Here is a 71,177-nt window from a genome sequence, read left to right as displayed (position 1 = left end):
ACCCCACCCGCTCTGCTCTCTCCTGAACACTCTATATAGGGACCAGTCTTGGCGCCTGGCAAGAGAGCAGGGGGCAGGGGATTGCCATGGTAACTGCTGCTGACTCTCAGGAGATTATTCCAGCCCTGCCCCGGGCCCGGGCTCAGTCTGAACACAGACTCTGTAGTGCAGGCAGCAGGCCTGGACACCCCTTGTGGGGTCCTATCCCTCCCCTCCAGCTCTCCAGCCGCAGAATCTGCATGTGGATCAGGGCCCTCTGCAGGAGAAGGGGCTGGGATTTGGACCATTGCACACGCAAGGGCCAGGGGAAAGGCTGACGTATGGTTGCCCTCGTGTCCAAAGCTGAACTTGGTGGCGGGTCACACGAAACGCTGCCGCCGGTTTCAGGGGGAGCAGCTTCCGGCCCCTGAAAGGCAGAAGGCAAGATGCTTTCAGGAGGCAGCCTGAGCTGAGCCCCTTTCCTGTCCCAGTTCCATGGAGCGAGGCAGCCCCTCAGCACTGACAACCCACTGCCTGGCTGCTTCCTGCCAGAGGGGGATCTTCTGACAGAGCTGGGTGAGGATGCTCCCTCTTCTAAGGATTATGCAAATAAGAGCCGGGAAAGCACTGATCAAAGAGGAGAGAAGTGCCTGAGACAGAAACTGACCCCTGGCCTGTAAAATAGCCTGTCCCCCTCCTCTGCATACGTTGCTCTTGGACTTGCACCATCCATTTCGGGGGCTGCTTGGCAGAGGCTGGGAGACAATTCTTCAGTTCTTGAAGTGGGATGGAGCCATTCCCCGAGAGTTGAACGCACTGGTGGGATAGAGGGTCAGCAGGCAGCACTGTTCCTTTTACTGACCAACTCCCCAGCATGTGGTCAGGGGCACACTCCTGCGGGAGGAGGCATCTTTCAGGAAAAACATAATACCAAGAGTCCCAGTCACCTGTGGACATTAAAGCCCATGGCGCTTTCTGTAACCTCAGTGTCCTAGCCAAATTCCAGTTTGGGTCGTTACATGCTGCCCACCTACAGTTGCCTACAGCTTTGACTGGATACAGGATTCTATGTCCTGTCCTGACCTGTTGTGTAGTGATGCTGTGTGCTGCTACATAGCTGATGTGCTCCACACTAGGGCTGGCTGCATTTCAGTAGTGGGTGAATGATCCCTGCACATCCTTCACTTTCTCATGGGGCTGCTGAGGTTTAATGAGTTGATTTAATTAGTCAGCTTTTCAATCATAAGACTCATGTTACAGTGTTGTTCACATTTATGCCATCTTAGGTCCAGATTAATGTATTTAGGTTGTTACACTTGGATGTGAATGTTAGTGCAGGTTCTAGAGCTCTGGAGAGCACAGGCAGCAGACAGGTCAATGCAAGCTCCCATTCCTCAGCCCCAGAGCAGAGTCCCTCACCCTTCCCATGAAGAAACCTCCTCCAGGGACAAAGGGAATTCAGTCACTAGGGCTCATTCAGTCCTTGGCTTCTCAGCTGAGACTGTCAACAAAGGCGTGGGGGATGGGGGAAGAGCGAGAGAGATAATTAGTGCCAATTCTGATGATGGATTTAGTGATGTAGCCATTGTACAGAGGAAGGATGGCCCAGTGGTTTGGGTACTTGCCTACAACTTGGGAGACTCTGCTAATGGGGGCTGCTGTATAACTACCTTAGCTAGATGCTTAACCCCTAGGAAATGGGCTGAGAACCCTCCAACTCAGTTCACACTGGGCACCCATCTCCTGGTCATACATTTCAGAGTCTCTCAGCCTACGCTATGTTTGAAGTGGGGACCTTAAAAGGCTCACTCACTGCCAGTCAATCCCTCAAGAGTCACTTTGTTTTCTGGAATCCCAGCAGGGGAACTGGGCCCCAGCTGTTCACAATAAGCAGAGGATATTCTCATTCTTAACATTATTCAGTGAGGAAATAGAACGCTCAACTGTAGCTGTTGTGACTAGGAATAACAGGGATGAGTTCCTACTTCTTTCACCCCAGGAAACATAGCACAAAGGTTGGGTCAAATCACTAGTGATGATAAAGAAGAAGTTGAAGTCAAATCTTCATTTGTTCGTCATATGGTAAGTTCCAGGCAGACGGCGAAGAGCTACAAAATGATCTCTCAAAACCGGGTGATTGGGCAAAAAAATGGCAGATGAAATTCAATGTTGATAAATGCAAAGTAATGCAAATTGGAAAATATAATCCCAACTATACATATAAAATGATGGTGTCTAAAGTAGCTGTTACCACTCAAGAAAGAGATCTTGGAGTCATTGTGGATAGTTCTCTGAAAACATCCACTCAATATGCAGCGGCAAGCAAAAAAGTGAACAGAATTTTGGGAATCATTAGGAAACGGATAGATAATAAGACAGAAAATATCATATTGCCTCTGTATAAATCCATGGTACGCCCACATCTTGAATACTGTGTGCAGATCTGGTCGTCCCATCTCATAAAAGATATATTGGACTTGGAAAAGGTTCAGAAAAGGGCAATAAAATTATTAGGGGTATGGAACGGCTTCCGTATGAGGAGAGATTCATAAGGCTGGAACTTTTCAGCTTGGAAAAGAGACGACTAAGGGCGGATATGATAGAGGTCTAGAAAATCATGACTGGTGTGGAAAAAGTAAATAAGGAAGTGTTATTTACTGCTCCTCATAACACGAGAACTAGGGGCCACCAAATGAAATTAATAGGCATCAGGTTTAAAACAAACAAAAGGAAGTATTTTTTCACATAACGCACAGTCAACCTCTGGAACTCCTTGCCAGAGGATGTTGTGAAGGCCAAGACTATAACACGGTTCAAAAAAGAACTAGATAAATTCATGGAGGATAGGTCCATCAATAGCTATTAGCCAGTATGGGCAGAGATGGTGTCCCTAGCCTCTGTTTGCCAGAAGCTGGGAATGGATGACAGGGAATGGATCACTTGATGATTACCTGTTCTGTTCATTCCCTCTGGGACACCTGGCATTGGCCACTGTCACAAGACAGGATACTGGGGTAGATGGACCTTTGGTCTGACCCAGTGTGGCTGTTCTTATGTTGTTCTTATGATATTCCACTCTGTGTTCAAATTCTCTATTCTGTCCTGATCACATAGAAGCCCCATTGCAGGTAGTGCCCCACCCCACTCCACTCCATTCAACTGCTGGTGTTTTATAAGACAGGCGTCTGTAAAACCTACATAGAGGCTGAGTAGAATCCAGAAGTTGCTGTTCTAGATTTGTTAGAATCAAGACTGTGTACTTTACTTTTTCAGCTGGCTTAACAAACACTTCTTATCCTCTTCACTTAAGGAGTCAATATAAGTGCCTTAGTTGGTCAACTTCTGAACTAAAGTCTTTGCTTCTTCCAGTATGTTTTCAGTGGATCTCTCTCTGATTGATCCAAGTGATAATCAGGTCTACGTTCTTAGACGTGCGATGGGACAGCATTTCTGTGGAAGACACTGCTGGCCCAGCCTGCACTCACTGTGAGGTTTCCCCCTGTGACGTTGCACCTCATAATGTTTTATGGGAATATGCTTATGAATGTATATATGACATAACTGGAATATGTTTTATGCTACATATGCCATGTAACATATCTCTGTAAAGTTTATGATCTACTGCATATATTCCTCCTATTTGTGTGCATATATCATTTTTGTATTTGAAGTTATGAATATTGGCTGTGTACTTGTTTGATTTTAAGTAGCCTTAGTAAGGCATTTGGGCAGCTTCTTTATGTAACCCTTCTGCTAGGCCAAGTTGATAGCAGCAAGGGCCGGGTTCAGTACACAGGGGTTCCCTCTCATCAAAGCAAATGCAAAACTGGCTCGAGCCCCCACCCAGTGACCTGGGAAAATCTTACACACCCCCTGGGCTCCTCAAAGAGGCAATACTTCCCCTCTCGCAAGCACAGAGTCTCGGTGTAGCAGAGAATCTTTAATAACATGAGGTAAACGACATCAGCATTAAATTGGGGAAACACTACAACTAGTGTTCATTAACCAAACCGTGAGCAAAGACCCACCCCAGGAAATTGGGCCACATCCTTTCCCTCGGGTTCTTGAGTCCCAGAACCCAAACGTCTCTTGAGTCCAGCAATCCACAAATCACCCAAAGTCCAAAAAGTTCAGCCCCAGAGTTCAAAAGTTCATCTGCAGAGTGCTACTCCCCAGTCTGGCTAAAAATGTGCCTGTGGTGAGGGGGGAGGAGAGAGATAAGGGGCACCTTACGTGACCTGAAGCTGACTGCCCCACAGGGCTCCGCTCAGCTCACTGTCTCACAAACGCTCCGCCAGCCTAGCCACGAACAGCACCACTGCACTCTAGATCTTCCAGCTCCCCACTACTTGACACAGTGCTCGGTGATTTCAGCTCATAGTAGTGGGAGCCTTAATGCTGGTGCACCATAAGGCCAAAGTGAATTCAGCACAGTACCTGTAGCAAGACTTTTAATAGACCCAAATTTAGCTCTGACATTCCACAGTGGAGAGAGACAGAGGTACAATTGGTGCTTCAGGCCCTCACAAAGGGGCCCACACCCCTAGGTACTAATACCTATCTCAAGCCTCTCTCCATTCACAGAGTTTTGGAACCCATGTCCCTTGCCTAGCAAGTGCTACTTAGCTGATGGTGAGTCCCTCCATCATAACAAAAGGTCCAGTACAGTTCCAAGCACAGTTCCCATAATCAGGGTAATAACAATTTATTCTTCCTGCCCCAATAACAGAGACACTGGGGATCCCACAACAGCCAAAGTGACCATTTGGGCAGCTATGGCCTCATTCTAGGCGGGGTGGGTGTGCCTATGCAAATGATATCAGCCCCTGAAGTTCTTTTCCACAACTTGCCACACCTCACCACCAGATGTCAGGGTGGAGCTCATCCCGACTCTGCTTACATTTAGAAAGGAATTTGCAAGTTAAGTGCCGAATCAAGAAACACTTAACGGACAATGGATCTTGGAAGGCTCCAATCCACATAAGAAGTCTACCTGGGGACGTTCAAAGTAGCATGTGAACAATGGCTGCTACCTATAAGTTCTGAGTCATGCATGGACATGTGACTTGCCCATGTGACTCCAAAACTCCATCTTGTAGCTGGCATTCTGCACAGGGGGAGGGAGGGGTGTTCACCCACAAGAGAAAGTCTATTTAAACCCCTGGAAGACCCCTCCATTTTGTCTTCAGCTGGCTCAAGAGATAGCCTCTCCACCCCCAAAGGTTACCTGAAAGAGACTGGAATAAAGGACAGTAACCATGGGGGTGGGAGTGTTTGCTGGACCCAGACTAGAAGGAGGCTAGTCTGTAAAAGAAGCTTACTGGAACACTCTGAGGGTGAGGTTTCATCTGTAATCACTTTTTTACTGTGTTAGGCATAGACTTGTGTGTTTTATTTTATTTTGTTTGGAAATTTACTTTGTTCTGTCTGTTACTACTTGGAACCACTTAAATCCTACTTTTTGTATTTAATAAAATCATTTTTAACTTATTAATTAACTCCGAGTACGTATTAATATTGGGGGACGGGGGGAGGAAACAGCTGTGCATATCTCTCTATCAGTGCTATAGAGGACGAACAATTTATGAGTTTATCCTGTATAAGCTTTATACAGGGTAAAACCAATTTATTTGGGGTTTGGACCCCACTGGGAGATGGGCATCTGAGTGTTAGAGACAGGAACACTTCTTAAGCTGTTTTCAGTTAAGCCTGTAGCTGTTGGAGGATGTGGTTCAGTCCTGGGGCTGTGTTTGCAGCAGGCAAGTGTGTCTGGCTTAAACCAGGCAGGGCACTGAAGTCCTAAGATGGCCAGGAAAACAGACTCAGAGGCTGTCAAAACAGAACAGATGGCATTTCCCAAGGGGGTTTCTGTGATCCAACCCATCACACCCCCACTGAGAGCTGGTGAAACCTCAAGAGACCGACTCAGAGGTCACAGGGGCTGGTGGCAGCAGAAGGTGATGGCACAAGGCCATCGGCGATGGAGTGGTGGAGTGAATGGTGGCATGACAAACAACTGCGGCCAGAGTGAGCAGCCAGAGAGAGTGGCGAGCAGCTGGAGGAACAAGCCAGGTACCTTCTCCCCCACAGGTTGGGAGGTTATTTCAGCTCTAGGGGTCACTTAACAAAACCAAAAGACTCTCTATGGAGCCTAATAAGCTCTATCTTTAAACAGGAGAAAGGGGCAGGTCAAATAGTGACTGTGACTGTGACTGTGACTTTTAGGCAGAGCCCACATCACCAAGCAAAACCCCAACCCCAACCCCAACCCCAACCCCAACTCCTCTCCCTCTCCCTCTCCCTCTCCCTCTCCAACGGGATCTGCCATTCAAGCCTCTTGCTTAGGGAATGCAGTTCAGCTGAGGGTCACCAGTGCTTAATTCGTAATGAAAGAGGTATCGGGGCTCAAGCAAGTTTTTTACTTTCATAACTAATGGGGCAAGCCCAAAGGTCCTGAGGCTATGAACTGCCAAGCCTAGATGTGCCAGGGCTCAGGCCTGGCAAAAAATTAAGCGCTGAGCGGTGATCCTCTCAATCAGGACAAGCTCAGTCCAGTTCTTCTGCCCTTTTCTCACACAAGAAGGATAAGAACATTTCATTACCCCTCATTCAAACCTCTGGGCATCTCCGCCCTTGGCTTTGCACCTCCTTTCACGCCACTTCCCATGGGCTAAGCCTTCCCTCTCCTCCAAAGCCATGCCAGGTCTACCCAGCTATACAGATACAGGGTTATACGGCAACAGCTCTGCCTGCGATGCCTCCTAGTGGAGATGCAGCTTGTAGTGGCAAGCGAGCGCTTTGGCCAGTGTAACTGTGTCTACACTAGGCTTTTGCCGGAATAAAAGTGTCATGAGAACTCAGACCCCTAAGCAACATTATCATACTGACCAGAGGTTTTAGTGGTGGCCAGGCCCAGCTGTTCCTGCACCTCCACCCATCTGCTCACACTGCCTCGCCCCACATGTTGGAGCTCCCTGGCAACGCTGCGGGGCAGGACTCTTGCCTCATCGCAAGCCTGGGAAAGTGCCACTCTGTAGTTAAACGCAGACTCAGCAGAGAGGCCCATGTAGGGTTGCCAACTTTCTAACACTCTTGGCCTGCCCCTTTCCAAGGCCTCGCCCCTGCCCTGCGGCCCTACGCCCTGCTCACTCCATCCCCCCTCCCTCGGTTGCTCGCTCTCCCCCATCCTCACTCACTTGCTCATTTTCACCGGGCTGGGGGAGGGAGTTGGGGTGCAAGAGGGGGTGAGGGCTCCAGCTGGGGGTGCAGGCTCTGGCATGGGGCCAGAAATGAGGGGTTCACGGCGCAGGAGGGGGCTCCAGGCTGGGGCAGTGGCTTGGAGTGCGGGTAGGGGTGAGGGCTCTGGGCTGGGAGTGCGGGCTCTGGTGTGGGGCTGGGGATGAGGAGTTTGGGGTCCAGGAGGGGGCTTTGGGCTGGAGCCAAGGGGTTCAGACTGTGGGAGGGGGTTCTGAACTGGGGCAGGATGTTGGGGCGTGGGAGCGGGTTTGGGGTATGGGCTCCAGGAGGGAGTTTGATTGTGGGAGGGGGCTCAGTGATGGGGCAGGGGGTTGAGGCATGGGAGGAGGTGAGGGGTGCAGGCTCCAGGCAGCGCTTACCTCAGGTGGCTCCATGGAAGCAGCAGCATGTCCCTTGGCTCCTAGGCACAGAAGTGGCCAGGCAGCCCTGCACGGTGCCTCCACCTGCAGGCACCGCCCCCACAGCTCCTATTGGCTGAGGTTCCCAGCCAATGGGAGCTGTGGAGCTGGCGCTTGGGGTGGGACAGCACGCAGGAGCCCCTGGCGGTGCCTCCACCTAGGAGCCAAGAGACATGTCGCCACTTCCAGGAGCTGCACAGAGCCAGGGCAGACAAGGAGCCTGCCTTAATCCTGCTGTGCTGTCAGCCGGAATTTTAACAGCCCGGTCAGTGGTGCTGACCGGACCCACCAAGGTCCCTTTTCGACCGGGTGTTCCCTAGCCTGTCACCCTAGCAGGGATCCCTCTGGCTCTGGTGTGGGGCACATTGGCAGGGCAGGGGGAGCCTGCACAGACAGAGTTTGTGCTGTACCTGCTTCGTGTGCCCTCAGGGCTGTTGATCCGGCACCTTTCGCCAGCACTGAATTCACTGAGATTAAAAACTAGCCCAGAGGTGCAGTCCCCAGGTCCCCAGAAAGCAGCTTGGCCCAGGATGGGGTCTCACACACCAGGAGCTCCGGTGTCCACTGAGCTGGGTCTGCTCCATTGGGTGCCCCTCTGGCTCGTGACGTGTTGTGAATGCTGCTTTCACCTGGGCAATGTCTGGTTGGCCCTGACTCCACCAGCTCTGTTCCAGCACCCCCCTGATCGCCAGCCTTTCAGAGACTAGCACAGGGCTCCTGTAGCTGAGCCAACACTGCCGCTGGGCAGCAAATGACACTGCAGTCCCCAGCTATGTGATTTCATTAGGAAGAGGCACATTGTTCATGTTTATTGGGTCGCTGTGGTGGGTTTACAGTGGTAATTATTGTGGAGGTGGCTGGCTCGCAAGGGCACCCCGACAAATGATGGCTTCGGTCTCAAGGACTTCTCCCCTTCCCCAGGCTAATAAAACTCAATGGTGCTGCAACCCATACTTAAATCTCACCAGGATTAAATTCCCACCCAGGAGTGTGTAAATGGGGCGCGCAGCGTGACCATTCCTAGGGCTCCATTTGCTTTAGAAAATGGCCTCTCTCGCCCCACCCCCACCCCCAAACGATCACAGAGCAACTCTGGAAACAAAACCTGCCCTGATAGCAGCATAGGGCTGAACCTGGGCTAGTTCGGGGTTGGGAAGCACCTGTTCAGCCCCTCGGAGCCAGGAGCAAATGCGATCAGTAGCAGGAAACAGCAAGTAGCCTTCTTGTCTAGAGGTGGATGGTGCCCTTCCTCCACTGGGCTGGTGAAGCTGGAGAGGGAGTGGGCACTTGGGAGACTAGTCCTGGTAGACACTGTCAGCTCCAGGCTTGACCAGCCTGCCACTGGGCTGGGACTCAGGGGACTGGAGATCAAGTCCCAACTCTGACAGACTCCTGGGTGACCTAGGATACGTCACCTCCCTCTCTGTGTTTCAGCGGCCCTATGGCGATAATACAGCTGCCTTTGGCCGGCCTGTCTGTCCGGACTTGGGGGCAGGGACTGTCTTTCACTGTACAGCACCTAGCACAATGGGGCCTAAGTGTTCCCATAATGATCAATACATCGGAGTGAAGTTAGCACAGGAGCCTGTCTCCTCCTCCACCTCCCGAGGTTACTTATACCCTGCAAGGGACAGAATAAGGAGGCTTGAGAAGGGTGGTAGCTACAACTTGTGTCCATCATTCCCAAGTGGAGGCCTGGCTCTATCCACTCGTGAATGATTCACTGATGCAAGAAACAATCGCTGCTGCTAGCCGGCAGATAGTGGGGAGCTGGCCGTGCAGACCCTCCTTGCACTCACAGCTTGGAGGTGGGCATCTGACCACTAGGGACTAGCATGAGACTCACCACCTCTGTCAGTGATGGACCAGGACAGGGTTTGAACCTGGCTCCTTGAGGTGGAAGCCCCCATTTGCCCTGTGGCAGTTCTCAAGGGGGCAGGGGCAATGAGAACAGCTCAGCTACTAGTGCAGCTGGGTGCCCCGTGACCCCAAGTCCCTCCCCATGGCACCGCCTGCTCCCCCAGCAGAGATGCAGCATTTGGACACATCTAGCTGAGGCCGTCGCTTCTGCTAAACCTCTCCTGGCATTCCTCTCTTGCAGCAGGGCTCGTGGCTCCCTCTGGCACCCATCTGGGATGTGGCGGATGTCTGCAGCTCAGATACTGCTCCCATCAACCAGGACAGATCCACCCTAGACAAGAGCAGTGAGTCCCTCCTCACCTCCCCACCCCCCAAAGCTTTCCCTGGTTTTAAAAGCCCAGAGTCGAGGAAAGGGCCAGAGGCTATAGAATGATTGCAAATACACTGTCCCTCCCAACAAGGAGTTCTTGGCATATAGCAAACATCCATGAAATTGTTCAACCCTCCTGGCAGAAGGGAAGGATTATTAGTTCCCCGACTTTACAGATAGGGAAACTGAGGCAAGGAGCATTTAATCCCCCTGCCTAAGGCTGCCTGGCGAGTTGCTGGCAGAGCTGGAAACAGGAAATCTGTGTGCCAGCTGCTACCCCCTAGACACCGCTACCTATGCAGACAGATGTGATAGCAGCAGCCCCATATGCAATCCGAGGTGGGCGCCCACTGAGGGGGGCGATTCTTTGCCGGGATAATAGAATGCAACTGCAGTGGTGGGGCTCTGTGAGGGAGGCAGCCGTCTCCCCTCGCCCCTGGCTAGCTGCGGCCCTGGGTGGCCCAGCCTCCTCTGTGGGGTTTATTCTTCTGCTTTCACACATCCTGTGGAAGCATCCACAGTGGGTGGAGAAGAAAGTTAGCCCCTGAGCATGCATGCTCTCTGCCCCCCAGCCCTGCCCCAGGGACCTCTCAGTTGTGCAGCAGTCAGATTAGACGGAGGTTGACACTGTTCTAGGCAAGGGGCTTTTGGACGGTAGAACTATGGCCCACAGCCTCAGAGGTACTTAGGTGCCTAACTCCCAGTTAAACCAATAGGAGTTAGGTGCCTAAATACCTTTGAGGATTGGGCCTGAGCGCCCCGCAGGGGAGAGCAGAGGCAGAGGTGATAGGGGCCTGGTTTAATGAAAGGGGGCTGCTCTCTGCAGTGGCTCCTTGCCCCTGGAAGTTCCTGGAACTGGCTCCCAGCCTCCGTGGGTTTGCTGCCCTTGTGGCCTGCACATTCTTGCAGCCCTGTGAGGGTGCCCAAGGAACCCATGCACACAAGCAGGGCCCAGACCTGACTGGCAGCGGCCCGGAGCCTCCCCTCAAGGCCTTGGCCCCAGCAGAGCTGGCCAGGCGTAGAGGAGCAGCTGCTGGTCCACACTCCTGAGACTGCCAGGAGACATCCTATCTGCTGGCCCAATGTGGGGTATGGGTCAGGTGCCCCCCCAAGCCCTCCACTTCCCTCTGGTTGGGGAAGGTGGGGCTGTGGGACACGGTGGGGTTGGGAGTGTAGTGGAGACTGAGCTATTCGAGCTGTATACTGCAGCTGGGCTTTTAAATAACGTCCTGCTACCAAGGGCTCCGGCCAGGGAGCCTCGATCCATTTCAATAGAATAGCAGCTCTCCTACCTCCTACCACCTAGCCAGTGGGAGCCTGCCTGCCTGCCAAACTGCCCCCGCCCCCCATTTTCCACCGGGATTCCTAACCACCGGCGGTTCTCGCGTTGGATCCCCTGAGCTTCTTCCAATTTCAGTGAAGCAGCTGCTAAGACCCAAGATGCCACCCAACCAGCTTCACTAACTCTTGCAATTTTATCCCAAGTCTCACAATAGTGTGTGTTCTTCTTAAAGCCTGAGCTTCTGGAGTCAGGGGATTATCAGAACATTTCAGCTTCCATTACCCATCTGAGGAGAAGTTTCTAGCCCAACTGGCTGGGGAGAAAACTTGGAGACATGACCCCAACAGGTGCCAAACCCAGAAGGCCAATAAAAAGAACCCCAACTTTTGGCTTACAAATAATGGGATCTTTAAAAACACCAATCTCAAACTTTGGGGGCTTTGGCTCTCACACCTGAGTTAGTAATTTTGCAGTCGGCAGGAGCTCATAAAGACCTCTCCATCCACAAGGAGATGTCTCCAGACAAGGAGATGTCTCCGAAAATCAAAGGGTTAACACTGCTAAGCAGAGATAGTGCCATACCCTGACGGTGGAGTTCACAGCCGGTTGGACCAGTTTACACAGAGAATGGGGATGCATGAACAGTTAGATCAGAGGCAGCTACAGAGAGGGCCGAATCTGGCAATAAATCGGGAAAACGCATAGTAGAGCTAGGAAGCTCAGCGGACCAGATCTTCTCCTGAGTTTCACCATTGTGAAAGGATCTGGTCTGCTGAGCTTCCTAACTCTACTAAAGAAGATCCAGTGGAGTTAATGGAGTGGGACCAGAGCAGAACTGGCAGAAGCGACAGGCATTTAAACTAACAGTTTCCTGTTCCTCACCCCATGACGGGGAGGGGTGGCAAGGGGCAAATGTCTTCAGACAGGAAAGCCAGGAGCATGGAGCAGAGCAACTGGCAAAGCAGGGCTATCGCTGGCCCAGCTTCCTCCAGCCTCAGCCACTAGCCCAAGATCATGCAGGAAAGGCCCCGACAGACGTATGGGCTGTATGGGCTAAAGAAGTATGGGCTGGATGAATGGACTATAAGGTGGATAGAAAGCTGGCTAGATCATTGGGCTCAACTGGTAGTGATCAATGGCTCCATGTCTAGTTGGCAGCCAGTATCAAGCGGAGTGCCCCAAGGGTTGGTCCTGGGGCCGGTTTTGTTCAATATCTTCATTAATGATCTGGATGATCATAGAATCATAGAATATCAGGGTTGGAAGGGACCCCAGGAGGACATCTAGTCCAACCCCTGCTCAAAGCAGGACCAGTCCCCAACTAAATCATCCCAGCCAGGGCTTTGTCAAGCCTGACCTTAAAAACTTCAAAGGAAGGAGATTCCACCACCTCCCTAGGTAACGCATTCCAGTGCTTCACCACCCTCCTAGTGAAAAAGTTTTTCCTAATATCCAACCTAAACCTCCCCCACTGCAACTTGAGACCATTACTCCTTGTTCTGGCATCTGCTACCACTGATAACAGTCTAGATCCATCCTCTTTGGAACCCCCTTTCAGGTAGTTGAAAGCAGCTATCAAATCCCCCCTCATTCTTCTCTTCCACAGACTAAACAATCCCAGTTTTTAAGGTCAGGCTTGACAAAGCCCTGGCTGGGATGATTTAGTTGGGGACTGGTCCTGCTTTGAGCAGGGGTTGGACTAGATGTCCTCCTGGGGTCCCTTCCAACCCTGATATTCTATGATTCTATGATTTTATGAGACCCAGGAATCCTGACTCCCCGTTCAGTCTTTTAGCCACAATGTCATCTGTATCCCTGGCCCTGCTGGGAGTTTGTGGAGGTCAACACAAATCACCTCCCACTGCCATCCTTTCCTTTTTCCATCCACACTGATCTGTGTTGGGGAACTGAAGCAAGATCCATGCTGTGTTTCACTGCACTGTGTGGAACAAGCACTAGGCTGCAATGGGAAGATAAACAACAACAATGTCAAATAACTAAATACAGTGCCTCCCTCATTCCACTGCAAGACACCAGGCCCTGCCCAGTGCTCTCCGTGAGTACGTCTACACTGCAATTAGACACCCGCAGCTGGTCCACGCCATCTGACTCGGGCTAAGGGGCCATTTCACTGCTGTGTAGATGTTTGGGCTCAGACTGGAGCCTGGGCTCTTGGACCCTGCGAGATGGGAGGGTCCCAGAGCTTGGGCCCAAGCCCAAACATCCACACCACAATTAAGTGGCCCCTTGGCCCAAGCCCGAGTCAGCTGGCACAGGCCAGCCACAGATATCTAATTGCAGTGTAGACGTACCCCGTGTGCGCTTTGGCAAATCTCAGTGCTGCTTCTCCCCTGGCCGGACAGCCGGGAAGTCCGAGATCTCTCCATTGTATGAAATAGTAAAATTTTCACCCACAGGGAAAATCACCATTGCAGCTTAAACTGCTGCTGCTGTTCTCTCCGGTCTCTGCTGTAAGAGCGCCGACCACACCCACTGGCTGTAATGCGAACAAGTGCGTGGCCGGCGGCTGTTCAAGCTCCTGCACACACAGCCGCTGTGACACACTGAACCTCTCTCCTGGGACATCGCACCCACCACCCAGACACAGCTCTGACAACGTCCCTCGCTCCTGCTGTGTAGCACCCCCTGCTTGTCTAATCTGGTGCCCCCTGCCCCAGGGAGCCACTGCTGACATCAGCTGCTATTCCAGGCCTTTGCCTCTCTGAAAACAAGGTGGCCAGTCTGAAACTGCGTTCCTGATGTGCACAGATGTAGTGGGTGAAGAGAGAGGGGACACCCCACTCAATATCAGATTACAGCCTAACCCAGGAGAATATCCCATGGTTGCTGTGGTGGAAAGGCTACTAGGCCAGCTGTTTCTGACACAAGAGAGAGGTATTTTGCTTCCCCTTTATGGAGCCACTGGGAAAAGTCTAGCTGGACAACAAAATTTATCTGAGCCAGAGCAGCAGGGAGAGAAACCTCCCTCTCACAGCTTCCCAGCTCAGCTCCGGTTTGTTCAGCTCCATGCTGCAGGCTCTGCAGCTGCTTGCGCTGGCATTTATGAAAAAGCTTTTTTAAAAACAAAGATGATTCAGAAACCCGCAGGATTATCATATCATCACTACTAAATAAGCCTGGGAAAGCAGTTGCTCTCAGCTGAATCTCTCTCTTTCCCCTGACACTTGGGTGTGTGTATATATATATATATATATATAAACAATAATCCCGGGAAGTTTATAATAGGGTTATTAAAAGCTAAGAAGAGCAAGTGATTGCATCCTTCTTGTTGTTCAGCAATGATACTAACAAGGAAGGGACACCAGCAATGTGCATCACCGAAGGAATAGAATCATAGATTAGGGTTGGAAGAGACCTCAGGAGGTCATCTAGTCCAACCCCTGCTCAAAGCAGGACCAACCCCAACTAAATCATCCCAGCCAGGGCTTTGTCAAGCCTGACCTTAAAAACTTCTAAGAAAGGAGATTCCACCACCTCCCTAGGTAACACATTCCAGTGTTTCACCACCCTCCTAGTGAAAAAGTTTTTCCTAATATCCAACCTAGACCTCCCCCACTGCAACTTGAGATCATTGCTCCTTGTTCTGTCATCTGCTACCATTGAGAACATTCTAGATCCATCCTCTTTGGAACCCCCTTTCAGGTATTTGAAAGAAGCTATCAAATCCCACCTCATTCTTCTCTTCCGCAGACTAAACAAGCCCAGTTCTCTCAGCCTCTCCTCATCAGTCATGTGCCCCAGCTACCTAATCATTTTTCGTTGCCCTCTGCTGGACTCTCTCTAATTTGTCTACATCCTTTCTGTAGTAGGGGGGACCAAAACTGGACGCAGTACTCCAGATGTGGCCTCACCAGTGCTGAATAGAGGGGAATAATCACTTCCCTCGATCTGCTGGTAATGGATCCTACTAATGCAGCCCAATATGCTGTTAGCCTTCTTGGCAACAAGGGCCCACTGGTGACTCACATCCAGCTTCTCATCCACTGTAATGCCCAGGTCCTTTTCCGCAGAACTGCTGCCTAGCCAGTTGGTCCCCAGCCTGTAGCAGTGCATGGGATTCTTCCGTCCTAAGTGCAGGACTCTGCACTTGTCCTTGTTGAACCTCATCAGATTTCTTTTAGCCCAATCCTCCAATTTGTCTAGGTCCCTCTGGACCCTATCCCTACCCTCCAGCCTATCTACCTCTCCCCCCAGCTTAGTGTCATCCATGAACTTACTGAGGGTGCAATCCATGCCATCCTCGAGATCATTAATGAAGATGTTGAACAAAACCGGCCCCAGGACGGACCATTGGGGCACTCCGCTTGATACCAGCTGCCAACTAGACATAGAGCAGTTGCTCACTATCTGTTGAGCCCGATGATCTAGCCAGCTTTCTATCTACCTTATAGTCCATTAATCCAAACCATACTTTTTTAACTTGCTGGCAAGAATACTGTGGGAGACCAGATCAAACACTTTGCTAAAGTCAACATATATCACGTCCACCGCTTCCCCCATATCCACAGAGCCAGTTATCTCATCATAGAAGGCAATCAGGTTGGTCAGGCATGACTTGCCCTTGGTGAATCCATGTTGACTGTTCCTGATCACTGGTTAGAGATCAGCTGTAATTCCCGAGCAGGGATTCCAGCTCCACACTGCACCCATGATGGATGGATTCATAACCCTAATTTACGTACATTTCAGTGCATGCTATTTAATATGATGCAGAGTTCAAAATGAATCTTCCTCGCCTACCCTCTCCCTTCCTGCTTCTGTGTCTGAAGGGTCATTAGTTTACATTTCTGTAGAGCCTTTCATCCCAACAGATCCAGGAGTCGGATTCTCCTCTCACTCACCCCCATGGGTAACTCCCCTGATTTATGCCCAAAGTACAATGGTGTGAGAGGGCAGAGCTGGGGCCCAGGGAAACAGCAGCACTGGAGTGCAGCTACCTCTGAGGTGGAGGACAGCAGCCAGGTTCACAGCATGGTGCACAGTAGGAGCGGAGGGAAATTTTTGACCTCACACCAGGGCAAATACCTACTGTTAGGGAAAGTGCTCTCGGATCTGTACTTTCCACCCAGGGCAGATAGGACTTACGTTTTTTAAGATTTTGTCTAAGAGAGCCCAACTGCACTCTCACTTCCTCCTGCTCCATCCGTCTGAAGTCGGTATGGGATCAGAAGCCAACCCAATTCCTTACCCCAGCGTGAAACTAGTCCTCCCAGGATTTGAACATGGGGTTCCAGGGAACGTAGTTCTTTCAAAGTTGATACTTAACATGTTAAGACATCCCCTCCAGCTGTCTACAGTGAAGTGTTCAATGAAAGATGCACATACAGGCCAACAACTTTCATGGTGTTGTTAAGCACACACAATCCAGTCTGTGCTGAATTCCCCTCAACTTGATGTGAATGTAATAATCAAGGATTAGCAAACCAGACCCTTGGCTTCTAATTCCACTGGCTTCAGGAGAATTAACCTAGGGATAAATCTGACCCACTGCATTTTTCAAGAGATTCAGGGGGGATTTCTGACACTGTTTCATTAAAATCTGTAACCACCTCTAAGAACATGGGGCTGTAATGCAAGCTGTTCCTGTGAACTGGGTTAGCAGACTGGGGATGGGGTAAAGGATAGGATGCTGCAGTCTAACAGATCCCCCAAACCTGCACAATGGGGAAGTTGGTCAGAGGTGCTTGATAAGCCTCATTCTTGGCAACTTGATCCCTGCAATTTCCCCCTCACTGTTAATGTTTATGGCCCAGTTTATTGTGCATAATGCAGCACTCACTTTAAGGCAGTTTGCTCTCGCATTACTCCACCAGGCACCAGTAGCACACAGGGAAAATGGGCCTGCGACAGGATGCTCTGCTCACCGCCGGACAGTGCCTCCTCCTGGTGGCCTGGGGATTAGCTCTGCCAGGCCCCCCTTTCCTGTGGCTGCACTCTGCCACTCTCAGTCTGTGGCTCCTCTCTCGCTCCTCTTCGCACTCAGCTCTCTGGCCAGGTTGCTCAGCGGTTTCCCCTTCTGGGGTGGCCGTTCAGAGTTTGTCTCCACAAGCAGCATCAGGTAGCCCTCACGCCTGCCGCCCTGACTGTGTCACTCCCGCAGTGACTCCGGTAGGCTTCGTATCCACTGCCCTTAGTAATACCACTCTGCAGGGGTTGGCAGGGGAACCCAGGCCCACCCTCTACTCTGGGAGCCAGTCCAGGGCCCTGTACTGAACAGTTAAGGTCTGCATCTACCCCAACCTTACAGCTCTTACCCCACGACTCCTCCCTATCATGCTGCTTCTCCCTTACCTCAGGCAGAGGGGCTGCAGGCTTCCTCCCCGCTGATCCCCATGTTGTTGCGGGGCTTCTCTAAAGCCTGGAGGCCCTCCTAGGTGAGCTTCCTTCTAGTTTGCTCCCTCCACACACCCTAAAGCTCCCCCATTGGCATCTTACTTGGCCGATTGGGCCCACTTGGCCTCATTCAGCACTTGCAGAGCCAGTGTGGGGAGTACACCCCATCAGAGGGCCCCACACGCTCAGCAGAGGCAGACGCTGCAGCACACAGCACTCTCAAAGGAAGGGGGGTTTGTCTTTTCCTCCCTTTGCTTCCCAAAGCACAAGCTGCATTAACGATGGCTTTCCCTACTCCTTAGCATCCCATGGCTAAGGATGTGGTGGATTCTCCATCACTTGCAATCTTTACATCAAGCTCAGCCATCTCTCTAAAACAGCGATGTCCAATACGTTTGCCACTAGCCACATGTGGCTAATAGGCTATTGAATTGTGGCTAATGCATGTGGCTTTTTTATAATGTGGCTAATGAGAAAAATTCAAAACCACAAGTGTGGCTAGCATCGAATTTCTATTGGCCACAGCTGCTCTAAAAGATCCACTGTAGCTCAACCAGAGATTCTGGGCTGGATGCAGAAATCGCTGGGTGTATACTCTAGCCTGGTTATGCAGGTCAGACTAGATCATTCTGTCTGTCCCTTCCAGCCTTAAAGTCTATGAGTACGTGGTGAAAAGAGAACAGCAAATTGCTGGGGCTTTGACTGCCAGGGTGCAGTGCAGAAGAGTGAGCTACACAGGGCCACTCATGCTCTCAGAGCTCGCTTGCTCTCATGAGAAACACCCTTCGATTGTGCTGTCCAGATCCATTCTAACCTTTACAGCCCCAAGCTGGCCCACCTTCTAGCAGCCTCTTTATGCACCACTCGACAAAGCTCTGGCAGAGGCTTCCCTCCAGAAAACCCACCCACACAAGCAGAGGATGAGTCAGCGTACACTCCAGCTCTGGCTTCTTCTGAAACAGAAGCACAGGGTAGGCTACAGGCCCTCTGTACTGAGGTCAGTGCAGAGCCTCAGGGGAGGGGTATGCCATGGAAGGGCACCCACAGAAGACCTTGCCTGGAAGAGACTAGGGATCATTGCAAGAGAGCATGTGGAGCACAGATCTGTACATGTGGGTTCCTGTAAGCTTTGACAGTATGCATGTCCATCTGGGGGCATTGTGAACACAACTCTAGGTCAGATGTTTAGCCCAGAGACCACACGGTGAATTTATTCTGTGCAGTCAGGCAACTTTTGATTTACAGACTTGAAAAACTTGCCACGAGGATAAAACCAATACTGTACCTACTTGTCCAACCCCTTGCAGGCAGCCCAGGGGAGGGGGCAGGTAAAGTGAGCACAGTTGATTGAGACAGCAGCTCGGTGAAAAGCTGATGAAGGCACTTTTGGAAAGGATGGGTTTAGATCAAAGGCTATTGGCCAAAACAGTATCTCTGAGCAGCCTGAGCCACCCAGGTCACAGGTGCTCTGTAAAGACATTTCTATTCACTTGAGAGAGGAACTGTGGTAAGAGGAAACCATGCTCACCCAAACACCCATGTCTGGGCATCGGAGCCCACTGCACCCTTGTCGAGGGGCAACCCCACCACCATCTGATGAAGGCTAGTAAGAGGCATGCTAGGGGGACTTCCATGGGTTCACTTGTGCTGTCCAACCCCATTTACTCTAGTTAGGGGACCGATATTTGACAGCTACTTTAAAGCATAAAGGAGGGTTGTGGACAAAGCCTGAACTCTTCATCTAGGATGATCCCATGGGCAAAGCAGTTCTATTTCTGCCCTTTGGCAGTGGACTGGCCTAGATGCAAACTCCCAGCAGCAGGGATGTAGTCAGTTGGGAAGGATTTCTGATCATCCTGAAAGAAATTAATTTCTGGAGCATCAAAGGCAAGGCTGAGAGACAGACTGGCTAACCGGCCAGAAACCCTGCTACTAGCCCCTTTCATTCTGCTCCAGCCCCCACAAGAATGCTCCCTGCAGAAACTGTGTCTATGGGGAATGGGGAGAGTGACTGTACTGGTTCCTTTGGCTGCTGAGTACTAAATACTCTGACTTTGTCCTAGAAACCCCCGTCCCTTTAAAGTTTATTTATAGCATTTGGCTGGTATTCACACAAAAGAAGAAAATAGGATCCAGAGGCTGGCGGATCATTATTTCCAGCATGGTCACTTTTATTGCTCCGAATAAAAAATAAAGCAGCTCCTCTGAAGATGAAGTGGATTCTATCCCTGGACTCTATTAAAGCAAAATTCCCCATTTAATACTGTACAATAGAAGAATAAAACAGAGCAATAAATTCCAGGCACAGTTCTTATAAAAAGTTGTCTATTTAGTTTTTCTGTATAAAAACAACCAAGAGAAACTGGACAGGAAATATACAAATCACTTAATACATTTTAACACATTTGACAATAAATTGTAAGTGATTCTGGTCATGGCCAATAACCTCTTCAGCAGCTGAAAGTGGGAACACCTGAAGCATCTTAAAAATTCCAACGATTTTAGGCTCTAATGCATTTCCTACCAAAAGTTCTCCTCTCTTCTCTTTGTGGGAGGCGCATCCAGATAAAGCTTCTTTGAAGCCTTGTTGGTTAAGACATAAATATTGCTCTGCAAATGAAGCTGGCTTGATATTTTCCATTACAACATGTGTCTGAAGGGGCTGGCATTGGTTAGAAGCAATTCAATTCTACTTCTGTAAACCAAAGGAGTCAAGGTCAAATATTAAGCAGTCTTCTCATCTTCACTGGATCTCTCCCATATACAGTCTTTTGTCACTAGATGCAGAGAGTACTGAGTCAGGAGAGAGAGAGAGAGAGACAGACAAAATCAAAACTTTAAGAGCCCATTGGAGAGTTTAGTTGCAGATGAGTGAACACCCATCTGGATTTAAGTACTCATTTCACTTGCTCTCAATCTTGTGTCTATAAAGTAACTTTTGAACTAAAATGGTTTTCTCCCCAGCATGCTTTTCAGAATTAGTTACCTGACAGCTAATCACATTTTGCATGTTCCTGACACTGATGTTTTTCTATCCCAAGTTATAATTGCAGGTATACCTCATATTAAGGTACACACTCTGTTTACACTGTTACTGCTGTTCTCCTTAAGAAAAACCGCAATAAAATGTCAAAGATGTTATTTTCTTTGCCAAAAAAATATTCAGATATCAGAAATTTAAGTACTCTAATTCTGGTTGCTAGCCACTAGAGGGAGCAATCTCTTTATCAAAAGTCTTTAAGGGCCATTATTCTTGTTTACCACAATAGTTATGAAACAAAAAATTCAGCTGTCATCCCAACATAACAAAGCACTGAACCACCTTTAATTCAGACATAGTTGTTCAGTGGTTTCACGACACAGATCTCAAGTGCAGTGACAGTCTCTCTAGACCTGCTGTACCCGTTACCCAGAGCAGGCTCCCATGCAAGTCAATTGGAGACTTTCTTGTTTAAGGATTACTGATTTAGGCCCATAATCTCAGTCTTTGGAAGTCTGTGCCCCTCTGCATGCAGAGGTGTGGGGGTCTTGGAGGAAGGGAGTGGTTTACAAGATTAACTGGATGTTAACAGGAGTCACTCTCATAAACCCTTGCCCATGGAGGGGACAGATCACTTGTTTATTTTTTCAGACGAATGATTGATTCACAAAGCGGTACTTAGCTGAATGCAATTGCAAACAACAAACCCCCTCTGTGGAGGGGAAGATTGCTCTGCGCTTTTAGCACCTTCTCTGACCTGGAGACAGAACAATGAATAACCAAGGCACAAACCCATAATTCATGGCACTGAATTCCCACACCCAACCTTCTGTGCAGATATTCATTCCTGGGAAAAATGCATTTACAGGGGTGAGGAGTGTTGATTTCCTGGCCAATGCAATGGGGCGACCCAGCCCATGATAACTATGAGTCTTTGTTTCCATGGAAACAATGTAACCCTGAGGACCTGTCTGTACTACAAAGAAGACTATACTAATAAACAGGTGTTAAGAATGGTTTCAGCTAACACAGTGCTGGCACAAGCACAGAGAGGGCATCGTGTGATTATGACAGTTTTCAAAACCATCTAGCAGATTGAGTTAGATTTCCCCTCCACCCCACCGAATCGGGGTACCACGGTGTCTGTCAATACCACCTAGAACAGGCCATTTAAAGAAACAACGGTAAAAGGTCACTTCACATGCATTTGAATTTGCATGTATGTTAATTTCCAGCGCTTCCCCTTTATGTCTGAGAACACTATGAGGGGAGCTCAGCCCAGTGAGGTGAAGGAAGGTTTTATGATGCTGTTTGCTGGTGACAGCATTGCTGCTTGCAGAAACCCTACAGCACAGTGCCCCTCTCTTGGGATCTGAGGGAGTCCTGCACTTAGCATACAGGCTTAGAAATATTTCAGCAGCACTCAGTCTCATTTCCCCAGAAGACTAGAGCTTTTTGACAAATCAACAAGACTTACTAATTGGTTCCTCTGGATGGAAAGCCACCTCGTTTACTGAGCCGGCATGGCCTGGCAGCTTGTAGAGAATTCTCCTGGAGGTTGTATCCCACACATAAACAAACCTGCAAGACACAGTCGTTATGAGGGTGAAAGCTTCCTGATGGCAGGACTTCAAAAAGAAAAGAAACTTCCAGCCCCCAATTTGTCTAGGTTTCCTGGTAACTTACATTTCCCCAGCTACACTTAAAGTTAGAAGACAATTGTAACTATTAAACATGCCAAGAGACTACTCCTGAGATGAAAATTTGTCATTACCAGGCACAGACAAAAGAAAGGGTTAGACAGCGAGAGCAGCCTGGGCAGGGAGCAAGCTTCTCAGCCTATACCTGTAAAGGGGTGAGAGCCCTAGCAGGGCGTTTCACACAAGGAGGCAGATGGCTGGAATTACATGCCACAGAGCCACTCTGCACCCATCAATAATTTTGGATGAAGTGGCGTCTGGGACGGGAGGGGTGTCAGTGGGGGCTTTATCTGAGCGCCACTGCCCCAGCATGCTAGTACAGGGCACTGAGAGCCTGATGTGTAGGCTTTGGATGAGACCAGGTCTGAGATCCTGACTTCTGGCGGTTATGTAACTCTTTGGAAGAGCAGGATGCTCATCCCAGTGTCCTGGGGAAGTACCAGGCTACCATTCCGCCTCCTTACAAATTCATCCTGAAAATTTCAGCTGGATATCAACATTTTCCACAGCTTGTGACAAACTACTGTGTAGCACAGCTGTTTGCTGCTAGACAGCTGCCAGCCCAGCAGCACCCTGCAGCAGTTGCTATCAGTCAGTGTGTCAGCGCGCCTTGGGATGAGCACTGCTATAGAAAGACAGGTTGTTCCACCAAGGAATGGCTGATTATTTCGCACTAAAACCAACTCTCGATACCGTTTAATTCCTCACAGCTAATAACGTTTATAGGTGGATTTCTATCTCCTAATCGGTTACAAAGTCAGGAGTCACTTCCCAGTGACCTAGTTTATGAGGGGATTGATCAGATTTTGTAAAGCCCTTTTGTGAATCTCTTCCTACTCTTCATCCCTGTTTGCACCATGTCTGGGTCCTGTCCAGCTGTGTCGCCTTGGCTGAAGGACATTGTGAAGGAGACACTAGAATATTTCCATGTGATGGGTCAGAAATTAACTGCTGGCAGTATGAGTAGTTCAGCTTTTAAGCAGATTATGTTTACAAAGAGAACTTCTTTTGAGGAAAAAAGCCCACTGCAAATCATGCTACACCAAGAATGCAAACTGACCAGTGCCTGAAACGTATTATTGTAAATATGATTCATTTATGTGTCATTTGCTGCCAGTCCGGCTGAGAAAGTAACTGTTCAACTAATGCCCAATTTCACTGGAAGACTTGACCCTAGCTAGAGTGAGATTTTTAGGGGTTTGTTGTCAATCAGAATGAGAAAGAGCTCTGAGCAAAGTATCATAAACCAGGCAAAACCACTGTGTGTCCCACCTGAATGACTTCCTTTCAAATACACCAGAACTGTTTTATCATGTGAAATGCCACTCATTACAGGGTTCACATCTTAGAGAATTCACTGAAATGGGCTCAGGAAAGCTGCCAGTTATGGATTACATTTAGACTGCTCTCTCTTTTGCTTTGGCATGGAAATGCTAACAGAAAGAAGAGCTCTTGGTGGACATCACCAGCCTCTCAAACTAATTCTGCTAGCTGGGGAATAAGTTTTGATGCTGCAGTAATTGGCTAGGCTGAATGAGAAGGTTGGCTCAACTGCTTTGCATCACTACTAAAAGGAACATTGCAAAGAATGAGGGCACAGAGGACGACCAGACAAGAAAAACTGCATAAAGGCAACCTACAGTGTTGTATTACTCTGAAATAGGTCTCTCTGCAAAAGGGACCCCATAGTTATCTCTCTCCAAATCAGATGTGCTCTGTTTAAAAGTCTCTTCTGCCAGCCCTGCAAACTCAGCCCGAGATCTGAGTGCCAAGCCTGCGTCAGCCCACTATTTCTGCCTTGTGTATTACCAGTAATCAAAATTCAGTAAATCCTTAGTTACAGCTGTTCGATCTTATTGCCTTCTATATGGTTTCACAGGAGTGACGGGGCAGAATTGGGCCTTGTAATTAGAACTTTAAACAACTCTTAGTTAACACAGAATCCAGCTCCCTCTCCCAGACGTGTGTTACTCCAGAGGGTTAACTTATTTTTGGTCAGGTAGGTAGGTCCTACTCTGGATATGCACATAGAGCATAGAATCATAGAATATCAGGGTTGGAAGGGACCTCAGGAGGTCATCTAGTCCAACCCCCTGCTCAAAGCAGGACCAATCCCCAATTAAATCATCCCAGCCAGGGCTTTGTCAAGCCTGACCTTAAAAACTTCTAAGGAAGGAGATTCCACCACCTCCCTAGGTAACGCATTCCAGTGTTTCACCACCCTCCTAGTGAAAAAGTTTTTCCTAATATCCAACCTAAACCTCCCCCACTGCAACTTGAGACCATTACTCCTTGTCCTGTCATCTTCTACCACTGAGAATAGTCTAGAACCATCCTCTTTGGAACCACCTCTCAGGTAGTTGAAAGCAGCTATCAAATCCCCCCTCATTCTTCTCTTCTGCAGACTAAACAATCCCAGTTCCCTCAGCCTCTCCTCATAAGTCATGTGTTCCAGACCCCTAATCATTTTTGTTGCCCTTCGCTGGACTCTTTCCAAATTTATCCACATCCTTCTTGTAGTGTGGGGCCCAAAACTGGACACAGTACTCCAGATGAGGCCTCACCAATGTCGAATAGAGGGGAACGATCACGTCCCTCGATCTGCTCGCTATGCCCCTACTTATACATCCCAAAATGCCATTGGCCTTCTTGGCAACAAGGGCACACTGCTGACTCATATCCAGCTTCTCGTCCACTGTAACCCCTAGGTCCTTTTCCGCAGAACTGCTGCCTAGCCATTCGGTCCCTAGTCTGTAGCTGTGCATTGGGTTCTTCCGTCCTAAGTGCAGGACCCTGCATTTATCCTTATTGAACCTCATCAGGTTTCTTTTGGCCCAATCCTCCAATTTGTCCAGGTCCCTCTGTATCCTATCTCTGCCCTCCAACGTATCTACCACTCCTCCCAGTTTAGTATCATCCGCAAATTTGCTGAGAGTGCAATCCACACCATCCTCCAGATCATTTATGAAGATATTGAACAAAACCGGCCCCAGGACCGACCCCTGGGGCACTCCACTTGACACCGGCTGCCAACTAGACATGGAGCCATTGATCACTACCCGTTGAGCCCGACAATCTAGCCAACTTTCTACCCACCTTATAGTACATTCATCCAGCCCATACTACTTTAACTTGCTGACAAGAATACTGTGGGAGACAGTGTCAAAAGCTTTGCTAAAGTCAAGAAACAACACTTCCACTGCTTTCCCTTCATCCACAGAATCAGTAATCTCATCATAGAAGGCGATTAGATTAGTCAGGCATGACTTTCCCTTGGTGAATCCATGCTGACTGTTCCTGATCACTTTACTCTCGTCTAAGTGCTTCAGGATTGATTCCTTGAGGACCTGCTCCATGATTTTTCTGGGGACTGAGGTGAGGCTGACCGGCCTGTAGTTCCCAGGATCCTCCTCCTTCCCTTTTTTAAAGATTGGCACTACATTAGCCTTTTTCCAGTCATCCGGGACTTCCCCCGTTCGCCATGAGTTTTCAAAGATAATGGCCAATGGCTCTACAATCACATCCGCCAATTCCTTTAGCACTCTCGGATGCAACTCGTCCGGCCCCATGGACTTGTGCACGTCCAGCTTTTCTAAATAGTCCCGAACCACTCCACCTCTTTCTCCACAGAGGGCTGGCCATCTACTCCCCATGTTGCGATGCCCAGCGCAGCAGTCTGGGAGCTGTCCTTGTTAGTGAAGACAGAGGCAAAAAAAGCATTGAGCACATTAGCTTTTTCCACATCCTCTGTCACTAGGTTGCCTCCCTCATTCAGTAAGGGGCCCACACTTTCCTTGGCTTTCTTCTTGTTGCCAACATACCTGAAGAAACCCTTCTTGTTACTCTTGACATCTCTTGCTAGCTGCAGCTCCAGGTGCGATTTGGCCCTCCTGATTTCATTCCTACATGCCCGAGCAATATTTTTATACTCTTCCCTGGTCATATGTCCAACCCTCCATTTCTTGTAAGCTTCTTTTTTATGTTTAAGATCCACTAGGATTTCACCATTAAGCCAAGCTGGTCGCCTGCCATATTTACTATTCTTTCGACTCATCGGGATGGTTTGTCCCTGGAACCTCAACAGGGATTCCTTGAAATACAGCCAGCTCTCCTGGACTCCTTTCCCCTTCATGTTAGTCCCCCAGGGGATCTTACCCATCTGCTCCCTGAGGGAGTCAAAGTCTGCTTTCCTGAAGTCCAGGGTCCGTATCCTGCTGCTTACCTTTCTTCCCTGTGCCAGGATCCTGAACTCGACCATCTCATGGTCACTGCCTCCCAGATTCCCATCCACTTTTGCTTCCCCCACTAATTCTTCCCTGTTTGTGAGCAGGAGGTCAAGAAAAGCTCCCCCCCTAGTTGGCTCGTCTAGCACTTGCACCAGGAAATTGTCCCCTACGCTTTCCAAAAACTTCCTGGATTGTCTATGCACCGCTGTATTGCTCTCCCAGCAAATATCAGGAAAATATCAGGATCTGCTGAGCAAGCCATAGTCACTTTCAAGACTGGAACCACACTTTACCTGCTTCATTAAAGCTCTTTAAAGAGAAAAATATGCTACCCACAAGCATGGGTAAGTTATGAACCCTTATTTAATGCTGCATCTATTTAAACTAGAGTATAGCTATTTCAACTTAGTAGGTGAGAGCTGTGACAAATCTTTGCTCCAACATTCTCCCTGTTATCTATTTTCATTAATGCTGTGGGAGAGGCAAGGCACTTTTATTTGCTTCTTTTAGGCACAACACACTCTTGAAGGCTCAGCAAACAGTCATTTTACATGCTTAAGGACCCTTTAGTCATCTTGAGGGTCCATGTAATGCAGCAGGAAGCCAATCATTACTTGGCAGCCAACTTTTACACCTCAAAGAGGCAGAATACTTATTTTCACTTTAGTTTCCTACCAGGACTTAAAAAAAAAAAAGATTTTGCAGCTGTATTATTAGTGGAACAGTATTCCGGACAGGCCCAGAATATAGCATCCCTATCTGTCCCACCATGCGACGATCACATGCACTTGGTTATGCATTACACACAAAGTTCATTTCAGGTTGTGGGACTGCACCCAGCACCCATGGACCTAATCTAACAGCTTGTAGTTTTAACCCTGAGTCACCATGCTGCGCTGTCCAGCCAAGGACCAGACGTAGCTCTAGCTGTGTTAATAAATCGCAGCTGTTCTATTGTCTAAGCAATAACAGCATTAGCATTTCATGTAGCAGCACTTGGAAGAAGCATCACACAAAAGCTACTCAGTCTCTCAGCTGCTCTGTAATTTGATCAAGAACGAACCATGTTTGTAAGTCCTTTGCAAACCCCATTCTGTTACTGCTGAAGGTCTTGTTATCCTCAAAGTATAACTGCATGTCATGTAACAAATACATCATGGATATTATTTTAACAACTACATTCACATTGTTACATTATTGTGCAGTATATTGTTCTAAGACTGCAGCTTCAGTCTCAGCTATGCCCCTGGGCTCATCTCTTGTATGTGCCATTTGGAAAATGAGTCTAACTGAATTTAACTCACAGGGTTAGGAGGAGGCCCAGCTAGTGTCTGTAAAGTGCTTTGGGATGGAAAGTGCCAGAGAGAAGCACAATGATTAAGTTTTACCTGTCTGCTGATCCGCCGGCTATTTTACTCCCATCTGGTGACCATGAGCATCTCAGAAGATTCTGCGAAACAAACAGAAATGCACACAGGTCCATTTCGATGAGAAGTTTTTGGTTCCCCTTTGCTTAAAATAAAGTCACCATTGGATTTTAAATATCACAAAGAACACTTTAATGATCTCCTTTTCGAAGATAAGCCTGTAGTTAAGAGACTGTATTTTAATGCTGGAAACATCCAGTACCTTGTTATTTTACACAAAGTAGATACTAAATGTAGAAAATATTTAATTTACAGCTAATTATAGCTGAATTGAGCAAAGAAAGCCTATTACTACAGCTTTAATTGGAATCCCCCTTTACACATTAACCTTGCCTCTAGTCCTCATTAAATCCTTTCTAGTTTATATTTTTGAGTTTAGTAATTTGTCTGTAAATTGTTTTTTAAAGAGCTGCAGCGTTTCATTAATGAGCAGCGTTTCGGTTAGCAGAACACTCACCTTCTCAAAATTATGCACATTCCCCTGGAATATCTTCACACATCTCTCTTTAGGGGCAAATGGTCGCACATCCCAGATACGAACTATAATGGAGCACATAAGAATATAAGAACAGCCATACTGGGTCAGACCAAAGGTCCATCTACCCAGTATCCTGTCTTCCAACAGTAGCCAATGCCAGGTCTCCCAGAGGGAATGAACAGAACAGGTAATCATCGAGTGATCCATCCCCTGTTGCCCATACCCAGCTTCTAGCACCAGGGGCTAGGGACACTTCAGGGCACGGTTTTGCATCCATGCCCATCATGGCTAATAACCTGGATGGACCTATCCTCCATGAACTTATCTAGTTCTTTTTTGAACCCTGTTATAGTCTTGGCCTTCCAACATCCTCTGGCAAAGAGTTCACAGGCTGACCGTGCCTTGGGTGAAGAAAGACTGCCTTTTGTTTGTTTTAAAATTGCTGCCTATTCATTTCATTGGGTGACCCCTCGTTCTTGTGTTATGAGGAGGAGTAAACACCACCTCCCGATTCACAGTCGTCTCTTTTCCAAGCTGAGCTGTTCCAGTCTTTTTAATTGCTCCTCAGATGGAAGCTGTTCGATATCCCTACTCATTTTTGTTTCCTTTTTCTGGACCTTTTCCAACTCCAGTATATTTTTCTTAAGATGGAACGACCAAATCCGCAAGCAATATTCAAGATGTGGGCGTACCATGGATTTATACAGAGGCAATATAATATTTACTATTTTATTATCTATCCCTTTCCTAATGATTCCCAACATTCGGTTCGCTTTTTTGACTGCCGCTGCACATTGAGTGGATGTTTTCAGAGACACAATGACTCCAAGATCTTCTTCTTGAATGGTAACAGATAATTTAGACTCCATCATTTTATATGATTGTTTTCTCCAATATGAATTACTTTGAATTTATCAACATTGAATTTCATCTGCCATTTTGTTGTCCAGCCACCCACTTTTGTAAGCTCTCTTTGTAACTCTTCGCAGTTGGCTTTGGACATCTGTCAGCAACTAGCGAAAGACCATTAGTTATTGTACCAAACAAAATGACTACGTGAGCAGCCATCTCCACAAATGAGTATTATTTGTAATCCTTTTTTGTTTTAAATAGCTTTTATTTCTGGTAGTATATTTAAGCTATTACAAGTATGTTCAAACCATCTTAGCTCCTAGGCTAAATCCACAAGAAACATGAAATTCAGAACAAAGGCTGAAATTCCATCCTTCCTTCAGTACATTGTCCCAAGACATTACCAGGTTCTCTAAACTGGAGGCTGTTTTAGATCAGTAAACCCCAAAACACTGATTCCAATTCATTGTGCTTGGGGTGTCAGCTGAACGATCTGCCTCTTGCAATGCTGAATATTATGGAATCAGAGACAGCAGGATAGATCTGGGTCAGCTCACTTAGGTCCTGACAAGGTGGGGTTGATGCTCCCTGAATGTCCGCAGTGCTTTCCACTCCTAAGTAATCTGTGTTGGGGTCTCCTTCACCTCACTTTGACGAGCCCTCCCCGTGCAGTCACCCTTTTCATGAAAAAGCATCATTGTAAGTAGAGTCACTATAACTGGAATTACCCCTTACATACATACTATCATCAGTTTATCAGACAAGTTCAGCCTAGATCTTCCTTTGTTCCTTTGGCATCCAATTACATTGAGTTATTTCTCTCACAATGCTATGCAATCCCACTCCTTAACCAGCTGTAGCTCTCACTGGTGTGAAAAACTCCGATTCCTAGGATGGCAAGCTGTGGCAATTACCTGTGTTGTCCATTGCGTTGGAAAGCAAGTAAGAGCCTTCTGAACTCAAACTGACGCCTGTCACTGAGTCAGCATGCCCTCTCATTGTGTACGTTAGTTTGTTCTGGCGAAGGTCCCATACCTTTAAGAAAAGCGCACATGTATGGTATTGTGGTTTGGTTCTCCATGTAAGGAAGCACCTGTCAATGTAATTGGTAAGAGTGGAAGAAGCTGGCCTGACTGCTCTGGAGGCTGAACCCACAGAACTGGTACATCATAGGCAGCAACAGTGCAAAGTTCTCCTCACCATTTGTCTCAAGCCTGATCTAGAGAGACAGCCGCAAAGACCCCTTGTTGGTATTCTCACCAGAAACTAATTAGTGCAAATTGTGATGCACACGCCTACCCAAAGAAACTGACTGGGACCTCAGTCCTCAACTCTTTTCACACAGGCCACTGAACAGAACAGTCATGAGCTGGGAACAACTCTCACTCACTGCTGGGCTGGATTGGAACTGGTAAATTAGAAGAATTAAGCCTGCACATCTGTCTCAAGCATGGGATATATGGCTTCATATACTTCCTACCCAAGGTACCCCTGCTTTATGCAGTAAGGAGTTGGATGTTGGCAGCAAAATGAATGATGCAATCACCACATGGTCAGTGATAACCCTACCAGCACTTTGGAGCTACAAACTGTCTGACAGAGAGAGGGCATGACAGCCAGGACCCAGAGGTTGTGCTCTGTTCTTGTTGGGAAAAAAAAAAAAAAAAAAGAGATTGTGGAATCTTAAGCTTCAAATGGTCAGCCAGAAATGACACTGCTCTAGTGCTTCATCTCCGTGACAGCCCCTTCACCATCTCAGCACTCCCCAGGCCTAGCACTGACTTGGCCAGGCCCTAGATAAGATGGAGACTGGATGCTCGGAGGAGGAACCATCACCAGCTGTGCTATACAGTCATGTAAGAACAGTTCTGCAGACCACATCACTCAAAAATAGCTGAGCAGTGTTTCATTTAAACTAAATGTAATCTTAGCAAATATCTTCGTACCAGCCTGGCCCTATCTTACCTAATGGAATCACCTCCTGGTAGGAAACTGGAGCTGGGTTTGCAGAGGCTAAGTTTATCACAGAAGATGCTCAACATGGTCAAATCAGTCTGGCTCTTTAGGAAAAATGTATCAAGTGTCAGACTTCCACAAGATTAATATAACCATCAAGACTAGCCCACTACCATATCATGCCATTACCCACAACATCTGGGATAATGTAAAAGGTTTGGGGAGTCTGTTTGGGATAGTTACAATAGGAAAGTGCATTAAAACAGTCAACATACCTTGATATCATTGTCTATGCCTCCTGATATAATCTGATCACTGGTGTCATTGAAGGTCACGGCTAATACCTGGTAAGTGTTCTGAAATGTCTGGACAGCAGCTTTTTTACGAATATCCCACAGCTGAAAGGACACGGGAAGCAAAAGTTTTTAAAGTTATACGCATACCATACATTTCACAGTACAACTAAGTAGTCACATCAGTACTCCCCACATTGTCAAAGTGCTTAAGGGCTGAATTTGGGGGAAGAACATGTGGAGGATCTCTACAGGACAGATGAAACCTGTTGTCCTGACACACACGTTTGTTTTCAAGTGGCGGGGAGACACAGGGAAAAATCAGACTGCATTTTTTCTAAACTTAAAACTAAGGGTAGTTAGTAGGAAAAACTGGAACACGTTACCTAGGGAGGTTCTGGAATCCCCATCATTGGAAGTTTTTAAGAACAGTTGAGACAAATACCTGTCAGGGATGGTCCACTTAACTGTGCCTCAGTGTGGGGGTGGAGGGATGGACTAGATGACCTACTGACGGCCCGCCCAGCCCTATATTTTTATGATGCTGTATAAATATAACTCCATTCCCCAAAGAGGATCTAATAATGTAGGTTAGACTGCTCCAACATGGACACTTCTGTGGTGCCTTGGTAATGCCTGCCCAAACGGTGGTGATGGGGTTTGAGGCAGGGGGAAGGAGAACAGTATTGATCTTTTAACTGTTAAGTTGTTAGCCGGTGAACTTACAGGAGCATAATTAAGGACAGAACTGGACACACAGAACTGGACAGCTCTGATCCAGGAAAAATCTCATTTAAAAATCCATCTCGATTCACAAAAGGAGCCAGCCATTTTCCGGGTTTAGTCTCATGTTCTTTTCTAGGATTTTGATTTTAGTTTTAACAATCTAGTATTGTTTATCCAAAACATTTCAGGGCCAGCACATATGAGGATAACTAAGGAAGTTAATGGGTAAGTGACTCAGGCTGGAATTTGGTTCAGAGGCAATTCTGGATGAAGCGGTCTCAGATGAACAAAGTTTTACTCAAGTGGTTTATTCAATTAGTTATTTTTGCAAAGTCACCAAAGTTGAATGTCCTTTATTCAGATGGGTCATCTAGTGTTCGTATAGTCTCCATCACTGCAAAAGTCAGCCCCTGCAGAAGTACTGACCTTTACTGTTCCATCATCGCTGCCTGTACAGACGAGCTGGGGTCCCCGCCTCGCTGGATAACAGGAGTTAACAAATGATGTGTGCCCCTTCAGCCTTTTCACTCTTTCTCCAGTCTCACTATCCCACACAGCTACTGTTTTATCTGTGGATGCTGAGAAGAGCATGCTAGCATGGGGGGGAAAGACAACATAGCTATGGAATCCTGAAGGGTGATAAAATATCTGCCCCCAACCCCTTTTGTTACTCTACAAGCACAGCCAAAACTAGAGGTTACAAAATTAAGTAGATGCTAGCTAGAAGACTAAGCCCAATACTCAGAGGCTGATATCAAAAGATGACTCAAGGTTTTGTGGCAGGACCAGGGGGTAGCATGATGGTGAAAAGCCCATTTTCTATGTTCCCCTCAATCCAATTACTGGAGGGGTGTCTGCTGGCTTCCTGCCAGATTTCACCTCCTTGACATCACTTGGGATGATGGTGAAGTGGGAGGGATATCTTTTGTAAAAACCTCAGATATTGTTGGATAATGTCAGAAGCTGTCTCTACCAGTCAACTTCTCCTTCCCCATCTTTCTTTCCTTATCCCAAATCTCTGCTCCATTCTCTCTTTCACACTGAAAGTCCCCCTATTCACTTTCTCACAGATTCGGTTGCTAGGGTTGGGACAGAATGTCTAGGCTTTAGATCTTCTGCTCCCCATCCATGGGCCTTGGAACTTGTCACACTGACTTTACTCTTTGCTCCTGCACTCTAGAACAGATGTAATATGTTGAGATATTTCTGGGAGGTGCAACCATTCAAGTAACACCATTGCGTCTCCTCGTCAGAGCCACCAGCTGAGAGCAAAAGCAATGAAGAGGTGCTGGAGAGTAGCTTATATTCACCAGCAGCAAGTATCCCCCTTGCCAACTACAAGTATCTTTTACCCAAGATCTTTTACTATCTCTACCCAAGACCTCAACACCACCACCTTCATTTAGCAGCTTCTTTCATGCAAACTATCTCCCAAAACATTTTGGAGCGTTCATTCAGAAGCAGCAGCAAGGCAGGCTAATTATAGGTCAAGTCGGTTTCATCTGGTATTTACCTGCCATCAGTGTTATAGTGCAACTCCATAACTGCTCCACTGTGTCCCTTCAGGGTAGCAAAATTATCACAATCCCCATACACATGCCACAGCACTGTAAAAAATAAACCAAACAAACCCAAAACTATGTTTTAATACCAATTTGTCCAAATATCTATAGTGACACTTCCTGAGCTCACTAAAATAAAGTGCCTATAGTATTCAGCACCATCTCCAAACCCAAGTATTTACTATGTGGAATAGGAAGCCTTTAAATGGTCAGTGCAAGTTCCATGTGAGAGAGATGGCTGAAATTTAAAATATACCTTAAATATTCGTTTGTGTGTGTTCTTAAACCAAGCTGGATAAGGGAAGCATGTTTTTGTAAATACCTCCACTGCCTTTCCAAGCACTAATATTTTTCTATTGTGGACATTCATAAACATACACCATTTTATTAGCTGTATGGCAAAATTTGCTTTTTTGGCCACCTGTAAGTGGTAGTAAGGAACATGGACATTTTGATAACGACCAAGGATAGTATCAGATTCTTCAGAGGAAGGTGGAAAAAACTCTGTAGTGGACAATTAAGGAACAGTTTGCCCATAGTGGATTCGAGAAAATTTTCCCCATCAATGAGTGGCTGCCTCATGCCCAGAAGCAGGAAGGTTTATTTCCCTTATAAATATGTATTCTATCTAATGTAAACATGGATGACTTCCATATACATATCTAATCTTTTTTTAGAATCCTACTAAGCTCAATGGCATGTTGTTGCAGTGAGTTCCACAGGTTAATTATCCATTGTGGCGAAAAGTATTTCCTTTCCTCACTTTTGAGTGTCATGTTGGCTCCTGTACTATAAGTAAATAGAAGCATCTGTTTCAACTTTCCTATACACTTCATGCTGTATACTTCTTAATTTAGAGAGGTGACAAATATGAGGGGATGTGAAAGGAGCCCCAGATCAATCTTTCCTTCTGCAGAAGGATTTCCCATCAGTTTATATTCCTGTTTGTATGAATATGGATTTAACTGCATGTTGAAAACAACAGTACAAAAAAAAACCAAAACCATAACAGTACTATGCTGCTACTCACAAGAGTTAGCGTTGGGCATAATCCTATAAAGTCACAGTCTTCCTTGGGAAAGTTGCACTGGTATAACCCTAAGTGTGAATTTAAACTAGGGGTTCTCAAACTGGGGGTCGCAAGCTGTCAGCCTCCACCCCCAAACCCCGCTTCACCGCCAGCATTTATAATAATGTTAAATATTTTTTAAAATGTTAATTTATAAGGTAGGGGGTGGCACTCAGAGGCTTGCTGGGTGAAAGAGGTCCCCAATACAAAAGTTTGAGAACCACTGATTTAAACTGATATAGTTAAACTCATGCAAATTCCTCAGTAAACACGCTTCAGTATAAGAATGGCTTCTTCTGGTTTAGTTTAATTCAACTAAGAACAGGATTAAGTTAAATTGAAAGGAACCACTTTTAAACCAAAATAAGAGCATCTACACTGGCTTTGCACCAGTCTAAGTATATCGATTTAAAAAACAGATTTAAATTTAATTTGTGCAATTTTCCAATGTAGACAAGTTCTAAATCTAATAAATGTGCCAGGCCTCCTGACTGAAAGATGCTCAGTGTGGGCTCTGGGAGACTGACAAAGAGACTGAGTTCAAACACCGCCCCACCAATAATAATTCTGTTGTTAATGTTGCTAAGTTCCCCTTCAGAAAATGAGAGCAAGAACAATCCCTCCAATACTAACTGATGTGGTGGAGTGCAAGGTGAGAGACGGGCTGGGTCCCAGATAATTATAGGTCACCAACACTTTGAAATACTCCTAGAAGTACATAGCACAGGGGCGGGCAAACTTTTTGGCTTGAGGGCCACATTGGGTTTCTGAAATTGTATGGAGGGCCAGTTAGGGGAGGCTGTGCCTCCCCAAACAGCCAGGCATGGCCCGGCCCCCGCCCCCTATCCGACTCCCCTGCTTCTTGGCCCCTGATGCCCCCCCTCCCGCCCCCGGGACCCCTGCCCCATCCAATCCAATCCTCCCTGTTCCATGACAGACCCCCAGGGACCCCTGCCCCATCCACCCCCCCCCCCCGGCTCTCAGTCCCCTGACCACCCCTGGACCCCCCACCCCTAAATCCAACCCCCCCTCTCCTTCCTGACTGCCCCCCCAGGACCCTTGCCCCCATTCAACCCCTGTTCCCCAAGCTCTGACCATCCCAATCCCTATCCACGCCCCTGACCACCCCCCAAACTCCCCTGTCCTCTATCCAACCCGCCCCCTGACCACATTGCCTGGAGCACCGGTGGCTGGCATAGCATTGCGCTGCACGGCGACGTGGCTGCAAGAGAGGGGAGACAGTCTCCCAGGCCAGGAGCTCAGGGGCCAGGTAGGACAGTCCTGCAGGCCGGATGTGGCCCATGGGCCGAAGTTTGCCCACCTCTGACATAGCAGGTCAATGCCAAGCTATCAGCATTCTGTGCTCACAACAGCTCACTGCATAGCCATTTGAATGTATAAAAAGCAGTTTACAGCAGCACTGGATTTTGTCAGAAAAATAGCTCATATCACGAACTACCGATCATTACAAACTCACAGATCAGTCTGTCAAATCCTGCAGATGCTAAAGTGGCTCCATTAGGGTGAAACTTGCAACAGTAAACTTCTCCTTCATGGCCTGAGAGCAGCATTATGGGTGCCTGGAGGGAGGAACATCGTGGAGGGCCCTAAAATACAGAGAAAATACAGAGAGCGATAATGAAACATATGAACCAGAATGTTTGCAGTGTGGGAAAGGAAGGCAGAAAAAAAAATCGTAACTCCCTTACTGGTTTTACAAAGCTAACATTTCCACTTCTCTGTCCCCATTTAGCAAAGAATCTCAAAGCACTTATCAAACCTCACAATTCCAGATGTGTCCCCATTTTACAGATCTGGAAACTGAGGCACGAGGAGGTGAAATAACTTGTCTCAAGTCACATCGCAAGTTGGTGTCAGTATAGATATTACAACCAGAGGAACTACACAAAGAATCTAAACCACGTTATAACAGGAGTCCAGAGAATGGGGCTGGGTAACTGCTCGCCTGCCCCAAGGGCTCTCTTGGGAGGGGTTCAAGTCTGCCACCCCTCTGGCTCGGGGTGCACGGGAAGGCACAGAGGAAGACAGGGAAGTAGCTGGGGCCGCCTCTGCCACCGGCAGTGTAGCCGGGGGAAGGCTCGCCAAGCCAGGCTCGCCTGAGCTGGCCGCAGCTCCGCCCGCGGGGGACGCTGCGGGGCACTGACAAGGCGGCGGGGGCACGGAGCGGCCCCTCCCGGCATTGGGAACCCCGAGGCCAAGCTTGGCCCTGAGTGACCCCGGCGGGGGTGGGGGGGACCGCCTCCCTGCCCCCCCCAGGGGAGAGCACGTGCTGCTGGCGGGGGACACAGCGAGAGCCCCCGAGGACGCCGGGGCGGCGGGGGGAGCAGGGCCCGTGGGGCGGAGGCCTGGGGCCGGGACTCACCGCCTGCAGCAGGGCCCCCGGAGGCGGCTGCCCCCCGCCCGGGCCGGGCCCCAGCAGCAGCTCATGCCGGGGCCGCTTAGCCGCTGCCGCCACCAACGCCAGCTCCGGGCCTGGCCCCTTGCGCTTCTGCTGCTCGATCATCGCCGCTCCCTGTCGCCGCCACTCGGCCTCGGACCCGCGCTAGGCCTCAGAGGCTTGACGCCGGAGCAGCCAAGCCCCGCCCTCGTCCTCCAGTCATTGGACAGAACGGTCCAGTTTCCCCGCTCTGATTGGTTGCGAGCACCGACCGCGCCACCACCTTCTTTTCAGTGCGCTGATTGGGTAGAGCTGGCCGTACTTATCGGCGGGCTAGCTGAGGGATTCTAGCATCGAGCGCGCCCATTAGCTGTGTGAGTGACACTCAGGAGCATGCTGCGTGGTGATTGGCCGGCGCAAGGTTCGTCATGCTCGGTTGTACCGGGGCGCCGGCGGGTTAACGGCGACGAAGGCGCCCTGGGGTGAGTGACGGGGGGCAGCGGGGTGGGCCGGCTGGGGGCGGCAGCGGGGAGTTGAGCCCTCAGCCCTTTCCCCGACTGGGGGCTTGTCACCCCCCCATCCCCTGGCTGCGCCCAAGGGCGCTGGGCGGGCCGGGCCTCCCCACCCCACCTGCTGGGGGTCGATAGCCGCGGCGGGGTGATCGCTCGGGCGGCGGTCGCACCTGCGGGCCCCGGTGACAGCCCGTGTGATCGGCGCTGTACAGACTCAGCGCAGCGATGCGCTGGGCTCGCCGTAAGCGCTCGCTATGGGCGCTGGGCGCTAGCCGGGGCGGGGCGGTATCGAGGAGGGGAGGGTGCGGCGTGTTTAGTGTTTCCGTCTAAGCCCCTGCTCTTGGAGTTAAGGACAGCCCGGAAACGTGAGCCGGAGGCAACCCGAAGGACGGCATATAAAAAGAATCCCAAAGGCGGTGTTTAAAGAACGTTGTGATTTTTAAGTCATTCTAATGATTTGGGCTCATTACTTTTTAACCGGGGGGGCTGGCAGTCCTGGAGATGCTCCAGTGTTTCCTTGTATGGGTGAGAGCGCGCCCCTCTGCGGCTGAGCCAAGCATTCGGAAAGCTCTAGTCCCCTCAGCCTTTTAAAGGGTGACGGCTTAGGCAAGGAATCGCGGGCTCCGTTTGTTTACGTTCTGGTTTTTAGGCCTGTGTCGTAGGTCCTAGAGAAGGGAACAGATTATAATCATAGAATCTCAGGGTTGGAAGGGACCTCAGGAGGTCATCTAGTCCAGCCCCCTACTCAAAGCAGGACCAATCTCCAATTTTTGCCCCAGTTCCCTAAATGGCCCCCTCCAGGATTGAACTCACAACCCTGGGTTTAGCAGGCCAATGCTCAAACCACTGAGCTATCGCTCCCCCCAAATACACCCTAAATACAGTCGCTGAAGAACAATAGGAACTACATATGCATGAGGGTGCTGAATTCTGAAAACGGGGCAAAATTGCAAGGTATTATCAGAGCCAATTTACAGTCATGGGTACATATTTTGCTGTATCTGCCTAGGTACTATAATACTTAGTATTTATGTAGTACTCTTCATACATACACACTTTTATGGGGGGGGGGAGGAAGTGAGACACAAACTTAAGTGACTTTCTTATAATTTTTACACAGCATGTTATTGGCAGCTGTATCATAGAAGTACCCACGTCTTCTGGTTCTTTGGCTTGTCTACCAGCTGGATTATACTGCCATAGTGTAAGCACCAGTCACTATAGTAATGGATATTCAGAAATTAGTGTGACTAGTGTGAGTGAAAGTGGGGCAGGTAAGAAGGCCTCCTCAAGAGCTATTTTTTTTTATTACCAGTGAAGATATTTCTCTCAACAAGTGGTGTCTGTCTTCATTTCAGTTATGAATGGGGTTGCTCCACAGAAGGATAACATCTCATAAATGGAATCAAAGTAAGCTGCAAGGTTAGGAAAGAATTGTGCAGTGCATGCTCTTAGAAAACTTCCCAAATGAAGTCTGTGAGACCTGAGACGATGGAGACATTGCCTGAACTCTATGACATCTTCCAAGGAGAGGTATGTGTTGTCGTTGCTTAGGGTCACAAAAAAGTATTGGAGACACAAATAGTGCAGGATATTGAGAGAGAATATAGAGCCTTTCATTTTTAAATCACCAGTTCAGAACCAGCCCTAATTACTGGCAACAAAGCTAAGTGACCTATGTGAAATGAGCTGATATTGTGTATTGTGGTTCATAGAGAACAAGTGTCTACGTCACAAAACTACTGCCACCACAGCTGCCTCAGACTGACCCCTTGCTGGCATTCCTGGTATAGAGACTAAGGCAGGGATGGGCAAACTTTTTGGCCCAAGGGCCACATCTGGCTATGGAAATTGTATGATGGGCCATGAATGCTCATGAAATTGGGGGTTGGGGTGTGGGAGGGGGTGAGGGCTCCGGCTGGGGGTGCGGGCTCTGGGGTGGGGCACAAATGGGGAGTTCAGGGTGTGGGAGGGAGCTGTGGGCTGGGGCAGAGGGTTGGCGTGCGGGGGGGGGGGGGTAGGGCTCAGGCTTGGGGTGCGAGCTCTGGGTTGGGGCTGGGGGTGAGGGGTTAAGGATGCAGGAGGGTGCTCCGGGCTGGGACGGAGGGGCTCAGAGAGTGAGAGGCAGACAGGAGTGCAGGCTCCAGGTGGTGCTTACCTCAAGCAGCTCCCGGAAGCAGCAGCATGCTCCCTCTCTGGCTCCTATGCGGAGGCGCGGCCAGGTGGCTCTGTGCGCTGCCCGGTCCGCAGGTGCCACCCCTGCAACTCCCATTGGCTGTGGTTCCTGGCCACTGGGAGCTGTGGGAGTATCGCTTGGGGCGGGGACAGAGTGCGGAACCCCCTTGCTGCCCCTACACATAGGAGCCGGAGGGGGGACATGCCGCTGCTTCTGGGAGCTGTGCGGAGCCACGGCACATGTGGAGCAGGGCAAGCCCCCGACCCCACTCCCTGGCTAGAGCACCGGAGCGGGGCAAGCCCCAGACCCTGCTCCCTAGCGGGAGCTCAAGGGCCAGATTAAAACATCTGAAGGGCCGGATGTGGCCCCTGGGCTGTAGTTTGCCCACTCCTGGACTAAGGAGTACATAGGCTATATAGAGAGAGAACTCCCCTCTCCCCCACTAGGTTAGAGTTGATGCACATTGATAGGGATGAGAAGAGGACTTCAGTCTCTTGAGCCGCTGCCTTTTACCCGCATTCTCAGATTAAAGAAAAATATTTAACACACTTTTTTGCAAATATTTTAACTAGTGTTTTGAGAACAGGTTGAGACTCTTATTGCAGGTGTTATTTCATTAGATGTTTTTAAAATAAAACTGATGGGTGAGCCACATTGCTAATGCAAACACCTCCAGTCTGAAGAGTAATAACTCTTTAATTTAAGAGGATTAGCTAAGAATGTGTATTCATAAACATGCTAGTCCTCTTGTAGGATGAGAAAAGCTGTCTTCAGAGAATTCATGCTGATTATTTCTCTCAGCCAAGTCTAATTTTTCGACTCAAGTGTGAGGGATCTGAAATCTTATTGCTTTAATTTTTGTGGAGCTTGGGGATAAAGCTTTCCATCCTGCCTCATGCTGTGAAATACAAGAGACTTTAGCTTTTAAAAGTTGGAAACTGTCTTGAATTTTTAATAGCTGCTATCAAGAATATTTGTTGTTCAATTTGGCACAACTCGAAGTCCTGAATTGCAATACCTCGGGCTCACTCCACATATTGGTGCCTGAACTTAAGGGCACTGCACATTTTAATGTTAGCTTTCCATTCTTCTAATTAAAAGGGAAGTGAGATCCTGTCTGCCTTGTTATAATCAAAAAAGCCCTGGGTACTATTTTCCGCCCTTAAGAATAGTAAGAAGAGGACAAAGGCTAGAATTATAGGTGTCAGGGGACAGAGAATGAGTTAAAGAGCCTCTCAAGTCTAGATTGGTTCAACTCCAACATCAGGCCCTGATTCCATAATAAAGCTCTGCATGGGTGGATCCATGCCGTGACTAATTAACTTCAGTGAAGTTCTCTGCAGGCTCAGATGTCTATTTGCATAGAGTTTATTGCATAATTGGGGCCATAGTCAGCAGTGAGCAAAAGTCATTACCATCAGATGTTTGTTTGTAATAACTATGTGAAATTAGTTGGTAGGTCTCAGTGCAGGTACTAGTGGACAAGTATCCATTTCAAAACCACCACTGCCACAATTGACACTGACTGGCCTTCTTTTGGGTAGTCTTATTAGAGAGGCCTAGGATAGAATAGAGCATGGAGGGATGGGTTAATTCCCCTTAATCATAGAATCTCAGGGTTGGAAGGGACCTCAGGAGGTCATCTAGTTCAACCCCCTGCTCAAAGCAGGACCAATCCCCAATTTTTGCCCCAGATCCCTAAATGGCCCCCTCAAGGATTGAGCTTACAACCCTGGGTTTAACAGGCCAATGCTCAAACCACTGAGCTATCCCTCCCCAAATGGTAGGGTGAGTCCCTTCAGAGGCATACTAGTTTGAAGATTTAGGGAAGTTTTTGTTGCCTGTTCACTGTCTGTTCCATAGATGAGCATAAGACTGTTTCCAAGGCTGTCAGTCTGGCCTGTCAGCACTAAATTTACTCAAATGGTAAAATAGGGGAAAATAAAAGTTAAAAATATTGGCTCCTGCTGCTGAATATAGCAAATAGATTCTCTTTGAAAAATGTCATTTTTCAAGATCTGTCTGTAACCTTGCAGGGCAGAAAATAATCATCCTGTGCTTTTGTGTGTATCTGATGCAACAATATGTGTTGTTATGTAGCTCTCCAGTTCAAAAGAAGATAACCTGAAGCAGACCATAGAAGGCAAATTAGAAACAGCTGAAACCAAATAAGTGCATGTAAAGACAGTGGGTTGAAGGGAAGGAGAAAATGAGACAGAAAATGGGTGTAATGTACAAAATTCTCTTTCAGTCAATGGATATATTGATTTTCTTCACAGGTTGCTGCTGTAACAGAGTATGGGGCATTTATAAAAATTCCAGGCTGCAGGAAACAAGGTTTGTTTCTCAGACTAGATTTTCAGACTTAGTTCCATGCTCGTTTGCTTAATACAAACCTCCCCTTGCAGAAGGACTCGGCATCTTTTAGAAAATGCTGCAAAATGAGTCTGTTGCTCACCCCTTCCCAGTTGATTAACTCCTCCCAGTATGGGGTTTGGTTTCTTATGGAGATCTTGTATGTCCCCATTTATGCTACATAAGGGCTCCAGATACAGTGATGGAGCTATATAAATGCTTGCATTAATACTGAATATATTAATTTAACATTTTTTTCTGTAAATGAGAATAAGTGCATTTCCAGGTGATTATAGAATATGTTGGAGTGGCATTATAAGGCACTAGACTAGAGTGCAGTAATTCCCTACATATTCAGGGCCTGGAATGCTTAATTTCTGCTATGAAATGGAATTCATAGATGGAAGGAAAAATCATAATGGTAAATCATTGACTGCCTCACAGTCCAGGCTTTCCTGGTTATTTTTCATGTTGTTCCTATCAGTTGTGTGAAAGACTTGCACTAACAGGTGAATCTGAGTATACAAGGGAAATAGTGAAACTGTACAGGGAATGCTGTCAAATGCACAAGGTAAACAAACTGAAAAAGTATTAAATATCTTTTTCTCTGGTCTCTGCGTTGCAATGGCACTAGGGATGTTACTTGTGACAAAAATAAGTGGCAAGTTTTCCAATGCAACTGTGACACTAAAAAAACCCCAACAAACAAAACCTGGGGTTTCCTTTGAGATGTGATAATACCCTGAAAAATGCCACTATGGGTTCAATAGTTAATCTTGCTTGGACAGTCCCACACCAAATGTTTAGTTTGTGCAAGTTAAAAGGATGATTTTTCTCCCTGCTAGTTCTGCAATGCCAAGCCAGAGTCTTCAAGTCAAGTTATGTTTTCTGCCTCTGGTGTTGCCAGCTAAAAATTGTGCTGCTAATGCCCAAAATAGAATAGCATCTTGTTTGTCATCCCCCAGCTCTGCTAGGTCCACAGGATTGGCAGGAATTAAAACTTGTTTGTGCCTCTTAAATTAGCACCTTTGCGGTCTGATAGGATGCTCTTTCTTTTAGTTGCTTTTCTTACTAACTGCACTCTAAGATCTAGACTATGCAGCCTCCCATCTTCCCCTTCCCACGAGAGTGATTTGTATTCTGAAGTAATTAGCATTGGGTTTAATACAGTAGGTACCTAATCCTGCAGCCTTTATGGATGTCTACATTCCATTGAAGTCATGGAGACTTTTGGCCCAATCTCGCAGTAAGTTCCATATGACTGCAAGATTCCCATCTGCACAGAGCTTGTTGCTGCACCAGAACCTTAATTTTGCATGCACCTATGCACAAAGACTTGCAGGATCAAACTCTTCGGGGGAAATTACACTAGCTCTATGAGATTGGAATGATATAAGCATTTTTTAGCTGTCAGGTTCTGATTTTGCAAGAGCTGCCCCATTGTGAGTTTGGAGCAGATTTTGGTGGGTTTAGCTGGCTGCATTTGGCTTATAAATGGTTTTGAAAAACCAATAAACCTCATAAATCTTTATTCTGCGTGAAGTAGTGGTTGAGTAACCCAGATATTTAATTTCACCTAAGGATACTCCAGATGTTGATGCTCTTATTTTCTAGAGGATAAAATGTTATGTTCAACCAAAAACAATTTTACTTTTTTCCCCTAAAACCACCTCTAGGCCTTGTCCATAAAACCCACATGTCAGCCTGTCGGGTCAACAAACCCTCGGAAATGGTAGATGTTGGAGACAAAGTGTGGGTGAAGCTTATTGGAAGAGAGGTAAAATTCCTTATGGTGTCTTAAGCACTGTGTAAACTAAGAAAAAATTTGCAACGACAGCAAGCTAATGGTTTTCATGTTAACAGAAGCGTAGTGTTCCAATCGCTTTGTCTAGTGCATGATGCTGTTTGTTGTGAACACAGACTAATCATGTTCCTCATCACATGAGCATTTAAGAACCAACCTTTTGTCTGGTTTGCATGGGCTTCACAGATCACATGGCATTCTTCATAAAAGTAGGAGTTCATCCTTGATCAAATGTCATCTTGCCTTCCCCCTGCACCATTGTTCAGACTACTTGTCATAAATATAAAGGGAAGGGTAAACCCCTTTAAAATCCCTCCTGGCCAGAGGAAATCTCCTCTCACCTGTAAAGGGTTAAGAAGCTAAAGGTAACCTCGCTGGCACCTGACCAAAATGACCAATGAGGAGACAAGATACTTTCAAAAGCTGGGAGGAGGGAGAGAAACAAAGGGTTTGTGTGTCTGTCTACATTTTGTTTTTGCCGGAGATAGACCAGGAATGAAGCCTTAGAACTTTTAGTAAGTAATCTAGCTAGGTACGTGTTAGATTATGATTTCTTTAAATGGCTGAGAAAAGAATTGTGCTGAATAGAATAACTATTTCTGTTTGTGTATCTTTTTGTAACTTAAGGTTTTTGCCTAGAGGGGTTCTCTATGTTTTGAATCTAATTACCCTGTAAGGTATCTACCATCCTGATTTTACGGGGGGGGGGATTTCTTTATTTCTAATTACTTCTATTTTTATTAAAAGTCTTTTTGTAAGAAAACTGAATGCTTTTTCATTGTTCTCAGATCCAAGGGTTTGGGTCTGTGGTCACCTATGCAAATTGGTGAGGCTTTTTATCCAACATTTCCCTGAAAAGGGGGGGGTGCAAGTGTTGGGAGGATTGTTCATTGTTCTTAAGATCCAAGGGTCTGGGTCTGTAGTCACCTAGGCAAATTGGTGAGGCTTTTTACCAAACCTTGTCCAGGAAGTGGGGTGCAAGGTTTTGGGAAGTATTTTGGGGGGAAAGACGTGTCCAAACAGCTCTTCCCCAGTAACCAGTATTTGTTTGGTGGTGGTAGCGGCCAATCCAAGGACAAAAGGGTGGAACATTTTGTACCTTGGGGAAGTTTTGACCTAAGCTGGTAAAGATAAGCTTAGGAGGTTTTTCATGCAGGTCCCCACATCTGTACCCTAGAGTTCAGAGTGGGGGAGGAACCTTGACACTACTGTTTGCTGGTTGGCATGTCACCTTGTAGGTAGCTACATGACTCCTCTATGGTGTTCGTATATCATGTGAAGTACTTTAAGATTTATTGGAAAGTAAGGTGCTGTATAGATGTAAACTGCTCACGACTGGAAAGGTCTCTTAACCCATTCTTAGCAGAAGCTGAGAATTCTCTTAATTCTATTTGAGGGAATGAACTTTCTTTGAAAGGACACTGCTACAGTGTTCATTCTGTTTTTAAAGATGACTTGCAAAATAAAAAACAATAGGGCTTGTGCCCTCTTCTGCTTCTTTGTGGTGTCTAAAGAAGGTCTGATGGGATGTGTGTGCAGGGTGGATAAATGTTGTTTTTTAAAATAAAATTATCTGTTAAAGCACCCAAAAGAACACATGGACTTTGCAAATAAATAAATGAAAAATAACTCCCAAGTTTTGGCCTGACTGCAAATTGCATCAGAGCGGCGCTTCACTGTAACCTGCCCATTTCATTATTTCACACTATGATGGGGTTTACCCCACATCATTAGCAAGAATGTTTAAAAGGCTGTGTACTCTAGAAAGATGTCAAGCAACACACAACCTGTGAAACTCTCCAAGATAATATGGAGAGCAAGAGCTGATTAGGATTCAGAAAAGAGCCTTTTATATGGATAATTAGAACATTCCCATTTACCGAAAAGGACAAAAATGTGTAAATGATATAAAGCCTCATGTTTCAAGGCATAAACCAACCACTAACCTGGCTCGGATCAGGAAGAAACTTCCCTTGTGGCCAGGTTATTCCATAATTGTCCATTTTGGAGTTTCTTGTACACACCCTCCCTTCCCCAAAGTATTTGCTACTGGCCACTATTAAATACCAGATACTGGCTAGATGAGTCTATGTTCTGATCTGTTGGGGTAATTTTTATGATCTTATTTCTGAGATCATTATTTTTAAGTAATATACTCTGGTCCATTAACTAGAACATTGAAGTGTAAATGAAACTAAAATATACTTGTCAAAATTAAAACATTTTGTGATGTATCCTTGACTTTAGAGCATTCACTTCTTTACTAATTGGCAGTTTCACTCATTCTTTGTGGGTTTTCCTGTAACCGGATTCTGTTATGACTTGCTTTTTTCCCTCCGTGTCCGTCTCTTACAGATGAAAGATGACAAGTTGAAGCTGTCTCTTTCCATGAAGGTCGTCAACCAAGGAACAGGAAAGGACCTTGATCCAAACAATGTTGCCCTTGAGTAGGTAAATCTGCTCTGTTGGGTGTAACAAATCAGCCTAGCGACTATTGTTTCCTTTGTTCCCTGCCCTCGTATTACAGTGACTGTCCTGGTCCTCCTGCCAGGAAGGAGGCGGCAGCTCCCTCCTGAGCCCATCAATGCCGCTCTGAAGCGAATGGAGGGGTCTCTAAAGAACAATCTAAGATGTTCCCTCTGCAGCACTGTTGGCAAAGGACTACATTTGAATACCAAATTTCAGCATGCTAACAAAACGTGCTGTTCATAATGACCTGTCCATGGCAATCTTTCTTCCTGTGCTGAGGGTGTATTTATTTCCTGTGAGCTTACAGCCCTACAAACACTTACCATCCCAGGCACAAAATCTCCTTGTCTGCGCTTTCTTGTGATGACATTTTATTACTCCGTCAAAAATAATTATTTTATCCCAGGCATATGTTTGTGTACATTATATATACGTGTATGTATATATTAGTGTGAAGTAGGGCAGCTGCGTGTTAGCCAAAGTATAAGGCTATACTATAAAGTATAAAGCTATGAGTGTTGCCTGTATTCTGTGAAACTGACTCTGAAATGAGTCCTCTTATACCAAGAAACAAATAGGGAGCAAGCGTAATATGCTGTCTGTGGCTTCCTCCACCAAGTAGTCAACTGCATTCTGCAGAGTAGTCGCTTTTATTTAGATGCCTAGCTATGGATTTAAAAGCTTAACTTCAGGCAGCCATGTTTGAAAATTTTGGTTTGAGCTTCCAAGCAAATGCATGGGGTTAGAGGTGATGCAGATTGGAAGAGAAAAATAGTTCTTTTCTTTCCACAGTCAGGATGAGCGGAAGAAACGTTCATTCAGAGACTACACTAGTCAAAAGATTACCCTGGAAGCTGTCTTGAACACTGTCTGCAAAAAATGTGGTTGCAAAGGTACGTTTGTGCTGTTTCCATTCTTGTTCTATTCCAGTTTTTTGTCTTGACCTTCATTACGGAGGTATCAGTAGTGACTCTGCAATTATGGCTGTGTTGATATATTCAGTTAAAGCATGCTACCCATTTCTTGCTGTAAAGATTGAATTTAGGTCTCCAAACTTAACACACTTAACTCTTCAGAGGACAACTGAAATTTCTGTCATTTCTAACTATTGCAGGGGAAACATTTAGAAATGCTCATTCTTAAAGATTTGATTCTCATAGCCATGCTCTTTTGAACTTCATCTAGCTAAAGAACCAGTCGCTACAGTTTCCATATTTTTTTCTCTCACATACGTTGCATTTCACAGCAAGGATACTGTTCTAATTTTACACTTCAACAGAAACTATTATTTCCTTAATTCATCCTAACTGCTTGCTATTTCAAGAAAAGCCAATGGAACTACTTAGTTCCATCAGCTACTGGGAACTGAATGCATGTTTGTGAGCAGTTCTGTTAGAATCTCTATCCAAACACTCAGTTTTAATGTGTGTGAGATAAGTAAGTTTGGAAGGATTAGATTTTTTTTTTATTGGTAAACGTTGATTTCACCACACACAGACCAGCACAAAAGATTTCCATCTATGATAATGAAACTTATAGATAGTCAAAGAAATTAAGATGCTGCATGAAAATGAGTTTAAGCCTTCCAAGGGAAAGTGGGGACAAAAAACCTAACTGGCTTCAAGACTGAGTTTGATAAGTTAATGGAGGGGGTGGCAGGATGGGACTGCCCACGATGGCACATGGCCTGTTGGTGACTGCCAGTAACAAAAATCCCCAACAGCTGAAGACAGGACACTAGATGGGGAGGGCTCCAAGTTACTACAAAGAATTCTTTTCAGCTGTCTGCTTGGTGTGTCTTGCCCACATGCTCAGGGTCTAGCTGACCACCATATTTGGGGTCGTGAAGGAATTTTCCCTCGGGTCAGATTGGCAGAGACTCTGTAGGTTTTACCCCATACTGTAGAGGAAGGTGGAAGGGTCACTTGCATGTTTAAACTAGTGTAAATGGTGAATTCTCTGTAAATTGAAGTCTTTAAACCATGATTTGAGGATTTCAGTAACTCAGCCAGAGGTTAGGTGTCTATTACAGGAGTGGGTGGGTAAGGTTCTGTGGCCTGCAATGTGCAGGAGGTCAGACTAGATGATTATGATGGTTCCTTCTGTCCTTAAAGTCTGAGTCTGAGATACTTTGCATATTTTGACGTGAAGTTCACAGTTTGTGTTCAACAGTTAATAAAGCTTTGCCTTTTTGAATCTCAACATCTACTATTAAATAAATCTGCAAAATTATGAGGTTTCAAAACTGTGAAAATTGATAATCTTTATTTTTATGCATTTTTCCTATTTTTAGCTGTCAAAATTATAAAAAAAAATATTGAATTCTGAGAAGCCTAGATATGAGGGTTGTTTGGAAGTGAATCTTGGCTTAACTGGGGGTTTCCTTAACGTATAGTGATTTTGTTGATGGGTCATATACTTGAGCAACCTTAGTCCTAATTAAGCATTTTGCCTGCGGAATTTGTACCATGCCCTATTTGTTCTTATATATTACGTGGTCATTGGCTAATAGTTATGGTGGACATTTAAACTGTGTTAAAAAAGCTTAAGTGCACATTTAAAAGCAGTTTCTGCTGATGCTAAATATAGTTACCTGTCCAGTATGGACTGCACACAACCATCTTAAAAATGCTGCTAAAAACCATGTTCTAAAGTAGATTCCTAACTATGATAATGGTTTTAAAGCATTATTTTTAAAATGGCTTTGTCTGGTCCAAATTGACTAGGCAAGATGTGTTGGCAGGAACTATTTTTACAGTTCAGCCATTGGTGTGTACAGGGTAGATCCAAAATGAGGCTAATTTCCAAAACTAAGCCGTTGTTTCTGTATGGCTTGCCAGAATTTGATTTTTTTTTTTAATCGACTGATAATATCTATTTGTTTAAGTATTTTTATTTTTGTCCATTTTAATTTTCAGTTATGAGAAATTATGGGGGCATCAGACAGTTAGTTATTTAATGGCAGTAGACTTTGAGATTCAAAAAGGGACAGCTTCATTAACCTTTGAACACAAATTGTCAACATCGCCTGTCAAAATATAGAATCATAGAATATCAGGGTTGGAAGGGACCTCAGGAGGTCATCTAGTCCAACCCCCTGCTCAAAGCAGGACCAATCCCCAACTAAATCAAGGATACAAAATATCCTTAAATCAAACTGAGTTCTCATGCAGCATTTTTCTTAGTTTTCCTATCTTTGTTTTATTATTATCAATGGAAATATTTTTTTCATTTGGTTTGTGTGTGTACAGTAGAATTGACACCGATTTTAAAAAATTGAATCCTTATAAGCCTTGGGGATGTCTTAAGATGCTTGGCTGGAAAGACATTCCCATTCTTGTGAAGAGCTTCCCTGACATGGGCTTATTCCCTCTGCCATATGCCCCTTCTGCTGTTGAAGCCCCTGCTCAGATAAGTCTCTCCCATAGTTCTTTGTTCAGACACCAGGACGCTGGGTTTGTCTGATTAATCCCTCTTAAGTGACCTGTGTTCTATTCAGTACCCTGGGTTGGTTAATCAGTGCAGATTAAAGCAGTTGAACATTAAAGGAAAGGAGATTGTCACTGCTGCATCTAATAAAAAAAGCAGTGATTTAAATGTCTGAAATACAATAAAAACAAATGAGAAACCACCATCTTTAGTCTTACAAGGCAAATCAGGACTGACCTCTGGTCCCAGTTTCCAAGTATTTTAAAGTACTGAATTTTATTTTTATAATTATATAATATGTGGTTGAAGGTAGATAAATTAGTTCCAGGTTAAGCAGGTCCCATTTCCCTAGGTAAAATAACAGGGACTATTCCAGAAAACTTAAGAAGGTTCTAGAACTAATTAAGGCAGGCAGGCTAATTAGGACACCTGTAGCCAATTGGGAAGCTGCTAGAATTAATTAAGGCTAATCAGGACACCTGGTTTAAAAAGGCTCTCATTCCAGTTAGTGAGGTGCGTGTAAGGAGCTGGGAGTGAGAGGGTGTGCTGCTGGAGGACTGAGGAGTACGAGCATTAACAGACATCAGGAGGAAGGTCCTGTGGTGTGGACAAAGAAGGTGTTGGGAGGAGGCCATGGGGAAGTAGCCCAGGGAATTGTAGCAGTCGTGCAGCTGTTCCAGGAGGCACTCTAGACAGCGGCAGTCCACAGGGCCCTGGGCTGGAACCCGGGGTAGAGGGTGGGCCCGGGTTCCCCCAAAACCTCCCAACTCCTGACCCAACACAGGAGGTTCCACCAGAGGGGAAGGTCTCTGATCTGTTCCCTGACCCACATGGTGGATCAGTAGAAACTGTGGGGATTGTTCTTACTCTTTTTTTTTTTTTCCCCCCCATGCTGCCACCGATGAGGTTATCTGAGTGAATGGCAGATTTGAGCCACGAAAGTGGCCAAACTGAGGGCTACTGTGAATCTCTGAGGCGAGCAAAATCTGCCAATAAGCGCAGGACCCACCAAGGTAGAGGAGGAACTTTGTCACATATATATATATATATATATATATATATATATATATATATATATATATATAAAACATAAACACAAACACACGCAAAACGGGCTACAATTAACTGTAAATTAACCAAACCATATTTTAAAAATAATTCTGAAATGTATTCAGTATTTCTCTCTTTTGGCCCAGTTATCTCAGTGCTCATCCATCTCTGTGAAGCACTGTTATCCCCATTTTACAAATGAGGAAACAGAGATGGAGAGGTGAAACAAGGTCATACAGCAAACCAGTGGCAGAGCCAGGAACAGAATGCAGGACTTTAGTCCTATTTTAGTGTCCTGTACACTGAGTCATCTGTCTGAAAATCTGCTTTTTCATGGGGCCGAAGTTCTCTCATTCCTGCCTCCTGCTGGGATGTTTAGAGTTATACAATAAGGTGGCAACCTCAAATGAGAGACAACGACCACTAAATGGAGTTTGAAATAGTGATGGATTTTTAATAGTATGGTGACAGCATCTTCCATCTGTTCCTTTGTAGAGAATGCAGCTTGGACACACTAACATAAATTCAAATTGATGAGCAAAACAAAAACAAATGTATGTAGTGGTCCCTTTCATTATCTTTAGTGTTGGTCAGTTTCAAAGGGCTCCAACTGTGAAGAGCAAGTTCATTTATTATTAGGGCTCCGTGTCTGTCATGGAGGTCGCGGAAGTCATGGATTCCGTGAATCCTGCAACCTCCATGACTTCTGCAGGGGCCAGTGTGGCTGACCCCAGGGCCACCCAAACAGCTGGCTCCGGGGCCAGCCGCTCTGGCTGCCACCAGAACAGCCACACCAGCTGCTGCTGGAGCAGCCCTATGTACAGCCACACCAGCCGGAGTAGCCACGGCCCCGGGAGGCTGGCCAGAGCAGCAGCAGGCCCCTCACGGCTCGCCAGTGCGTCTCCCCCCACAAGATTTAATCACAGGTATTTTTAGTAAAAGTCATGGACAGGTCACAGGCCATGAATTTTTGTTTATTGCCCGTAACCTGTCCGTGACTTTTACTAAAAATACCCATGACTAAATTGTAGCCTTAATTATTATTTGTATTATAATAGCACCTAGAGACCCCAACTGAGATCAGCACCCCATTGTACTAGAGCTAGAAACTGTCCCTGCCCTGGAGAGCTTTGCCTAAACAAAGACTGGAGGGAGGAACAAAAGCACAGTGGAAGGAAGTGTCTTACCTTAACTCTCACAGCAGATGGAGGGGAGCAGCCCAATGCTCACTTGGTATTAAGCAGGCATTCTATCGCTTCTAAGGAGATTTTATTTTAACATCAACAGACTGAAGTAATCACTATAGAAATAGGTTTCAGAGTTTCTGGACAGTCTCTGCGTAAAAGAATAAATGGACACAAATCAGATGTCAAGAATTATAACATTCATAAACCAGTCGGAGAACACTTCAATCTCTCTGGTCATTCGATTTCTGACCTAAAAGTGGCAATTCTTCAACAAAAAGACTTCAAAAACAGACTCCAACTAGAGACTGCTGAATTGGAATTAATTTGCAAATTGGATACAATTAACTTAGGCTTGAATGACTTGAATAGAGACTGGGAGTGGTTGAATCATTACACAAAGTAAAACTATTTCCCCTTGTTTATTCCCCCCCCCGCCCCCCGCCACTGTTCCTCAGACATTCTTGTTAACTGCTGGAAATGGCCCACCTTGATTATCACTACAAAGGGTTTTCTCCCTCCCCCCCATTTTTTCATGTTCTGTGTGTATATAAATCTCCTCACTGTATTTTCCTCTGAATGCATCCGATGAAGTGAGCTGTAGCTCACGAAAGCTTATGCTCAAATAAATTGGTTAGTCTCTAAGGTGCCACTATAGAAATAGGCTCCAAGTAGAATCTTCATTAGGCTCCTCAAAAGAAATAGCCCAAAAATGGGGATTTATTTTACTTTTTTCTGTTTCAAACATTTTGCAGGTCATTTTGCCAAAGAGTGTTTCATGCAGCCTGGGGGAACCAAGTATAGTCTGATACCGGAGGAGGAGACAGCAGAATATGAAGGTGATAAAAAGTCCAGCCACACTGAGAATTCTTCAAAGAAAAGAAAAAAGGTACAGGTTGTAGCCTTGTTGATGTTAGACCACAGAAAAATGGACCAGTTTACAAGCAGGCAGCTCATTGGTTTGAGAATGGGATAGATTTTGGTTTTGAACAGTTTGTGTGGTGAAATAGACAATTTATGCAAGTTTTTTCTAGCTGTCTTTAGACTTATTCATTTTTAATAAATTTAGCTTGGATATTTGAGGTGCTTGTTACCATAGTGGGGGGAGGGGTAGCTCAGTGGTTTGAGCATTGGCCTGCTAAACCCAGGGTTGTAGTTAAATCCTTGAGGGGGCCGTTTAGGGATCTGGGGCAAAAATTGGGGATTGGCCCTGCTTTGAGCAGGGGGTTGGACTACATGACCTCCTGAGGTCCCTTCCAACCCTGATATTCTATGATTCTATGATAGTATACTGTAGTCTTACAGTCTCATCGGTTTCCATGTAGTCCACTTGTCCATTCTTTCATTCTCTTCTCCAGAAAAACGAATGATAGAACTGAGCTACTATCTAGTGAAGTAACTCTAACTCTAGTTTATCTCTAGGCTTTCAGTGTCAAATGGAGCTCTTCACCCCATCTGTTTATACACAGTAGCATGGGAGTGGAAGCCAGCCATGGGTCCTTCATGTCTGGAATGGCTTGATAGTTCTACCCCGCCTTGTCACAGTTCAGGGCACCCCCTTGTGGTCCATCATGGGCACCCACTCTAGACTGCAGGCTCTTTAGCCATCTCTCCTGGGCAGAGACGTGGATTTTTTCCTGACCTGGGGTTTTTCCAGGCTGCACAGTTCCCTACCTATACTGCGAGTTCCCCAGCAAGTCAGACTGCCTGAGCATTAAATAAAACCAATAAGGTTTAATGAGGTTTGTCGTTTTTTTCAAAACCATTAAAAAAACCTCCTTAAAAAATAAAAGGACCTACTTGCATGCTAATAAGCTTACCAGAAAACACCCCAATCCCAAAAGGGTTCTGGCAGGTGATCAGCCCTTCTCACCCCATAAAGGGGGTTTTCTGTGGTCACAAGTTCATAAGAACTTCAGTTCAGAACAATCACACCCAAGAATCCATGAGCCCCTCCTTTATGTAGCTCAGGATTTTGATCTTCAGATTCCAGGAATAGGTAATCAGCAGACAGTGGGTTTCTCTACAGGGCATAGCTTCAAAAGTTTGGGTCTAGAGGTGGGAATTTGCATTCACCTCCTCCTGGATATTTCCTAAGAAACCCACTCAACTCTGTTTGGTCCAAAACTGTCTCCTTGTCTGGCACTTGTTTAAAATACTGTAGTGCTTTGAAGCTCATACCACTTCCTCGGGTTTACTCTGGTCACATCTCCCTGCTAGAGAAGTTGCATACAATCCCACAATAAGACCTGAATTTGGTGTTTATGGTATAATTGACTCCAAAGCTACCTAAACTTAATTCAGTAAGATCTCCCAAATATATTGTAGGAAATTGCCGTATCTGTCGCACTCCTATATACTTTCTTAAAATTTTTTTTAAGTTCTTAAAACTTTGTCACAAACTACTTTCACAGAGATTTGAGGACCCTTTTCAGAGTGCATAAATTTTCTTAAAAAAATAAGGACATAACAAAGTAACTTGGATGCTTGTAATGAGATAAGATAACTGCCATACTGGGTCAGACCAGTGGTCCATTTTGCCCGGTATTCTGTGCGTGACTGTGACCAGTACCAGTGCTTCAGGAGGAGTATACAGAACAGGGCAGTTAGAGTGATTCACTCTGTCTTCCCTACCAGCTTCTGGCAGTCAGAGATTTAGGGACACCCAGATTTTGGGATTTAATTCCTGACCATTGTGGCTAATAGCCACCGAGGGGCCTATCCTCCATGAACTTATCTAGTTCTTTTTTTGAACCCAATTATACTTGTGGCCGTCACATCATCTCCTGGCAATGAGTTCCACAGGTTAATAGTGTGTTGGGTGAAGAAGTACTTCCTCTTGTTTGCATTTAACCTGTTGCCTGTTTAATTTCATCGATTGACCGCTAGTTTCTTGTATTGTAGGAAAGGGTAAATAACAATTTTCTCTATTTACTTTTTCCTCACCAGGATTTTATAGACCTCTATCATAACCCCCCTTAATAGTCTTTTTTTTCTAAACTGAACAGCCCTAATCTTTTTAGTCTCTCCTCGTATGGAAGTCATTCCATGCTCTTGATTGTTTTTGTTACCCTTCTTTGAACCTTTTAGAGTTCCATTATATTCTTTTTGAGATGGGGTGACCAGAACTGGAAACAATATTCAAGGTGTGGGTGCACCATTAATTTATATAATGGCATTATGATATCTGTCGTCTTTTCTGTCCCTTTCCTAATAGTTCCTTACATTCTGTTAGCCTTTTTGACTATTACTGTGTATTGAGCTGAAGTTTTTGGAGAACTATCCATGGTGACTCCAAGATCTGTCTTGAGTGGTAACAGCTAATTTAGAACCCATCATTTTATTTTTATATATATACACACACGTACACAGTAACTCCTCACTTAACGTTGTAGTTACGTTCCTGAAAAATGCGACGTTAAGCGAATCCAAATTCCCCGTAAGAATTAATGTAAATCGGGAGGGTTAGGTTCCAGGGAAAAATTTTCACCAGACAAAAGACTGTATTATATACACACAGTATATGTTTTAAACAATTTAATACTGTACACAGCGATGATTGTGAAGCTTGGTTGAGGTGGTGAAGTCAGAGGGTGGGATAGTTTCCAGGGAATGCCTTACTGCTAAATGATGATCTAGCAAATTGGCTGAGCCCTCAAGGGTTAACTTGTTGTTGTTAATGTAGCCTCACACTCTACAAGGCAGCACGAATGAAGGGAGGAGAGACAGCATGGCAGACAGAGACCCACACCGTGTGTGTGTGTGTGTGTCAGAGAGAGAGAGAGAGATGTGCATTTCCCCTTTAAGTATGCTGACCCCACTCTCAAGTACACTGCCTTGTTGAGTTTCAGAGTAGCAGCCGTGTTAGTCTGTATCAGCAAAAAGAAAAGGAGGACTTGTGGCACCTTAGAGACTAACCAATTTATTTGAGCATGAGCTTTCGTGGGTTACAGCCCCTTCATCGGATGCATAGAATGGAACATATAGTAAGAAGGGGGGGGGGTGTGTGTGGATGGATGGATGTATGTGTGTATATATACATACAGAGAACATGAAAAGGTTGAGTAAGAGGCTAATTAAGATGAGCAGCTATTAGCAGGAGAAAAACTTTTTTAGTGATACTCAAGATGGCCCATTTAGACAGTTGACAAGAAAGTGTGAGGATACTTAACATGGGGAAATAGATTCAATATGTGTAATGACCCAGCCACTCCCAGTCTCTATTCAAACCCAAGTTAATGATATCTAGTTTGCACATGCCTAGAACCCCGACGAGGCGTATTCTATCTGCTACCCAAGATCCATAAACCTGGAAATCCTGGACGCCCCATCATCTCAGGCATTGGCACCCTAACAGCAGGATTGTCTGGCTATGTGGACCCTCTCCTCAGGCCCTGTGCTACCAGCACTCCCAGCTATCTTCCAGACATCTTTGTCTTCCTGAGGAAACTACAGTCCATCCATGATCTTCCAGAAAACACCATCCTGGCCACTATGGATGTAGAAGCCCTCTACACCAACATTCCACACAAAGATGGACTACAGGCCTTCAGGAACAGTATCTCCGATAATGTCACGGCAAACCTGGTGGCTGAACTTTGTGACTTTGTCCTAACCCATAATTATTTTACAATTGGGGACAATGTATACCTTCAAATCAGCGGCACTGCTATGGGTACCCACATGGCCCCACAGTATGCCAACATTTTTATGGCTGACTTAGAACAACGCTTCCTCAGCTTTTGTCCCCTAATGCCCCTACTCTACTTGCGCTACATTGATGACATCTTCATCATCTGGACCCATGGAAAAGAAGCCCTTGAGGAATTCCACCATAATTTCAACAATTTCCATCCCACCATCAACCTCAGCCTAGGCCAATCCACACAAGCGGTCCATTTCCTGGACGCTACTGTGCTAATAAGCGATGGTCACACAAACACCACCCTATACCAGAAACCTACTGACTTCTATACTTACCTACATGCGTCCAGCTTCCATCCAGGACACCCCACACGATCCATTGTCTACAGCCAAGCTCTACGATACAACTGCATTTGCTCCAACCCCTCAGACAGAGACAAACACCTACAAGATCTCTATCAAGCATTCTTACAACTACAATACCCACCTGCTGAAATGAAGAAACAGGTTGACAGAGCCAGAAGAGTACCCAGAAGTCACCTACTACAGGACAGGCCCAACAAAGAAAATAACAGAATGCTACTAGCCATCACCTTCAGCCCCCAACTTAAACCTCTCCAGCACATCATCAAACCTATCCTGAAAAATGATCCCTCACTCTCACAGATCTTGGGAGACAGACCAGTCCTCGCTTACAGACAGCCCCCCAACCTGAAGCAAATACTCCCCAGCAACCACATACCACACAATAAGAACGCTAACCGACGAATCTATCCTTGCAACAAAGCCTGATGCCAACTCTGTCCACATATTTATTCAAGTGACACCATCATAAGACCTAATCACATTAGCCGTGCCATCAGGGACTCGTTCACCTTCACATCTACCAATGTGATATATGCCATCATGTGCCAGCAATGCCCCTCTGCCATGTACATTGGCCAAACCGGACAGTCTCTACACAAAAGAATAAATGGACACATCTGACATCAGGAATCATAACATTCAAAAACTGGTAGGAGAACACTTCAGCCTCTCTGACCACTCAGTAACAGATTTAAAGGTGGCAATTTTGCAACAGAAAAGCTTCAAAAACAGACTCCAAGGAGAAACTGCTGAGCTTGAATTAATATGCAAACTAGATACCATTAACTTGGGTTTGAATAAAGACTGGGAGTGGCTGGGTCATTACACATATTGAATCTATTTCCCCATGTTAGGTATCCTCACACCTTCTTGTCAATTGTCTAAATGGGCCATCTTGATTATCACTACAAAAGTTTGTTTTTTTCTCCTGCTGATAATAGCTCATCTTAATTAATTAGCCTCTTACTCCACCTTTTCATGGTGGGTGGGTGTGTGTGTGTGTGTGTGTTCATACTATATTTCATTCTATGTATCCGATGAAGTGGGCTGTAGCCCACAAAAGCTTATGCTCAAATAAATTTGTTCGTCTCTAAGGTGCCATAAGTACTCCTGTTCTTTTTATTGCCTTGTTAAGTAGATCAGCAAGCTGAGACTGCAGCTGCCAGGAAGCTCCCTCTATCCTGAGCCCTGTCGTGTGTGTCCCCTGCTCTATGGAAGACTGGGTAAGCGGGGTGCAGGGGGGAGGGGGACACCCTGACATTAGCACCTCTTCCCCCCCCCCCCCCCCCCCCCAGCAAGCAGGAGGCTCAGGGAGCAGCTCCAAGACAGAGGGCACGAGCAGTGCATGGCAGTGGGGGGAGGGACAGCTAAACTGCCCGCAATGATAGCCTGCTGGGTGGCTGCTGCACAGGGGAGTGGGGGGCTGCCAGTCCACCCAGGTTCCAAGCCCCCACCAGCTAGCTGCAAGGGGCTGCTCTTCCTGAAAGCAGTGGACAAAGCAGGTGGCTGCCAAACAACATTATAAGGGAGCATTGCACAACTTTAAACAAGCATGTTCCCTAATTGATCAGCAACAAAACGTTAACTGGGATGACTTTAAGTGAGGAGTTACTGTATGCAGCTGGGATTATTATTTTTTCCAGTGTGCGTTACTTTACACTTATCAATGTAGAATTTCATCTGCCATTTTGTTGCACAATCACCCAGTTTTGTGAGATCCCTCTGTAAATCTTCACAGTCAGCTTTGGACTTAACTATCTTGAACAATTTTGTATCTGAAAATTTTACCACTTCACAGTTCACTCCATTTTCCATATAATTAATGAATATGTTGAACAACACAAGTCCAGTACAGATCTTTGGGGAACCCAGCTGTTTGCCTCTCTCCATAGTGAGTTGATTTGCACCTTGAATGACTTGACGCTATCAAAGTGTTCCTCCTGCATGCAATGGTACCTGCATCTCTTCCATGGTACAATTGAGCTGGAATATTGGAATTGGGTAGATTTACTTTTTCTTCTCAAAAAAGCCCTAGAGAACTTAGTCGTGGCAATACAAGTGGGGCTCTATCAAACCTGTTCTATAAACCTCTGAAATATAATTGAGAATGAGTTCATTCCTGCAGGGTTTTGGACTAGCCTATGGAATTCTACAGTAGTGTTTATAATTAAATTCTATAGGATGGTTCCAAAGATGTGGTGGTGATTTACTATTCAGTTCTTTAGGACTTTTGTGTAGGAGTTGTGCTCTAAGTGTAGGACATTGATCTTTACATCAGAGGTCACCAAGAGGTCATCCTGTTTAGATTGTTGACATTCAAATGCCATCTTGGATTCAGGCATACTTATTTGCGGAGAAAAACCGGGAATCTGTACTTTTACATTGCTCTCTTGGATCACAGAAGGTGGTCAGTCTGATAAATTTAAATTATATTAATTCTTTAGCTAGGGAATTCTTTAGTTGGGAATGAGACCTACAGCCTGGAGGCATCAGTAGTCTGTGGGTCTATTTACCCACTCTATCTGAGGGAATTGTTGAAAGTAAAGAAAGTGCACAGCGGTGTTAGTCATGTCTACTCAAAAGGCAGACTGTTATCAACTAGTATTAGATGGGATTCTCTCACACGCACAGGCCCCTAGGCACCCTGACTGCCCATGGACTTTGCAGGACTAAAGCTAATGAAATATTAATGAGAAGACTGCATGGAGGGCCAGCTAACTTCTAAGTGATGATTCACGCTGATCAGCACAAATGCCAGCTTTTGTACAGGAAACAGTAGTCTGTACCAGACTGTGTATTCACATAGAACCCAACTAACTTTGTCACATTGTTGATATAACTTCTCAGTAGTCCAATGGCTAGGGCCCTAGCCTAAGACCTGGGTTCAAGTCTCTGCTCTGCAACAGACTTCTTATGTCACTTTGAGCAAGTCACTTAGCCTCCCTGTCCATCAGTTTCCCCTCATATGCTACTACACTAAAGATTGTGAGGTTCTCTGGTATTATGGTAATGGGGGCCAGATAAATACCGTAGATTATGTAAAAGTTCTGTGAAAGCTGCCTCAAGTTTTGTTACTGAAACAAACTCTTTAACTTTTTGGGTCACAGGAGAACAAAAAACTCCCATGGGCATAGTGCATACCTAGTCTCGGCTGGGCATGTGTAGGAGGAAAATATACTGAGCAAAAATTTCCCTTCTGATTTTTTTTTTTTTTTTTCCCCCACACATCCCCCATACATAAGAGGTCAGCTATTCCCAGGTATAAGACTAAAATCTCCTTCAGTTTATTTAATTCTACTTAAGCATCTAATTTTCTGCTCAAATGCTGTGCTTTCTGTAGCTAAGCTACATCTTTCTTCACATAAAAGGTCCTAAACTGGACACTGTGCGTCAAAAGTGGTCTGACGAATGCATATAAAGTGACAGCACAATCTTCTTGGATTTACATAATCCCAAACAGAGCTGGTTTTGAAAGGTGACTTTCAAAAAGAACTGGAACAATATTTCAGAAGTATTTTTCCAGTCTGTTCCTTCATGTATAGCTTGTCTCAGAAAAATTCTATTAGAATTAGAAAAGGTACAGAGAAGGGCAAGTAAAACGATTAGGGGAATGGAACAGCTTTCGCATGAGGAGAGATTACAAAAGCTGGGACTGATCATCTTAGAAAAGAGATGATTAAGGGGAGGAGAGGGGTATGAGAAATCTATAAAACTGTGAATGGTGTGGAGAAAATGAAGTGTTATTTACCCCTTCATGTAACACATGAAGTAGGGGTCACCCAATGAAATTAATAGGCGTCAGGTTTAAAACAAACATAAGGAAGTGCTACTTCACACACTGCACAGACAACCTTTAGAACATGTGTTGTCTCTCTGAGCACCTTTAAATCTGGAGTGTGTTTACAAGAAAAATAAAAAGTTTTTTCTATCTTCCAGTCCTGCAAACTCAGCTGAGAATCAGGAGTCAGCTAATGCATCATCACCATCAATAAAGATTCGGTAGACCAAATTCTGCCCTAATTTACATCTGAGCAGCCCCATTGCCTCCAGAGGGGTTTCACTGATTTAGCTGAGAGCTGAATTTGATCCTATAGTTGCAGCTAAGTTATTTCTGTTGCCACTTATATGAGCCAGAACAACATCCAGCTGTGTGGGATGGTACAAGGTTAATAGGAACATCATCTTCAGAGTTATGAGTAAAGAAGGCAGAGACACTTGAATAGGGTGTTGGGTGCAGTATAAAGAACCTAAATACAATTCAAAGATGCTATTTTTACATAGCTGCTTCTCCACAAAGGAACCACATCGTAATTATGGAAGAGACTATTGTCTCTCCATAACTCGAGAGAGAGAGCAAGCGCGCACCATTGAAAGTAGTTGTAATTATAGGAGACAGTGATACTCTTTGCTACAGTCTCTCCTATATGTTCTGTAGGATGAAAAAAATTCCTTTGATTTCCAGTCAGAAAGAAGCCCACTACAGCCTCCAGCATTGTAACCTGTCTTTTGCCACCATTGCGTCTTTCCAGCATGCCCAAAATATTTAAATCCTGTTGTAGGTCAAATAAACTATATAAATAAACAGGCCACATAGTGTGGATTACTAAAAATACAGGCTGGTTGGTTGTCATGCCAAACAATGCTAATATCACAACTTTACAGGAAAAAAAAGCAAAAGTCACTTGTTTTGGAGCACACTGCCCTCTAGCTAGGTATTTGTGGTCCCATCACTGTCCTATGTGAATAGTTATATAGTATTTCAAAGCACTTACTTTAAACCATTTACAAATCATGTCATTCTCCAATATTCAACTTTGTTGGATTTACATCGAATCACATTTGTGTGGTGTTAATAATCTGGGAAGAGGCTATAGGATCTTCTCTTCTAAGGGAAGAAATATCCCTGGCAATGTGAGGTAGCCTTCCTCTCCAGCTAGGAAAGTTTCACTCCTTAGAAATTCGACATTGGTGAGGCCTCATCTGGAGTACTGTGTCCAGTTTTGGGCCCCACACTACAAGAAGGATGTGGAAACATTGGAAAACATCCAGCGGAGAGCAACAAAAATGATTAGGGGTCTGGAACACATGACTTATGAGGAGAGGCTGAGGGAACTGGGATTGTTTAGTCTACAGAAGAGAAGAATGAGGGGGGATTTGATAGCTGCTTTCAACTACCTGAGAGGTGGTTCCAAAGAGGATGGTTCTAGACTATTCTCAGTGGTAGAAGATGACAGGACAAGGAGTAATGGTCTCAAGTTGCAGTGGGGGAGGTTTAGGTTGGATATTAGGAAAAAAATTTTCACTAGGAGGGTGGTGAGACACTGGAATGCGTTACCTAGGGAGGTGGTAGAATCTCCTTCCTTAGAAGTTTTTAAGGTCAGGCTTGACAAAGCCCTGGCTGGGATGATTTAGTTGGGGATTGGTCCTGCTTTGAGCAGGGGGTTGGACTAGATGACCTCCTGAGGTCCCTTCCAACCCTGATATTCTATGATTCTATACCAGTTGGCTTGACTATTTATTTCTATTTCCTCACCAAGTGACTGCACAGCACTAACAGCTGTGACAGGGCAGGAGTGATTTACAGCAAGGCTGTTCCAGCAAAACTCCCCATGAGCCCTGGGATGGGCTCGAGGTTACTGGAGAACATCTTCCCTAAGATAATAAGGAGTGCTGTCAGCTTCGGTGACACTTGGCTTCTCCCGTTACACTCCCCTCTAGGGAGGAATGTAAATCATTCTTTATATGACAGAAACAATGAAAAGGTTATGGTTAGGGCTCCCATTACTTTGCTGCCTCATCTCCCTCTGTCCTTCCGCTCCTTGAAGCATGTTCACAGCCAGACCTTGAGCCTTGTTAACAGTCTTTCAACCGGTTGAACTAAAAAAGTAAAATAAAATAAGTCTTTTTGTCAGATGTACTGAGATCCCTTGTTCATCTCTTCTCATGACAAGCAAGCATGAATAGCCCAGGACTTCTCCAGCCAGCAGGCCTGTGCCCAGGTGATTTGCATTACGGACGCTGTGCAGTGGTCTTTCCTTCACCTGGAGGAGGGAAGTGGACTCTGCCTTCCTCCACCTCACTGCTTTGTGACTGTTTTCCTGAGCAACAAGGGCTAGCTTCATCCCCACAACCCCCCATATTTCCTTTCATGCCAGCCCTCTCATGCTTTAACCACTGGACAGTTAACTTGTTTTAACCCCGTTATTGATTTAATGCTTGTTAATAGAGGATGCATGCTCAGAAATGTTGTGTTCTCTGTGCACTGCTTACACTGTCAGTTAATAGAGCATTACAGTGGCTGGATGACTTCAATCTAAATGAGATACACATAGCAAGGGGTGACAACGAACAAAGGGGGCTAGGGGGAGAAGGGAGTTGGGGCAGAGACAAGTTACAGTTGGGAAAAATCCTGATACAGTACACTCATTGTTAGTGCCCGGGGGAGGGAAGGTCAGAAGACCCTCTCAGAAACAGGCACAGTGAAGAGTGAGCTTGTGCTTACCAGTGCAACAGTCCCACAGCAAATAAATGACACTCAAATATCTGACTATGGCACAGTGTAAACCTTATATTGGCTTCATTCCCTGTGATCTGGGAGTGATGGAGTTTGTGTAGTTGATCTTTGAAGTTGTTCTTAACCCTTTTCAGTTGGCACAAATATTTTTTCCAGGCAGTGGTTTAATTTCACCAGCCTGGTTTGTATGCTTGGCACCCCTTCTGCCCAGGAAACCTCCGTTCCCTTCCCCACCCTCTTTTCAACCTTGAACTGTATGAAAAATGCAAAACAGCCCCTAGTGCATGATAATCCATTCCTGAGAGTTTTGTGGGTAAGAGTACTGAACTCTGGCTTGGGTTCTATTCCCAGCTCTGCCACTGGCATGCTGGATGACCTACAGCAAGTCACTTCCTCTCTGCCTCAGTTTCCCCATCTGTAAACAATGGGAATAAAATGATGCTAACCTCATTTTGTAAAGTGCATTGAGATCTGCTGATGGAAAACCGTGTAGAAGAGCTAGGAATTATTATTAAAGGCCAGCATCGTCTATAGTGAGCACAAAGCTGGGAGCCAAATTGATAGAGCCCTGTGCAGATGCAAATTTATACCCATGGATGCAAATCTGTATCCATGGAACCCGAGGGCTCTCCCAGGAACTGCAGCAGTGAAAGAGGAAGAATGTGGGGCCGCCTCTCCCAGGGGCTCCCTCTCCTGCAGCGTAGCTGCACTTTCCCCGGCCCTGCCCTGGTCCCTTCCATGCAGCTGTCTGCGTCTATTGTCTGGGGGCGTGCGCGCCACTAGAGCACAAGTTGACGGTGAACCTGGTGCCCGCCCCAGTGGGCGGGACTGGAGTCGGTACAAGCATGCCAGAGGAGCTGCCGGCACGGGGCACTGGCTCCTGGGAGAGGCGGCCCCACGCTCTGCTCCTTTCGCTGCTGCGGTTCCTAGAAGAGCCCTGCAGTTCCGCGGATACCAATTTATATCCACAGAGATCCACATCTGAGAGTATAAATTTGTATCCGTGCAGGGCTCTACAAATTGATGTTGGTAAAGCACATCAGGATTGCAAAGTATTATTAAAGCCAGTTAGTGGTGCTGGTTGGCCTAGAATGTGGGATGTGGTACCACATTGTGCTCTAGCCTCACAAGAGCAGATGGACTGGACAGGCAGCATCACATTCTTAAGGAAAAACTGGTCATCTGGGTTTTTCACTAACCACCTCCTAGAGTACACAGGTGCAATGTCGCACTCGTTTAGAAATTTTGTTTAAAAATGCTCTAATTCTGTAGAAGTGTGTTAGCCGATGGCCAAGGATGTTTGGTGAGGTGCCAGCTATGCCCATTTTATACCATCCGTGACTTTAACCGCTAGGACGCACTGTCCCTTCGCGGCGGGCAGCCCGGGCTAGGCTGACGGATGCCCCAAGGTCCTAAACACCCGTGACTTTAACTGCTAGAGCTCAGAGCTCCTTCGCAGTGGGCAGTCAACACTGACTGACAGGTGCCCCAATGGCAGCACTAAGAGCCTCTCCACACCTGTGACTTTAACTGCTAGAGCTCAGAGCTCCTTCGCAGTGGGCAGTCAGGATTGACTGACAGGCGCCCCAAGAGTTTGCCCCGTGGAGGCGGCACAACTCAACGCTAGGCTCTTAGTACTCTCACCTAATGGCCAGGCTTTATAGCCAAAACGGCTGAGGTTCTTTAATTGTGTTGGCTGCTTTACAGTAAACCAGAGAAACAAGTCAGGCTTATGCACAAATGGTTACCAAAATTTATTAAACTAGATTCTAATCATGTGGTTACAAAATTGCTAGTGCTTACTTATTTAAATGTAGAGATGTTACACACACAAACAAGTTACAAAACTGAAGCCACAATCCCAAAGAAAGAAAACAAAGTATAGAGCTCTATTTCAAAATATGTGTACACTAAAGATAGGAGATCAGGTGTGGGTGCTTCTTACCCTCCTTGCATCTCTCGATTCCAGCGGTGCCAAGCCAGGATCGGTCACTCAATTCCGCGGAAAGACGAATAAGGGACAAGGCTTAGGGACCCTCTTAGCTGCAGAAGCCTTGGGAGGCTGTCACTTGTCTGACCAGCAGATAGATAGTGAAAAGCACTCAAAAATCATGGTGCTGTAGGTCCCATACTTATACCTCTGTACTCCTTTATTCTCTTTCTCCTTTCTTATGCCAAATTGGGGCTGGTCTGTCTGGGCGACGCCAGCTCTCGCAAGAGTAGTTTACACTTGCAAGGGAGAGAAACAATAAGTTTCGACTACTGGACATTCCTTTTATTAGGGTAAATATTTTCCCACCTAGGATGTTGGGGTGTGTGCATCACGCTATTTAGTAGGGGCTAAGAGCCATGTGTGTCACAGCTTCTCTGTCTGCTGTGAGCCTAATCGTTGTATATGTTCCCAGAGGCACATTGTAGTAGCACACCTGTGCTTCTCACAGCTTCAGAGGCTGTGCTGGAATTTATGTTAAGTGCCCTGTTGTTTTGGCTCCCCTGTGTTCCCAGCCATGCTGGTGTGAGAGAGGGGGGGCTGGCTGTCTGGCTACAAAGTGTTGGGTACTCAAAAGCAGGTTGATTGAACTGGGGAAAGCTCAACACTCCAAGACATCCGGGCATTTGCTCACGCTGCCCCAAAAGGGGGTCAAGACTTCTGACTTCTGAACTTACCATTTCCCTGTTTAATCTCACCCACTGGTAGCAATACCTTTCAGAGCTATTGTAAGAAAGACAGAGTATAAAGAAAACCTTTGTTAAGCAACTATTTAACTCATTACCCCACCACATTTCTTAGCCCTGGTCCGGGGGGGGGTGATTGATTTAAGTTACACAACTTCAGCTACATGAATAACGTAGCTGAAGTTGAGGTACTTAGATCGACTTACCGTGGTGTCTTCGCCGCGGTGAATCGACTGCTGCTGCTCCCCCGTCGACTCTGCCTGCGCCTCTCTCAGCGCTGGAGTACAGGAGTCGACGAGAGAGCGCTCAGGGATTGATTTATCGCTTCTAAACTAGACGTGATCAACCCCCCACTGGATCGATCGCTGCCTGCCGATCTGGCGGGTAGCGTAGAGTTCTTTTAATTTCAATTGCTTAACTAAACAAAAATGATTTGAAAGTAGATTTATAGAATTTATTAAATATCCTTAATTAACATTAGCAACTAATCATATAGGATAGAAGGCAAAAATGGTATTGGACTATGATTTGGTTACATAAATTAGAACATTGGTTGATACAGCTGTTTAGGTTTTCAGAATCAAAGTACACAGAATAGAGAATAACACTTATACTCAATTACTGGCTTGGAAAGTGACTTTGTTTAGATTTTTGACTCAGTCCCTCATCCTCACTTGCCAATTAGTTATGGATTTTGATGTTGCTAACACAACAGAAGAAACACAAACCAAGGCTAGATCACAAGACAATTTGGTCAATTATTTACATTCCAGTTCATCAAGGTCTCCTTCCTAATATGTAGTAGTCAGCCCTTGTTGCCCACTTCCCAGTGAATGATTGTCTCAGGATCAGATAAACACTCCTAACTACCTAAAATAAACTCCTACATTATGATAGACTGAGAGCAGTACAAAAATTTTGAAGGCTTGGTCTCACTTTATATCTACATACACCTAGAACTTGAAAAGCAGTATGAAACCATTAACTAGGGTAAACACATGTACAGTTCTACAGTTCACAGTACATGTAGTTAACAGTAACGTCTTCAGTTTTAAAGCTACTTTACCACAATCTTAATTGGAACCTGTTCCAAAATAAAGACATACACACTAACTCTGTCAGTCTATAGAGCACATACACAAGCATGTATGCTTCCTCACTCATTAGGTACTTTGTTTCAAGAGGTGGTCAGTGAGTGATTTGGTTAGTCACCCAAGAGAAAGTTTGCATTACTTCTCACCAGATCTTTACTCAGCCACCAGCCTTTAGCTCAGTTATTATTCATAGCAGGAGTTAACGCTGCAAACATAGGTGGAGCGAAGGACAGACGGGATTATAGTCTCTTTCCGATGAACTAGCAGGCAACCTGAATTGCTGGAAAATAAGAGACAGTTAAAGGTGCCTATCCAAGATAGGTACTTTACTTGGAGTCACCAGGAGGCCTCCCAGGTGGCCGGCCTAGGATCTCAGTCATCTTTCTAGGCATCTTTGGCTTTTGGGCAGCAATGTGCTGAAGAGAACAGGCTGTTTTATCCTATCCCATGTGGTCCAACCTGGTTCCTTTTCTTGGAGGTGCTGATGTGGACCATTCAGATGGTGACTCCTATTCTTTGATGCTTTTTAAACTTGTTCTAACAGTCCATTCATTATACAATACAAAGTGACTTCAAGAACTGTTGTTCTCCAGCAGTATAAACTGGAACAGCTGTATAAACCTTCCATTTTTGTTCTCCTTGTTTTAACAACAATAGTAGGACCTTAGTATGTCTGGCTGAGCTGAGTCCATGTGTTATTAAACAAAGTAACATTTCTGATTTATTCCCTTCTGTGATCAAGTGTCCTTATAAACGCACTATTTGGCTTCAGTTGCTTTTATTTACTACCTATTTCAACAGAGGTATATTTTGCTAATGTTATGGCATAGGCATGCTTGATTGTAAATATTAGCCTTACTTCTTCACTTTATTACTAAACTAAATCAATATGAATGTACTCCCTTGCCCTCCCTAACAGGATTCCCCATGAGATAAACCTGTCATTAAAGTTTCTTCATCCAATTAAACATAAGAATTGCCTTACTGGATCATACCAGCTGTCTGTTCAGTTCAGTATCCTCTGTCTGACTGCTTCAGGGGAAGAAATCCTGCTCTGCTAGTTATGGGGTAACCTGTGCTTAGTAGTCAGTGATTGTTTTATGTCTCGAAACATGAGAGTTTAGATCCTTTTCCTAGCTCTCTTTAAGAATATTAATTATAGCAACACTGGCTATTCTTGTTCTCCATGTCAGTTTCCAATCCTTTTTTGAATCCTGCCAAGTTCTTGGCTTCAGAGGTCTGGCTTTAGAAATGGGAGGGTAGGTTATCCTAAGTTGCTTCATGCCTAATAAAGTGTGTGTTGGACGGGTCCACTGAAATGAGGTTTTGCTTTGAGTAGCTATGAGTGAGAGTTAGGATCGCACCTTTGGTGAGGTTGTGTGTTTGTCCCTGCCTTTCATAGAAAGGATTGTGGCTCTGTAGCATACTTAAGTGGCCGCCATCATCAGTAGAAAGGTAGGTTTCAGAGTAACAGCCGTGTTAGTCTGTATTCGCAAAAAGAAAAGGAGTACTTGTGGCACCTTAGAGACTAACCAATCTATTTGAGCATAAGCTTTCGTGAGCTACAGCTCACTTCATCGGATGAAGTGAGCTGTAGCTCACGAAAGCTTGTGCTCAAATAAATTGGTTAGTCTCTAAGGTGCCACAAGTACTCCTTTTCTTTTTAGTAGAAAGGTAGGAAACATATACTGTGGATGACTTTTATAAGCAAACTCCTAGCAGATTAATTGGCAAGAATTGAGAAGAGCGTCAAAATTGGATGCAGGAGCTGGAGGCAGGTGAATCAGAAGGAAATATTAAGAGCTAGACAAGTTGGCTAGAACAGCACAGCAGTAAGTCACATTCAAGAGGTTATCGTCACAGCCATAAAGGCAAGAGACTATTTCTTTTCAAATGATGCTTCCATTCGGCATACACTAATAGGGCACCAGTCTGTATCAGCTCCATTGTTGCTTGCTCCGAACTATGCCCCTTTGTACTACTTTCAGCAATTCTGATCGATGCCCCTCTTTCTATTTTTGTACCCTTCATATTCCTCTAGGCTCCATGTACCCTCACTCACCAGTGCTCTAATCCAGGAGTTCTCAATCCTTTTCTTTCCGCCCGTTCCCTTTGGGCTCCCATCCCCCCCCCCAATGCTGTAAAAACTCCATGGCCCACCTGTGCCATAGCAACTGGTTTTCTGAATATAAAAGGCAGAGCCGGTGTTAGGGGGTAGCAAGCAGGGCAGTTGCCTGTGGCCCCACGCCACAGGGGCTGGCAAAGCTCCATTGCTCAGATGCTGGGGCTCCAGTGAGTCTAATGTTGGCCCTGCTTGGCAGACCTCCTGAAACCTGTTCACAGCCCACTGCAGGCCACAGAACCCTTTCTGAGAACTGCTGCTGTAGGGAACAGTCCCCAAGGGTTCCCTGCCGAGCTTAAGGGGTTCAGTTACTTTCACATTTTTGAGTGCGGGGGAGGGGAGATACAGAAACTGGTTTTAGACCAGCTAGTTTAGAAACCCACTTTATGAATAAACAAGGGCCTGATCTTGCCAACTACTACCCAAGTGAGTCATCTGTATTTGAATAGTCTCTGACTTCAGTGGGACTAGGCACGTGAGTAGGGATTACTTACACGAGTAACAGTTTGAAGGATTGAGGTTTGTGCTTTATCAAACAGCCCCCATTATGGTAACCCTAGCCTCAGTTTGCTGATATGGTTTGACATGTCAGAATTATTTAACTGCTGCGTAGCTCGACCAGCAGCCCATCCTGTTCTTCCCAGCACGAGGCGGTATGTTAAGAAATGACTTGACATTCTCGTTCTGAAAAGCAGCTCGCTGCCTTAACCAGTGAGCAGAGGTGAGCACTTTGCAACCGGTGTGGCTTTGTCTCCTTCTTGCCAACAGGAAAAGAAGAAGAAAAAGAAACACAAGAGCAAGAAGTCATCAGAGTCCGACAATTCAGACAGCTCCGACTTGGACAGTGATGGGGCTCAGCCAGCCAGCAAGAGGGCCAAGCATTCGGAGAAAGCTAGTAAGCCTCAGAAAAAGAAGAAGAAAAAGAAGCACAAGAAAAAGCACAAAGAATGAGAAGGAGAGGAGCTAGAAAGGGGCACTGGTGTTGTCATCTCCCTGCCTGCCTGCTCTAGCCTTCTAGAGTAAACTATCCGGAGAGAGTAGAGTTAAATCACTACACGCTTGTTTCAGGGATGAAGAGCTTCCTTCTTAAAGCAGCATTCAGTCACTGATGTTAAAGATGTTGACTATGAAATTAATTATCCACTATAAAGTTACACAGGCTGCCATTCTCCTGCTGAGAGGCCAATGGTTCTGCCTGCCAAAATAGATTAATTATACCCATTCATCAGTGACTCTCCCATCCTGTAAAGCTTCACGTTCCTCTGAGTGAGCTGCCAGGGCTGCAGTGAGTTCCTTTGAAACGGCAAGGAGTGTGCAGGACAGCAGCAGCGTGCGTATCCAGTGCCTGTCAAAGGGTGACAGCTGTGCCACTCGGGTTTGGTCCCTGCAAAACATTAGAGGGAGCCACTCACACACCCTGTCAGCTGATTGTCTAGTCATGGGCACTGCCTCCCTGCTAATTGTTACAGTTATCACCCCTCTGCATCTCAGTCCTGCTCTATGCACTGTTTTTGTATCCATGTTACTATGTGGCTAGGGGTGTGATTTTTGTTAGCAGTAGAGTTATACTGGTGTAGCTCCTAGTGTGAACTCCGTTATGCCCTTATCATAGGCG

General features: G+C 46.0%; 2 protein-coding genes across 4 annotated transcripts; one reads left to right on the top strand and one right to left on the bottom strand.

Moving 5' to 3' along the window:
- Nucleotides 1-19,690: 19,690 nt before the first annotated feature.
- SNRNP40 (small nuclear ribonucleoprotein U5 subunit 40) lies at nt 19,691-37,358 on the bottom strand. The gene is made up of 10 exons (XM_074934441.1): nt 37,153-37,358; nt 36,247-36,376; nt 33,652-33,745; nt 32,565-32,730; nt 31,395-31,517; nt 30,078-30,198; nt 28,291-28,373; nt 27,795-27,856; nt 21,958-22,061; nt 19,691-20,293 (listed from the first exon to the last, which is right to left on the bottom strand). Exons 1-10 carry the CDS (start codon nt 37,291-37,293, stop codon nt 20,244-20,246), a joined length of 1,074 nt encoding a protein of 357 aa, XP_074790542.1. The 5' UTR covers nt 37,294-37,358; the 3' UTR covers nt 19,691-20,243.
- A 150-nt stretch (nt 37,359-37,508) lies between these two features.
- ZCCHC17 (zinc finger CCHC-type containing 17) lies at nt 37,509-70,517 on the top strand. Of its 3 annotated transcripts, XM_074934267.1 has the most exons (10): nt 37,593-37,649; nt 38,800-38,953; nt 39,038-39,212; nt 42,135-42,192; nt 43,887-43,987; nt 46,370-46,461; nt 47,276-47,376; nt 52,902-53,035; nt 58,295-58,379; nt 70,331-70,517. In XM_074934267.1, exons 3-10 carry the CDS (start codon nt 39,147-39,149, stop codon nt 70,408-70,410), a joined length of 717 nt encoding a protein of 238 aa, XP_074790368.1. In that variant the 5' UTR covers nt 37,593-37,649; nt 38,800-38,953; nt 39,038-39,146; the 3' UTR covers nt 70,411-70,517. The 3 variants fall into 3 exon arrangements, with proteins under 3 accessions (XP_074790367.1, XP_074790368.1, XP_074790366.1); XM_074934266.1 differs by lacking the exons at nt 38,800-38,953; nt 58,295-58,379 and having other exon boundaries at nt 37,509-37,649; XM_074934265.1 differs by lacking the exons at nt 37,593-37,649; nt 58,295-58,379.
- Nucleotides 70,518-71,177: the final 660 nt, after the last annotated feature.

This window comes from Natator depressus, chromosome 19, assembly GCF_965152275.1.
Source record: "Natator depressus isolate rNatDep1 chromosome 19, rNatDep2.hap1, whole genome shotgun sequence".
Lineage (NCBI taxonomy): Eukaryota > Metazoa > Chordata > Testudines > Cheloniidae > Natator > Natator depressus.
Note: the sequence above shows the minus strand (reverse complement) of the source record. Positions and strands in the feature narration are given on the sequence as shown.

Coding starts and splice junctions, on each gene's coding strand:
- SNRNP40 (XM_074934441.1), bottom strand. CDS start 37,293: ATGATCGAGCAGCAGAAGCGCAAGGGGCCAGGCCCGGAGCTGGCGTTG. Junction 30,199..31,394: donor GCATAGACAATGATATCAAG/GTATGTTGACTG, acceptor CTTTTCTTAAAG/GTATGGGACCTTCGCCAGAA. Junction 22,062..27,794: donor GCCGGCGGATCAGCAGACAG/GTAAAACTTAAT, acceptor TGTGTCTTGCAG/GTTTGTTTATGTGTGGGATA.
- ZCCHC17 (XM_074934266.1), top strand. CDS start 39,147: ATGAAGTCTGTGAGACCTGAGACGATGGAGACATTGCCTGAACTCTAT. Junction 39,213..42,134: donor ATGACATCTTCCAAGGAGAG/GTATGTGTTGTC, acceptor TTTTCTTCACAG/GTTGCTGCTGTAACAGAGTA. Junction 47,377..52,901: donor CAAAAAATGTGGTTGCAAAG/GTACGTTTGTGC, acceptor AACATTTTGCAG/GTCATTTTGCCAAAGAGTGT.